Source organism: Chelonia mydas, chromosome 4 (genome assembly GCF_015237465.2).
Source record: "Chelonia mydas isolate rCheMyd1 chromosome 4, rCheMyd1.pri.v2, whole genome shotgun sequence".
Taxonomy (NCBI): domain Eukaryota; kingdom Metazoa; phylum Chordata; order Testudines; family Cheloniidae; genus Chelonia; species Chelonia mydas.
Window position 1 is genome coordinate 31,566,789 of NC_057852.1, and position 72,089 is coordinate 31,638,877.

The following is a 72,089-nucleotide window of genomic DNA, read 5'->3' on the forward strand; positions in this document are numbered from 1 at the left end:
CAAGTATTAGCATTAAACAACAGTGTGATAATTACACCATTGTATTCCCAGCATAACGCTTTTGAAAAACCATGAGTTACTCCAGTTTTCAGACAGGTGTAAAAGAGATCAGATTCTGGTGCGATCGTACAGGAACGCTGGGCCAGATCTTAGCTGGTGTCAATCTATTAATTGATGGAGCTGTCCTGACTTACACCAGCTAAAGATCTGGCTGATTATCTTCATTTCTCACAAAATTACCAGAAACTCCGAGCCAAGGCAAACAGGATGTTCACTGTCAGCAATCTCAGACTTCCTAGGAATCTAGATATGAATTGGCACCTGACTATTGACTCGTCTTTTTCTCTGTTATATAGAACTTTAACCGTGGCCAGGACAGCTATGCATCCATCCGCGTGGTCAGACAAGCAACCATCTTCAGAGATGGCACAATTGCCTCTCTATGAATTAGCTAATTATACAGGCACTGTATAAAACTGATTGGCTCTTTTGATGGATAAGTTCCAGCCAATGCGTCATTTCTGTGACATGCTCCACATCCACTGGCTGAAAGCCCTAGTCAGCTCTTCAGCTAGGTTTGTCAGCCAACTGACAGTGCAGTGACCTTACATTGACACAGATTCAGTTCCACTGGTGATGGAGGAGAATTGTATTTGCTTGTTGATCATTTTTGAATAAGAAAGTCACGTGTCCACTACACAACTAACCTGTTTTATAAATTCTCCTAAACTGTCTTCATTAGGTTTGGAAATTTTATTGCCTTCAGTTATTATAGGCATTTGTATCGTGCCCATCATGGTAAAGTATCTGGTCACTCGGCACTTGGCTTACAATGAGGCGAGAACTACCAGCAAGTACAGAGAGTGAATAATTCACAGCTCCCTTAGTGCCACAACTTTAAAAGGATAGAGACAAGGAGGTCTTTAATATCTTTATGGTCTCCTTTCTTACTGCAAACTTGGTTTCACCTTTTCCTTGCTCTGCTCGCATCCTACAGAGTGAAAAGGATCACTGCTTTATTTCAAAACCAGCCTTCATAGGCCTTTGCCTCTACTGTATCTGTAACCTCTTTTCTTTTAAATCTAACCTTCCTTGTTTCACATTCTCATTCATCCATTTCACTCCCTTTCAGGTCCCTTCTTTTGATCTTTCTTTTTTCTATGCCCAAAGAAGGCCTCACATCTGATTTCTCTAATCTAATTAAGACCTTCATTTATATCGGGAAATGTACAACTCCCTTCCCCTGCTTAATTCATTGTAGTCCGTTTGCTGTTATAGCACTAGGTTTGATTGTGGATTCCCCCACCCCCACCCCCAGTCTTCCACTCTATGGTTTGTGCTCCAGTATCTACCCTGTTCCCCATCACAGCCTTCATTTTTTCTCTTTAATTCCTATCATCAAACTTTGCAACCAACTTTTTTCCAAAGGTGGTCAAATTAGAATAATTTCCTTTGTAGATTGTTAACATACTCCCAACTTCCTTTCCCTTTTTGGCTTTGAGAACCTCATATCTTTCACTTTAAAGCTTTTTAAATGTTTCTCTGAGATAACACATGATCACAATAATAAAATTCATACAAAACCAGCTGTGTGAATGAAACTACATGAGCTCAGGAGATATTTCTAAAATGCACTACTCTGGGTCACTGCATTGCTCCTGTCAGCAGTGCTGCCATTTTACGACCAAACCATTCTGTTCTTTGGTTCCTACAAAACACTAGAGTTGCTAATGCTAATAAAAGGAGGACTTGTGGCACCTTAGAGACTAAGAAATTTATTTGAGTGTAAGCTTTCGTTAGCTACAGCTCACTTCATGGGATGCATCTGCAATGCATAATGCTAATGTGAGTGTAGACATACCCTAAAAAGTTTCTCTCTTTACAACAACAGGAAAACAGTTGACGCAAATTACCACCTCTGTCACAAAGCAACCTATTGGTTTTCATTCCTTAGATCTGTCAGTCACAAAGGATAAGTTGTCCCTGGCTCAGAAAGGTTTGTTTGTTTGTATGTGTTGTCTTCCCCACCCCCATCTCACTGTACCCAAAGATTAGGGCCCTCCATTGCATTGTTACCATTGTGACATTTGAAGCAGCAGCAGCTATGAAGTTACACTGCCTTTAACAAACCTACTTACAACCTTAATCCCCCTCCGTTTCACAAAGTCAAGAAGTCTCTGGAAGTACTAGCTAGCTTTGCAAGTAATTACAACTTTCTCTGCGTTTCTCTCCCCTCCCTCCAAACCCTCCCTCCAAATATTGTTCCCATATTTTGTCTTGTCTGGTCTTCTCTCCTTTTCTAGTGTTTGAAGAAAAAAATCACAATTGTGGCTTTGCCTCTTGGATAGTTTTCTACTCTTGGTATGTCTCTTAACCCTTTAATTCCAGTAAGACTAGTGTTCTCTGACTTTATCATTCATACCACTACCAAGGAATGTTACTGTCATTTTTCTGTGACTCACCGTGTTTTAACTAGAAAAACCATTTTTAAAGAACATCAATTGTTGGTTGCTTATTTAAGTTATCAGTTGCATTTTAAAAAAATTAAAACAATTAAATTATTTATTCATGAAATTATTATAGTTATTATAAGTAGCTCCTGTGCATCCACAGTATGGGTTTTTTTTTAACATTTTTAGCAGTCAGATTACTTGTGCATGTTCAGTACCCATATTAATTCAGTGCATTGCATTGGCTTTGAGAGAGTTGGTGATTGGGTTAGTGATGCAAGAGCGAATAAGTTCTCTAAGTGATCTTTGATGCGATAGACTTGTGGCAGCTCTGAAGGGAACTATCAAAGTCTACTGGTTTATTGATCCACTGACTCTCTAAATGGACAGTGATACAAATACGATACACAATAATGGCTCCATTCTTTTGAAGAGCTGATTTTTACAATAACCCACTAATTGCAGAATTACCTGATTCAGGGTATAGAGCTGCTACCTTAAAAAAAATGTAAAAATCTTGATTAGGTATTTATCCAGTAGAAACTGCAAAACAACTGGGCAATTGAGGAAGTCTCAAAACATGCAATTTTCATAGAGTATTGTATCACCATAACAAGCGGTAACATTTCATTCTAAATAACAATGACATGATTTAAAACTACTATAGCAAGAAACAAAACAAAATCCATTGTGACTGAAAAATCCAGGGCAATAGACTCACTAATAAAACTTCACACATTATTAGCCCCATTTATCCTGAAGAATTTCAGGGTGTTTTACACACTTTGTATAAATATAGAAAACTCACACACAATCTGGGGGTTACTTTCTCCCAGGACAGAAATTCAGTCACTTCTGAGTTGGAACATGACCATGGTTTTGTGCAGAGTGGAAGTGAACAGTAATTCATTATGCTGACCTTACTGTGTTGTGGGCCCAGTACTGGCACCAAGAGAAGATAACCACACCTTGAACAAAATATTAGACTCACTTCCTGCTGCACCTGGCTTTTTTTCTCCTGAATTAGACTGACCATGCTCAGCCTGCAAAAATTGATCTCACAGCTCAAAGTGGTATGGCTGCAGCCTTTTTCTTTTTAACAGTTTGACCTAAGTTTAGAGTTGGTTGACCTTTTTCATCCGAAATATTTTTTCACTGGAAAATGCAGATTTGGGCTTCCTGAAACATTTTGTGAATGTTTGTCTATTTAGGTTAATTGTTTCGGTTAAAGAAAAAAAATGAAACTGTTGAAATAATTTCATGGTGGCTGTCCTAAATGAGTGTTTGAAGGGAGAAAAAAAATCTACCTGCAGTCCAGGGTCTAGTCATGGGAGTTCAGCACAGGCCTATTACAGCTACTGTTCCAGATCATAGGCTGGCATAAAGGCTGCTGCCTCTCCATACCCCACATGCAGGGATTCCTGACTACAGGGTTGGCATAAGAATGCGTCCAATGGTCCCTTTCTCAGCATATTTCTCTCTGGTCACCTGTTCAGACCACCTCTCTGGCATGTGGAAGTGCACACGCCTTCCTCTGAAAAGTGCATCTACCTGCACTCCTCTCCAGCCCTGCCTAGCTGGAGGCTTCCACAAGGAGCAAATTCATCTTCTCTGCGCAGCATGCTGGTTAGTGTGTACTTGTTAAAAGATTTCAATTTAATGGGATACAGAGCAGGCACAAGGTCTGATCTTACATATAACAGTTCTACATCCCATGTGACTATGGAGTTACTCCTGATTCACACCAGAGTGAAATCATAATCGGTTCTGTAGCTCTTTATTGTACGGGACAAATATACCCACTATTGTACGTATGTATTTATCTGAAGAGCCTCTCTGTTGCCCCATGATCTCAGATTAATGAGGAAATTCTTGGTTTTCCTCATTAATCAGTGACCATCTCAGGGTTGCTTTCTTCTGCATGTGATGGTTTTCCCCATTACACAATCTAGTTATTTTTCATGAATTAAAATTCCCATTCCTTACATGTTTCTGTGATTGCAGTATGATTATCTACGATGCAATTAAGAAGTATGTCCATTTGGCACTATTCATGCTTCTCCGGGGAATTATAATATGCAGCATACTTTCCACGCCCCTTCTGCAATGCATTCTAATTTCTAAAAACAGTGATCTGAGGGCACAAACCCTTACTATGTTGAACAAGAGAGTTCTAGGTGGCGTTGGGGTAGATTCTCAGAATTCTCCTGTGACTTACAGAAAGAGTCACTTTCTTTTAACATTGAAAAAGAAAGTTTTTATTATTCTAATTAACAGTTATTATCCTGGATTTCCTTTGTCTTTCTCACCTTCTGGGTAAAACTTCTGTCTAGAACCCACCCACATTCCCTTGTTGCCTGGCTTCCTGTCCCAGTTTTAAAGAACCAGAACAAATCTTCACAGCAATGTTAGCTAAAACGACTACAGTTGGGAAGTAACGTTTTTTTTTAATTCAGCTGCAACTGTTCCTTAAGGGGTCCCTTCTTCACCCCTGTTCTTTCCTTTTGTTCACAAAGTAAACAAAGGAAAAATCTCTGTGTTCACAGCACTATGTTTCCTGAAGAGGGATTGAAAAATATTTGCTTTTTACCCTGCTATATACTGTTTGGTCATTTTGTGGGCATTTGTGTAAGGACAGTCTCTGCTGGCAAGCAGCATTCTCAATTAACATTTCCCCGTGGGCAGACCTAGGTCAGCCAGGATCTCTGGCTTGCAAAGGGATTTTTTTTTTCCTTGCTAGGGAGGGAGGGGAGGGATTATGTGCTGTGGGTGTATCTAAGCGAGGCCAGTGACCAGCTGTTCAGTAAACTCTGGTTTGGCTTCTTTAGGACTGGAGTGGGATTTCACTGTAGCTGTATGGAGCTGGAGCAGTGGCCGCCTGGGAACACTGATTAGAAGGAGCTTCCTGCTCAGAGCTCATGTTGAAACAGGATGAGTTATGGACAAATAGGAATAGGAGGGAGGAAGGAAGGATTCAAGCCAAAACAGTGTGAATGTATCCCAGCACAATGAGCTGAAATCGTTGGGTAGCTTTTGTCAGTGACTGAAACTTCTTTGCAAAAGCTAATGCATCCACCAGGCCTCGGAGAGTTTTTCTCTCTCTCTTTTTAAAGATTTGTTGAAAAAGATGATGTTACTGCTTCTTACAACAGAGTCGATGCTTCCAGGCTTCAAAACACAGGTTACTTTACCTGTTAACGGGTTCCAGCTTTGTGTCTCACAATGAAATGATGTTTTGCGTCACTGAAACTCCCAGAAGACACCAGTGGCATTTGTTTCAGCATGTTAATTGTAAGATAATGCAGAAGGTAGATTCTCTGTGTGACAGCTGTTGGTTTTAAAAAAAAAAGAAAAGAAAAAGAAGTGTGATCATGATTCAATCAGGGACACAGGGAAATCTGCCTGTCCCTGGTGACCAACTTTCCAAAGAATCGGACTTTCTGAGATGATTACGCTGGAAGAGCTTTAACTGATATTAACAGGGCAGAGGAGGCACCTCAATGTGAAGTTTTCCTTGTTTTTCAGTTCTTTGAACACACCCTCTTCCGCTCAGTTATGGCTCAGGTTTGCACCAGCATCATTCCCTGCCTCAACTCCATCACCAAAAAAAAAAAAAAAAAAAAAGTCATCTGTGTGATAGTGGGACATCATCATAGTCTACTTTTATAGAAATGCAAATGATCTCAAAGTAACTAACAAACATGTTTTTCCCAGCACCCCGATGAAATACTTTGTATCCCAGTTTTACAGATGGTAAAACTGAGGACCAGACAGATTAATTTGTGGACTACGCTATGAGGGCTATCCGTTGCTGTGTGTCAGTAACAGGTGCTGAATACAGTTAAACTACAAGTTTTGCAAATGTGAACAGACAAATCATGTTCAGCACCATTTCCAGCTGCCCCTATTGCTGACAGCTGTGGTCAACAATGGGTTATTTTCCTAGTATAGGCAAGTTTTATTATGTGACCTGCAGAAGACACTTAAGTTAGTGGAAGAAGCAGGAACAGAGAGAACCCAGGAGGATCTCATTGTAGCCTGACTTTGAGAGCCTTGTTCTAGCCAAAAGCCTATCGTAGTTTCACTTCAGGAGCCAACAGAGCTGCTACAGTTTCCATCTGCATAGGATAGCCCATGGTTGTGTGACTTTATTTGGTGCTACAGGTGGTCTGAAGTCAGGGGTCTGGGCCTCCGGCTGGTCTTAGGACATGTGAGCTTTTGGAGCTAATCCATTGCCAGTCCTGCAGGGGTGGAAGCAAGCTTTTGCCTTCTCCAGTGGAACAATCTGGAAAAATTCTGCCGTGGGGCTATCAAAGGGCCCCTCTCCCCTCACTTGGCACAAGGGGAAAATGTTTCTGTATATAGCTCTTCACGTAGCAATGAGGCCACCACTCTGAACACCTGCTCTCATTGCCTTCTTCTTCTTCCCTCAATTTAATAGACCCTGAGGTAGGAGATAGGCTTGGCACAAAGCCATATGCAAGAGGGAGTTTGAGATTGGTGCAGAACTGTGAAATAGATGGCAGGTTAAGGGTGTGCACCCTGAGGAAATACAGTGTGTTAGTGAAAAGAGAACATCAGCCTGAGGACTGCTCTGCGCCAAAGACTGAAACTGTCATTACTGTGCAGATCACAAAGCAAAATAAATAAAACTTTGACTGTCCTGTCCACTTTCCTATTTATGCAACTTTCTGATGTTAATGACTGATGTACTGTTACAAGTACATAATTAGGCTTGGCAGGATTAGATTTTTATTGGTAAATTTCAATTTCACTGTATATACACCAACTGACAAAAATATTAATAATCAATAGCCAAAATATCAATAATAACCATCAGTAATCAAAATTTCCAGGTAGGCAAAGGGGAAAATATGCTGCTAGAGAACTTAGGGTTTGATTTAAGGATATTTACTCTGTATGTTTTGACATCTGATGTTGACAAATAGTATTTTAACAGCTATAAAGCTTTAACTTTTTGAATCTCTCTGTCATTCAATAATTAGTGTCTGACCCCCATCCATAATTTCCCACAATTATGAACATTTTAATGGATAAAAATCCTAAAAAGCATATAAAAATAAAAATTAAATTCTGCAAACCCTACACATAATGTACATGTAATAGACCAAATTAATCCCTAGTGTAACTATTGATGTCAAAGGAGTTAGTCAAGAGTTCAATTTGTGCCCTTCTTTCTATGGTAAACTGAACAGCAGAGGATCTAAATCAGGGGTGGCTAACCTGTGGCTCTGGAACTACATGCGGCTCTTCAGAACTTAATATGCGGCTCCTTGTATAGGCAACAACTCTGGGGCTGGAGCTACAGGTGCCAACTTTCCAATGTGCCAGGGGGTTCTCACTGCTCAACCCCTGGCTCTGCCACAGGCCTTGCCGCCACTCCACCCCTGAGCATGCCATGCCCTCACTCCTCTCCCTCCCCCTCCCAGAGCCTCCTGAATGCCACAAAACAGCTGATCGGGAGGTGCAGGGAGGGAGGGGAAGGCGCTGATCGGTGGGGCTGCTGGTGGGTGGGAGTAGGCTGACCAGATAGCAAGTGTCAAAAATCGGGACAGGAGGTGAGGGGTAAAAGGTGCCTATGTGAGAAAAAGACCCAAAAATCAGGACTGTCCCTATAAAATTGGGACATCTGGTCACCCCAGGGGGAGGCTCTGGGAGCTGGGGTGGTGGTGATAGTGGGCTACTGACATGTTATTGTGGCTCTTCGGAAAGTGTACATTGGTAAATTCTGGCTCCTTCTCAGGCTCAGGTTGGCCACCCATGACCTAAACAGTCCACTTAAGTGGCAGTAACTTTAAAATAGTCATTTAATCTGAGAAATTAGGTATATTCTTGACTACCATGATTACTAAAAACAAAACTGGCCTGATGGAGGAGCAGGAGGAGGAGTATGATATTGATGGCGAAGGTGATGAAGTTTAAAAAAAACATGTTAGGCAGAACAATTAATTGTATCATGTAGTCATGCTGATACACCAATGGGGTTACACAGAGCATACGTCAAAGTAGATTTGAATGTTCATTACATTCCTTGATTTCAAACCATCCTGAAATCAGTGACTTGCTGTACACATACTTGGCAAGGTATTCCTTGCCATTTTGCTTCATTTCTTGTTAATGTTTGGAGCTAAAATGTAGATTCAAAGCAAATGAGATGTTTCTATAATAAACAGGAAATGCACAGCAACTGAGAAGGCTGCACCAAAAATGGAAATAACACAATACTCAAAATCTGTTCTCTTAAATAGACCACAAAAATTATCTATTGGGTGAAGACCTGAATGAATTTATTATCCTCAGAGCTCTTGGGAAATGCTGAAAAAGCCCTCTGGGTGACAGCAGGGTTGAGTGTGGTGCTACCATTACAAAAGAAGCAAGATGACCTCAATTCAGAAATCCCCTGGATTTTATTTTACATCTGAATAGGGGAGAAAACAAAAGCCAGTGAAACAGAAAACAACTTAAATGGTTGATAGTGCAACAGCAGTGCAGTCTAACCTGTCTTTTAGGGAGGCAGTGCAGTGACCTGGTCCTCTTAGATTAGAGGTTTGAGAGTGCAGACAGCTGCTCTTGCTCTGAACATCTCTCCTAAACTGACTTTGTGCAGAGAATCCCTCCCCTTTTATCCTCAGATAAACTCCCATCATCTGTCGTTTTGGAGAAACTGTACCATTTCACAGTCACATTGTAGGATCTGTCATGCATCAGTGTAAATCAGCTTTGTTTTTAGCAGGGAATTGCAAGTCATGCCTGCCTTTAACAGGTAGAGGCTTATAGGAATTACTTAGTTCCTGTAGCCAGCAAACAGGAAAATTTTCCTTTCCATTTTACCTTCCGCTCCCTCCTCCAAAGAAACATTACATCAGATGATAAAAGGAAGTTCTTCCTCTTTCTCTCTGAAAGCTCAATTAAATTTTCTAGCTGAATGCTAATCTTTGGTTCCCAGATAATTTTACATGGATAAAATTCCCTTCTTCCAAGCTTTGGGTTGTTTTTTTGTTTTGTTTTAATTTTCATCTACTTTTGCTAGAGTCCTACCAGTATCACTGATAATTTGCTCAGGGAAAGAGGAAAGCGTACAGTATCTCCCCGAACCAGTTTGTTCTTTCCCTTCCCCTTTAAATAGCAACCTATTTATTTGGGAGACACTCCCCCTAATACACAGTTTTTATCTTGCCCCTGCATAGCATGAGCCAGCAGATTCTCTACTACTTGGAAAAACACCCCAAAAAATGGAAGGAGAAACAATGTCAAAATGGTGACAAAGATTACTTATTCCTTTAACTCCTATTCCCTAATCCAAAGAGATTCTTATTCTGTGCCTAAACTCCAGCAAGAGAGTTCGTCCCTGAAACATTAATAAACCACACCCCTGAGCGAGAAAGTTGCAGCGCTGTAAAGTGCCAGTGTAGACAAGCCCTACGTTACTCCTGAGGGCATGCTGCACCGAAAATTTAAAATTCTGTGCACAGTATTTTAAAATTCTGCAAATTTTATTTGTCCAATAAATGTGGAGGCTCCAGCAGGGCCTTGGGAGGCACAGGCCACTGGCTGCACAGAGGTGGGAGATCACTGTGCAGCTTCCCCTGGGACACGGACTTAGCAGTGAGGCTGCACCCAACCCTGACACAGTGCAAGGATCGGGCCTGCCCCAGAAACACCCCAGGACCCTGCCCTTCTGTTCCAGGTGCACCAGGTGTGGTCAGGCAGGCTCAGCAAGGCAGAATCCAAGGGGCTTAGTGGGGGGATCCAGGTGTGGGTTGAGAGGTTTCTATGTGGGACAATCTGGGTGCGGGCAACTCAGTGGGGGATCTGGATGCACAGGGCTTGTTGGGGGATTCTGGGTTCAACAGTAATGGGACTCTGCAGCCGGGTCCAGGGGAAGGTATTTGGGGATCAGCGGGGAGGTCTGGGTGCGGAGAACTCAATGGGGGGTCCAGATGCTGGGGGAGTGCAGCTCAGTGGGATAGGGATCCAGGTGCAGCTGGTTGGGGCTCAGTGGGGTGGGGATCCAGGTGCAGCTGGTTGGGGCTCAGTGGGGTGGGGATCCAGGTGCAGGTGGCTTGTCGGAGTGGTCCAGGTGCAGGAAGAGTGGGTCTCATGGGGGGGGGGGGTTCTGAGTACGGAGGGGTGAGGCTTGCTGGGAGGGTCTGGGTATGAGGGGTTCTGGATGCATGGGGGTTGGGTGGGTGGGGGAGCAGCTTCCTCTACAGGGATCCCTTGCCCTGCAACTGAGGAGCAATGGGTGCAGGAAGCTGAGGGGTGGGGAGGGGGAAGAAAGAGTTTTCAGAGCTTTCTGCAGCTGGGGGAGAAATCTGGGAGTGGGTCTGACCCAGCCCCGGATGCCGTGCAGGGGAAGAGGAAGTCCCATCCTTGGCATCTGGGACTAGCAGCTGAGCCTAGCACAAGGTAGGAGCCACCAGCCGGGTCTTCCGCAGTCCCGCCTCCTGCCTCACAGTGAATTACCTCTCTGCCGGCTGCCCGGGGTACCTGAACCATACTCCTAGGGAGGGTCACACTTTTGTGGGTTCCCTTTGCTTCTCCATTAGAAAGTCATTTTTCTGCATAGAAGCAAAGAAATCTGTGAGGGACATAAATTCTGCACATGCGCAGTAGCGCAGAATTCCCCCAGGAGTATTAAGTGCTTTGTTGAAGTAGGACCAGCTTTTTCAGTACCTTTCAGGATAGAGTCCCAACTCATCGTTTCATTTAAACTTCCAACTGAAAATATATCTTTTCACCCTTCCCTTTTGCCTTTTGTTATGAACACTAATTGTGTTTAAACTGTAAAGTGTTTTGGGATTCTGTTGGAATAAAGATGTTATATGAAAATAAAGTTGTATGTATGCTAGAAATGTCTGGCCCCTGGATATTGTTCTTAAGTGGCATTATAGCTGGTCGCTTTTATCATCTTTCCTTTGTAAGGACATGGGGCCTTTCTTTGATTTCATTGAGGTTTGGATTAGGCACTCGATCTTAAATTGAGTATGCACATGTGATGCAATAAGACGGTAATGAAGACTGATGGAATTTTGAGATTTATGTTCCGAAGTACCAGGTCAGGGAGCACAAGACTGTGATTGGAACACTGCACATATACTAAGTCATCAAGGTTCTTCAAGTAGAAGAAAATTATGAAGTCTCATATCAAATACATCTTATGATTTAATTTTTATTCTAAATTGTATCAAACCTGAAAGTTAATTACAAATGATAGACAGAATGTTGTATTAAATTTTCTAATATGTGATCTATTTGATAGCTTACGTCTATCAAACTTATTTTCTAGATATCATACATAGGTGGTATGGGGGAAGGAGATCCATCTGTACTCTTAGTAAACTTCTGTCCTTTTTCAATTTGACGGTCATTTTTTCTTTATTCATGCCTGGTGGATTCAGTCTACATTTTACTTTCTACTCTTTCTAGATCAAAAAAGTACAGTATAACCCTAACTTTATTTTTATTTTTTTATTTAAAAAAAAAAACCAAAACCCTCACAAATTTATATCCTTCCTAGGAAGGGAAATTTTTGTGTAAAGAATGCAAATAAAAATGGCCAAAGAATGAAAATACTCAGTGTTGCTAAATTATAACTGCATGACAGACACACCACAAATATAAAACGACAATACTTTTGCCTGATTTTTGGGGGGAAGAGGAGTTAACCTACAATTGTTACAGCAGACACCTCCGGTAACTATAATGATAGTCTCTGGGTGAAATCCTGGCTCTGTCGAAGTCAATGGGAGTTTTGCTAATGATTTCAGCGGGGCCAGGATTTCACCCTCTATCTTTCCAGTTTGTTCCGTTAGCACATTTGATAGCACTTTGTTTATGGTCAGTTTCACTGCGCAGGGTTTTTATAATACACCCAGACATTAAAACAAGATAGAAAAATGTAGTTGTGAAACCACAAATGAGTAGGGAGTTTCAGGAAGGGGTATAGCACCTGAAACTGTTTTCAATCCACTTCTAGAAATTAAATAGATTTCAAGTGAATAGCTTTCATTTAAGATTTAGCTACACAGAAAAGTTGCCATTCCATTCACGAGGCCCATTATAACTGCTCTGTTTCATCTCTGAAATTCTGGACATAGATGGCTGTGGTTGGAACCATTGTCTTTAGTTTTGCCCCTACAAAAATATGCCTGTTTGGGTGGGTGGAACGTGCTGTTTCACACACATGACAAATAGAGTAGTTAGATGTACAGTTATCAGTGTTTCATGCTAGCACAATTCAATGTGCATGTTCAGTTGCAGATATTGTGCATATAAATGATTGTACATGCAAAATATGTGTGTGCTAGCCTACAAGCTGGCTGATTGCAAAATGCCACATCCGACTTTAAGTTTTCTAACTGGACTGTAAACAGCGATGGGGGTGGTGATACGGTTTCCTAGCCTTCTAGGTCTGGGAGCTGTCTAACCAGCATGAGTCCTTGAAATAGACTCTTACTATTTAGCATGCAGTAGTCACAATCCCAGTTTCCTGGTGTGAAATGCAAGCGTTTCTCAAAGGAATTGGCTAAATTTTACATTATGCTTTTCTGATTATCAACAATATCCAATTTATATATATAAATTCTAATCATAAAGGGACAACAGTTTGTAACGAACACTTCCAAAATTAGTATTACCTGAACTTTGTACTATATTTGCCTGTAAACTAATAATATCAATTTGTATTAACTTTTGTAACCTATAAGAAAAATAATTCTCCAAAGTTGACTATTTGATGTCCTGTTTTAGTTGGAACATGACTTGCTGACCATGTGCCGGGGCATGCTGTTAATCCACAGAGCCATTCAGTAACCCCAGCGTACTGCAGGATAGAGGAAGGTTTTCCAGATATAGTTAGAGCCAGTGTTATGGCCTTATACATCCTGCAGTTGGTGATTCAGGAAAGAAGTAATTCAAGTTAGGCCATCTTCAAAAGTAATGAAGTAGATTAGATGGGAGGAAGTACGAAAGATAAGGGTTATCAATACTGAGATGTGTAATGCTACTCTGATATAGGCCTCTTTTACTCAAAAGTAAGGAAATTGAACAAAAAACCAAAACCAACACTGTTTGAATCAGAAGCTTATTCAGTACAGTAAACGTTTGAGTTCTCCAACCCAAGTAGCCATGGAACATTTCAGTGTTTATGTTTTTTTCAAATAGTTAGCTATTCCTGTTAGTCTGCCTTTGCAGTGTGGTGATCTGCCATGACAAACAGCAGCTAGGGAACAAGGCACTACATTGCACCAATTAAAATAAAAAGTATCTTCCTCCTCAGAAAGAACAACAGTCAGCAAATGAGGTTCCCTGGGTCAGAGTAAGATAAGCAGTTTTGGGGAAGGGGCTGTGGCAAGGGCTAAAGATAGCAGAATTTAAAGACTAGGACCCTGATTAGTAAAAACATTTAAGCATGTTTAGGTTGAAGTAAATGAGATTTAAGACCCATGTTTAAGTGCTTTGCTGAAGGGGGGCCCAAATCTAGGTATCCTTAATGATCATTTCACCTATATGAAGTCAGTTGGCATCCTATGTGAGTACTACAGAATTTGGCCTTAACTGTGACTGCTGAATAGGACACAACACAGGAACCAGTCTAGTGAAGTCTGGTATTTTAATTAGTTACCTGTTTCTCTGCTGAATGTATTGTATTCAGCACACATGCGATATGCAGCCCACGTAGTATTTATCAGTAAAATTAAATGTATTTTGCATATCTGTATTCTTGATAAGGGTAAGGAGAAAAATGAGGCCATTATTGTAAAAAACCTGAATCATCTCAGTACTTTTTAAATTATTATTATTATTATTTATTATTTATGTTTTTTGAGATAGACTACACATGCTAACGGATACAGGCCTCATGCCTCTAACTGTTATATAGTCAGCACACGCCTTTGGACTCTAACAGATTGCCATGAAAGAAAGTCGGACGACCATATTGGTTTAAAATCCACAGTGCAAGATTTTCTCCCTGCTATCCTCAATCCTGCTATGCACAATCAGTATAGCTTATTTTTTAAAATACAAGTGGACTTCATTATGTAAAACAACTTTTATGATAAGTTTTTATAAACAAACACAATTAACCAAACCAATAAATGCAGGACAATCATGATTCATACACCACAAACCAAAGCAAGAACTTGATCTTTTTGCAGGATAGATTTAAGCTTGTTTGGGCAGGGAGTGGGGCTGTGTCGTTGATCTCTCTGTGAAGTGCCATGCACACCTGTAGGGATATGTTAAATGTACATTCCCTTATAAATATACTAATGTGCTCAACAGTAATGGTTCCAAGCAATGTAATTTACAGCTGCGCTGCTGCAGTGTTTCTGATCATTTCCTGTATTTTTGTATAAGTCAAGAAAACCTGATCCTGAATACCGCTTATACTTTAATGCAAATACATGATTCTTTTGTACAGCTGGTCTACAGAACTCTGCTGCACACACACTTTTTCACAGAAATAGATATTTCTCTTATTTTGAGCCTCCTAGACAACCATTGGACTACCACTATGTAAATATTCATTAAGAACCCAAATAATTTGAGCGTGTCGTTAAAAGTTAAAAAGAAGCTCTGGATAATGGACCAAGAAGTTCTGAAGAGAAATAATTGACAATGGCACATAGGTATTTGCTTTTCATTGAAACGTGTCCTTTCTTTTTCATTGTCTTTTTGAATGGCATTGTCCTTTAGATAAGTTCATGGAGGATATGTCCATCAATAGCTATTAGCCAAGATGGTCAGGAACACAGTGCAATACTCTGGGTGTCCATAAACCTTTGATTGCCAGAAGCTGGGACTGGACAACAGGATGGATCACTCTGAAGCATCCAGCTGTGGCCACTGTCAGAAGACAGGATACTTGGCTAGATAAACCAATACGGTTCATTCTTATGTTCTTAAGCACCCTCCATTTAAGGCCAGAAAATAGAGATCTCAGAGTCAGATCTAATCTTAAAGCTCTAAATGTAGAGGGTTTGGCCTGCAGGTTGCTAAGCCCTCCAGAAAGCAGCTCACCATTCTCACTCCCATTGACTTTCATGGGAGTTGAGGAGATTCCGCACTTTTTAGGGCCACTCTCTCACAGTAGTATAGAGCCTAGCTCAACAGGTCCGAGCTGTTCTAGGCCTCCAGGCACTACCACAATACAAATGAGTAATAACTTCTATGAAGCATTCAGCACTTTGCGGAATTGTGCCCTTTAAAGTGCACAGTGAACCAGATTATTTTTCCCATTAAAATTTTGATGTTGGTCTGATTTGCTTCGGGTCCCCATGTACTACTTTATTGCAAGTTAATTGCATGTAGCCCAGGGCAGATCTCTCATTTTCAGTCTTCAACATTTAGGCATAGCTAGCTTTCCAGAACATTTTCTTAGTCATCCATACCTATCATGAATTTTTAAGATATTGGTTGAAATACATTTTGGATTTATTACATATCAGTTACACACAAACATATGTGAGCTAGATGGGGTTTTTATGATGGGTGGTCTGCTAGATTGTATAATGAGCTGATAGCTCTGGCTGGCAATTTCCCCTTCCCCCACAGTGAAATTATTCGCTCATTTTGTCATAATCAACCTGGCTAGCCATCATATTTTTAGGAAACCCAAAATCTAATGTCCCTTTATGCGTTTGACAGCAGTGTGCATTTCAATTTAAATGGCTACACTGAACATTTAGTATCCTCATGACTCTCTCTCCCCTCCCCCGTCTTTCCATTTTTTTAAGAAAAAGCAGCTGTTCATTTTCCCAAAGGCTCTATAGAAGTTATATTACCAAATGCAGATTTTTTTTTCTTTTGAGCTAAATCAGTTGTATGTGTTGGAGCTTAAAACCTGACTACCCTCCTCCCTGCCCCTACCTGCCTTTTAAAAAAAAAAAAAAAAAAAGAAAGAAAGAAAAAACCTCTCACAAACCTGAAGATTGCTGCTGGCATAATAAGGAACAGCTGTGGTATGAAACTGCATACAATTACAGTTCTTTCAGGACTGCAGCCCAACAGCTTTCAGCACACACGCGCTTACACACACACTTCTCTCTGGAATTTGACTAATACACGCAAGACATTCCTTTAACTTCTTACTTTAGCTGAAGACCATATTTATCAGACTTCAAGCTGGAAGTCCAGCCCTGCAAACACTTACGATAGTGCGTACAACCATGAGGAGTTCCACTTGGCCTTGCTGGTGGGATTTGTGTATTTAAATAAGAAAAAACAAAGTTCATCTGCTGTCCTTTCTTGGAAGAGCAAAGAGGGAGGGATGGATGAAGTAGTTTAATTATTATTTAGTTGCTTTTTTCTTTTGACTTATAATTACTTGATAAACTCAAGATATTTCTCCCAACTCAGACTTTTCAGCTAGGAGAATCCTAAGTTTAATTCAAACCCAGCACAACACTCAAGTCTCTGCCAAAGAGGGGGGTGAGTGTTTGTGGGTGTGTGTGTGTGTGTGTACAAAGCTCATTATTTTTAAGCAGTAATGATACTTTTTTCAGGACACTAAGGTCAGTGTGTGTGTGTGTGTGTGTGTATACACATACATTGACCTCAGTGTCCTGAAAAAAGTATCACTACTGCTTAAAAATGGTGAGCTTTGTAATTCACACTGCTTCTTTGTGCGCCAGAAGTATGTCCACATCCCGGACAGAGAATAATCAATTAGTGAAATAGCACTTTGTGAAGAATATGGCAGAATATGAAGCTAACTTTGTAGAAAACTGACAAAAGTTTGTGTAGCTATGTTTTGTTTTAATTTAAAATTTGATATATGCTTTTTTTTTAATACCCCAAAATGTCTTAGTGCCTCAGCCATTTAAAATTCTCTTAAATCCACGTGGGCTATTGGAGGCCTTGGAAGATTATGAGCTGAATTGAGTTGGCAGTGAATGGCAGCCTGCCAGAATGAAGAAAGACTGACTGTTTTCAAAGCTTTGGAAGTATTTTAAAAGGAGTGCCAGAGAGGAGTACTGAAATTCCCTGTAGAACTGTATAAATATCACCGTTACGAGGATCTACTGTTGGAGCCTAAAAGCCTTACTTAGAGTTAAAACACAATCTGCCATTTTTCTCCTCTTTTAGTTAGTTCTCTAGCTCTTCCTGCTGCATCTTGTCATAGAGAGTACATTTTACCATGGGAAAGAATGTGCTTTGAAACATAGGAAATTGAAGGAAGGCTGAAATGTCAGCTCATTCTGGGATTTCAACCCATAACCTTTGTCAACACAGTAGTGCTGAATTTTTATGCTGTTCTAGACATCAGTGGCTCCAGTGAAGCTTAACTTTAAGACAGTACCTTTAAATAGACTTCCTGTCTATAAAGACTACTCTTTTTCCTGGTTCACCACTAAGGCAGTTTCCAAAAAAAGGCCAGCCACCTGTCTCCCTCCAACTTTTTTCCTAAAACCTTTCTAACCAAATGTTTCATGCCATGAAATACATCAATTTGGCTTCTCAGTGTCAGTTTCTTACTACACTGTTGCAGAGTTTTGAAAGGCAGTGAAAATAAAACAAGTTGTGTGTACTGGAGTAAGCTGAGTATAAGGGAGAATTCAAAAATTTGTCAGAATGCTGTTGGAGCATTCTAGTGTCTGTGGCTTTAACTCCAAACTTGCCTTAGTACAATGTCTTAGTTAATGGCCTTCCAGAAAAATAAAAATAAAATGGGGCTCCAGCTCCTGGAGGAAAAAAAAAGAATACTATGGCCAGAATCTTAACCTCAGAAAACAAGGTTTCCATATTCCTACAGTCCTGAGGGAGTCACACTGTGGCTTCTTGTTAAATATTGATGTAACTTGAAAATTGCTTCTTTTGACTTATAATTAGTGCACAATTTGGGATTTATGCTGTTTTCTTTGAGATTAGTTGATGCCTAAGATCTTCTTAAACTAATGTATTGGCTAGTCCAAAAATAAGATCAAGACTTGGGACCAAATTCTCTTTTCTAATCCAGTCTCCAGAAGCTGAAAATGTCATCATGTATTTGAAGGGATGACAATATCCATACCAAATATTTGCTCCTAAGGTGTTTTGCTGTCCTCCAAAAAAAAATGCCATTCCTCAATTCCACTTGTCCTCTGCGTTTCTGATGGCAGAGCTTCACCAGAGGGTGTATTTTCCTAAGCTGTTCGTATGTTACTGTTTGAAAAAGGTGGATCTAGAAACAATTTAGCAAGCATCAATTACAATTGACTTGGGAAGGGATAAATTATTCTTTAGTGCTTCCTCAGATGTATAGTTACTATAGAACTTTCTGCTAAATAAGTGGTGCAAATACAAAATCTAAAACAAGGCAATTGGATGAATTTTGATAGTCCATAAGGGATTTGGGGCCCAGAAATCCATGGATAGAATATACTGAACCACGTGTTTATGTATGTATATTCATTCTGTTACATCTATGAGAGAGATAAATATTGGTATTTTAATTATTTTGGGTTCCAAAGCCCATTGGAGTCAATGAAAACCTCAGGGATTCTGCAGGCTTCTTTTCTATCACACAGATTGTTTGTTGTGCACACAAGACTGCTGAGGATAGCAAGATGATTTTCACTGCTATGCCATCAATATATGGGTGACATGAGGCTTATAACTAATCCAGATGATTTATCTGTTTTTCCAAGTGTTTGATTGAGATGGGAACTTGGATGAAAATGTTGCTCAATCCAGAGAAGTCAAGGGTGATGCTAGTAGATTGGGGTATGTTGGTGGCATCTTGAAGGCGTGGAGGCACTGGAGCCTGCCCACATTTCTTTTGGGGAAGTTGTCAAAGAGCTTCATTGCTTGGTGAGTTTGGCTCTGAACTGCTTTTGGATTCTCAGTGGGTGCTGGTGGTCAAAAGCACCCCTTTTTCATCTGTTAAGGCAACTGTGGTCATTTCCTCAGATATAGAATTTATCCATGCCATTATTGCTTATAGATTACAATAATCCATTGTGATGTACATAGGACTACTCTTGAGGACCACACAGAAGTTCAAACTGTGGCTGCTTGACTGCTTGGCAGCACTACCTTCAGGGATAAACTTGCATCAAGACTCTGAAAATTTCATTAGCTTATCTACCAGGTGCAATTCAGGAAAAAACTCCCATTGGCTTCAAGAGCTTTTCACCCAAGTAAAGGCTTCAGGATTTAGCCCATGGTTTGTAATGGTTTATGATGTTACAGAGAAGGGCTGTTTTGAGCTTTTTCCCTTTCTTTGCTGAAATTCATAAATTGTTTCTTCTGTAGCTTCTTTCAACCAGAAGACTCTCAAAGTGCTTTACAAACTAGATAGAGGCATGAGGTTGCCCGTCACTGAAATTCAGCCACTTCTGGGGTAGGATAGGCTACTGTTTAATTGTGCACAGTAACACTAAACAAGTTAAGTCCCAAAGTGAGCCTACTGTTGTATTCAGTTGATATTAGAAGGGGAATTAAAGTAGGCAGAATTTAACGACCCAAACTGGAATTTGGCCAGGGCACCTAAATAAACACTCTTCTCTTGCAGAAACTGCCATGGGAATTTAATGACTGCAAATGATTTAGACCTCTGTTTCATCCAAAAGCGTCTAGCAGTATAGTGACCCAAGCATCATGCTGGGGCAGGGCAGTAGTTTACTATTGACATAGAAGGGACTGTCACACCATTGCTATCATCTGTACTTCCTTGACTTTTACGTTGTGTTCTCCCATCCAGCTACTGACCAAGTCCAACCCCATTTATGTTTGAGATCACAGTCCAAGGAGGTCTGGTTGCATAAATACACTGTGAATGGCTGGCCTATCAGCAAGTCACCTTGGAGAAGATGCAGTGTGTTCTCTGCTCTGTTTCTAGTTGATACGGAGGGGCTATAGTACCACCCATCTTGATTCTGTCAGCCAGCAAGTGTTCATGGACATCCTAACAGAGAACAGTCACTGCTCTTCCTAATGGGATTCTGGCCTGCTCTTGTGGAAGAGCCGGAGGAGGGGGGAACTCACCCCAATTTTCTTCCTACGCCTCCTGCACTAGATGTATGTACAGGGGCTGGTTAGAATCTGATCATGGATGTTTACTCAGCCAAACTTCTTTGCATTCACAAAGTCCCGAGCTAGCAAATCAGCACAATACAAATAGTTAATAAAATATGAACCTCAGGAATTGACTCAAAATAGATAAGTTATCAAAAGAAAGCAAATCAACATAACCAAGGTTACTTTTGACCAAAAAAAAATGTTTTTCCTGTCATCTAATTGTACATGAGTCACTCTCTTGCATATTCTGTGCTCATGAAGATTGCAGGAGCACTCCAAAGAGGCACTTACACATCTTTTTAAAAAAACAAAACCAACAATAATCTACTTCTAACTCCTTATCTCTCATTTGTGCCCAGTATATGGCAAGAATTACATGTATGTTCCTGGATACTTCAAGAAGTCAAATAGTGGTGGGCAGAATTACAACTTGGTGGGATGTGAGATGCTGATCCATTTCCACAGTAACGTGCTATTTTTAAGTCATGCATCATGGCATCTTCAAAGAGACCAGTCATAATTCTGATGGATTAGACTGCAGAGTCAGTCCTAGATGCAGTAATTGTTTCACAGATGCTGCTGATGTGACTTGAATCCCTAATAAATTATGGCTGGGGAAAAATATGTTAGAGCTCCTAAGTGTATTGGCTCAAACACCTGTTACTGGAGGAGAAAAAATAAACTACTATCCTTTAGTAAATGTAAGTTTTCTTTAAAAGAAATGTAGTTCACCCCACCACAAATCTAAAAAGACCATAGAGTGCAGATTTTGCAGTCCTAAACAATTCAACAGTAGCATCTAAAGCACATGCATGGTGTACTAGCTGAAATAAATACCAGAGGTATACCATTGCTTGGTTTTTCCTAACTTTAAATTGCATTACTGTGGTTTGTCTGAGCACCTTTTATGGTTTGTAATAAGACGAGACTCAGGAGGATTGTGAATAGAATCATAACTGAGTTTATACATGGGGAATCAAGAGTAATGCAAAGTAACCCCAATCCAACAGTTATTCTGAAGAAAGAAAGTGTGAGGCTTTTTAAACCAATGAGTTCATACGAGGCTTTGAAGAGTCAAATGGTTTAATCCTGCTTTGGAATGCCTTGCACCACCTCCTTTTATGCTGGAGCCAATCAGAATCCAAGGGATTGGTTGATTTGTAGTCTGAGGCTTTTGAGAAGCCTGTGAAGAGTGCATATATTTTTTGTCACATAATAAGGAAGGAAATACGTGGCTTTCAAGGATCATGAGTTTCCCTCCTGAGGAGCAGGCACACTTTGCACAGAGGTTTGCATGCTGAGCTTAGATACAGGCCACACATTCCTCAAGTAGTAAGGCTCTTTTATCCATCAACAAAACACAGAGCAAAAGGAGCTTTTGAAAACTTTTAACGAGAGTTAAACTTTACCCTCTGTGATAAAGTAGAGTTCAACCACCAGTGTTAAAATACTGATATGCTTTGAGGACCATGGAGAGGATTCCCATGGCTCAGTCACACAGACTAATACCTTGTTTTGATAGAAATAAAAAATAATCTGATAGGGTAGTGTTAATTACTGTTCCTTTGTATTTTGCTCAGAATACTGTGTCATTTAGCAGCTTACACACTCATCTTTCACCTCTGGGAGTTGTTTGGCTGCAAGCTCAGGTATCAAAAGACAGCAGGTAGGGAATGAAAGGGAAGCAATTTCAGGTTAGGGTGAATGTCTGTTTCTTGAACCCCATTGGGAGGGAATGTAATTCTGCAGCATCCTTTACTTTTCATTTTTACTTCAAAGAACTATATGGAATGAGGGGAACTTCTAAAGTTTTCCTGATGTGCCAGTCGAACAGCGATGTCTATTATGCTATGGAATAGTCTCCCCAGGGAAGTTACAAATGCCTTATCACCTGGGACTCTTAAAGCTAGCCAAGCCAAGATGCTGGAATATATATTGTACACAGAAGAATCCTGCTTTATTAGGGGAGCAGACTAGATGACATAACTGATCTTCTCCATCTCTAGTTTCTGTTTTCCAAATTACTTTATAAACTCACTTTGTTAGTGGTGGGGTTTGGGAAGCAATGTGACCATAGCATATTTTCATTTTATAAAGAATAATTCGAGCACATGGAGAAAAGAGTTTTAAGGGTTAAAAGCACATTTAAGAACAAATGAGGGGGTGTGGTTAGCATATGTCCAGTTGTCCAGTTTTGCTTAGCATGCACCTGTGATGCTTTGATTGTCCCTGTTTTGAAGTTAGCGCCCTGAACAGAAAGGGAATCCCAGTAATCTTATATAATGCTATCAATTCTGCTTATAATAATTTTACATGGCCCAAGAGCAATTCTTATGTAAAGAGTGTTTCTGAATTCTATTATTCACTTGAGTTTAGTAAGGCAATAATACCCTGGAATTCAGTGCACATTGTATAAATTAGGTGTAATTTGATATTGTAAAAAAATTAGAGAAGGATAAATAATCCTGTTCTGTGCTCTTGGAGGCAAATCTAGTGTGATAGGAGAAATTTTCAAATGTAATAGTCCTCTCTGTGGAGTGGTAATATCAGCCACTTGTGAGGCTCTTAGCTGTCCAAGCAAATATGAATTAATAATAGAGAGCCCTTCATATTCCCTTTCTATGCAAACTAGAAGTAATGTCTTCATTGCAAAAATTTGCATGAGTCAAAATTTTTACGTTAGACTCATTTGTACCTTTAGTACATTATGTATTTATTATTTGACACATTTTCCTAACTTTCCCAATCTGAAATCCTTCTAACATCTGCAAGGTGCTCTGTCGGTCTCTCTTCTGTCATTTGGGCTGTTGGTGGGGAACGATAAAACCCACAAAGAACAAATTATGGAGAGAGTGCAACAACAGCTTTCTCTACTTTTTCTGTCATTCTGAACCTTCGGTTGATCTGCCTAACCAGAACTGGACAGTTGTTGGGTGGAATTTGTTCACTACACCCTGGCAGCATGTTTATCCAATGTGAAACCTTTTTTATATAAATAAAAGGAAAATATTTTATTGAATATTAAGATATTTATTGAAGAGAAGAATTTCCAAACGACCCAACTCATATCCAAGACACACAGATTTTAGGCTTTGCTGCAGAACAACAACAAAAATACAATTCTAAAGGCATGCTCACAGGCTTCATTCATAATATCAAGCAAATACAGTCTGTTGTATGTGAATATGTACCATGATTTTAATTTTTTTCCTTAAATAAATGCATAATGGTAATGTTAGTATTGTAACAATAATGAATGAGTATAGGGATTCCAGTGGAGAGTAGTCAGTTTTTGTTTTGTTTTCTCATGCGTGTATTTTGTTAAGGGTGAGATCTTTGGAAAACCAACTTTAAATGACCTTGTCAAACAGCTGATGAATAGAGGGGCAGGGGTGCCTCTCTAACCAGCAAGCTTGGTGGCAATAATCCTTCAAATCAGACAAAAGAGGCTTGGCATACTATAATCAAGTAACAGGATTAGCTCTAAGTCTGGGAACTACAGTTTCTGCATGATTTTCCACCTTATTTGGAATAAAAATCATTACAGAAAAGTTCAGGCGAAGCCGTGAATACTTATATTTTCATTAGAAAATGATCATTAATCATGCAAGAGATTTAGCCTTAAGATAAGTATATTTCTGTTAGAACAGCATTTTCGCATACCCTTTTCTATACTAATCTGAGTTTCTCACCTATGCATCCGTTGTTAGGAACTTAGTGCTGAAAATGTTCTTATCAAGTTTGAAAACACACTTGAACTAATCACGTGCTGAACTTCAGAAAGCGTGTCAAATTAAAATATGAACTAAGACAGTATGTTGCTATAAGGCATAATGGTTTCAAGTTAACAAACCAAGCATTTTTTCTGCACCATTTTAAAAGCGGGTCTGTCTGGTGCAGTTTCACTCTGCTTGCATACCACCATCAGCTTCACATGTTCATGCCCAATCTGATATTGTTTCAGTTCAGGCTTCACCTTTAATTTATTAAAAATACATCAGACGGCAGCATGAAAAAATGACACTTTATAATACCAAATGACACTTTATAAGTCCAATGCTATTGAAAACACCCTGAGAAAACATTAGTTTGATTAAGAGACCAATCAAACGGGAGAGACCACTGTAACTTGGGATGCTGTGCATAGATAGGAGGGCAGATGCTCAAATATTGTGTCTGGTCAGTGATTTGATGTGTATCGAATAAAACTAAACTTAGACCCTTTTCCCTCCCTTTTTCTCTTTCAGATACGTTAAAAGGGCAGCCTTGTGGATGGCCCTGGAGCAGGCCAGATGGAACAGGATAGAACCAACCATGTTGATGGCAATAGATTGAGCCCATTTTTAATACCACATCCTTCTCATGTTTCCCAGGTGGAGCCTTTGTCAGTGAAGCTGCAGAATGGAAGTCCATTAACAGAGAGAACCCATGCTGAAGTAAATGGTGACCATAAGTGGCTACTTTTTAAGAACAGCTATGGAATACCTCATGTGAAGGGAAACCCAAATAACCGTACCAGCCCTGACCTCCTACAGGAAAAGAGAGTGTATTCCAAGTATATGCAAAATGGTGGGATAAAACGCACTTTTAGTGAGCCTTCTCTATATGGCCTTCATCAGAACAAGAAAATTAAACGAGATGAAGAGGGAAATGGTGAAAAAGATGAGCCAGGGGAAAACAATGAAAAACCAACTGTCTCCAATTCATGCAATGAGAAGGAATCTGAGAGTTTTACTGGACAAGAAAATGCAGCTTCTGATTTTATACAGTCTTCAAGATACAACTGTGATGGTTCAGAAAATCCTGAAGATCTCCAGATTCAGAATGAGCAAGAGAGGGAAAACATTAATTGCCACAACAAGAACATTGTCTTACTACTTAAGAACAAGGCAGTGCCAATGCCTAATGGTGCTACAGTTTCTGCCTCTTCCATGGAAAACATGCATGGTGAACTCCTAGAAAAAACACTGTCTCAATATTATCCAGACCATGTTTCCATTGCAATGCAGAAAAACACATCTCACATAAATGCCATTAACAGTCAGGCTACTAATGTGTTGTCCTATGAGACAACACATTCATCCCATACCTCAGGGCAGATCATTTCCCCACAGACCTCAAACTCTGAGCTGCCTCAAGTGCCAGCTGTAGTGGCTACTGAGGTCTACAATACGGAAGACTCCAGTAAACCACCTGTATTACCAGGTAGCTATTCACTTCAGAAATCGGAACTACAGCTACAGCAACAAAACCCAGGCTATGATACACATCAGTTACCCACAGGAAACAGTAGTGTTCATGGAAATATGGGGCGGGCACCCAACCAAGATCTCTCTCTAAGTTCCAGCAGTAATCTGCAATCTCACAACAATAGCCTGGAGGGGATTTCAGAGCAAGCAGAAAAAAATGGTGCTTTGTTTAAACACAACTCAATGTCCAATAAGGATTCCTTCACTCCTCCTCCTGCTTCTGTTCCTCCCCCAGCTCCAGAAATGAACAGCACTCTGTCCCTTGGGGTTACAGAAGGACATCACCCCTATGACAACAGAAATGTTGAAACTCTTCCTAGAGAAGTGAAGAATGAAGGGCAGCAGGAAGAACTGATGTCCAGGAGTCCTGGCCTTGCCCAGCAACAACCTAACTCTCAACAAAAGCTTCCACAGAAGCCGGAGGTGTCACAACAGGATGGCAGTGAAAGTGATCTGCCAGCTACCATGATGACCTCCATTCAGCAACACACAGAAGAAATAAAGCCATCATCAGAACCACACATCCAAGATCTGCAGGTAGTTGGGAACAACGGAGAGTTGCAGCAACACTATCAGCAGCACTTGGGACAAAAAGAACACGAGATGCCTCCTGAGAAAGGAAAAGACCAAGTGAAACAGCAGCCACATCATTATCCAAAACCTGGTTGGATAGAATTGATTTCCACTCATTTTCACCATAGAGATTCCCCACAGAAGCCCAATGAGGCTTTATTGAGGTCAATTCTCCAGTTCCAGCCAAATCCAATGGAACAGATGCATTTAAACCAGTATACTGGGAATCCCGATGCATTAAAAGAGCCTTCAGGACAGCCCCATAGCCAGAAAATAATACAACAGGAACAAATGCCTCAACTGTACAAAAGCGAGGCAGCACAACTGCAAGTCCATCCTATAGCTGACCAGCAGCGGCAGTTCCAAAAGCACTCTCCCCAGCCACAGCTCACAAAGAGGAATTCTCTGGTGAAGTCCTATGTGCAGCAACACCATACACAGCAGCTTCATTTCCAAGCAAGACAAGAACAACAAACTGAGCAGCCTTTGGGGGCCCTGTTAAAACAGCAGCACTTGACTCCCCAGACAACAGAGAATGAACCATTCTTACATTCAAACATTTTACAACAGATGTTGCAAAAACAGGCGCAGCAAACACAACTGTCACGCAGTCCACAGTTAACCCCAAACCACCACCACCAGCAAACCCTGCAAAGGAAAAGCGAAGAACTGTCTCAGACCTTTTCCCATTCCCAAAGTAACAATGAACAGCAAATAGATGGGGCATCCTACAGTCAGCTTAAACTAGAAGAATGTTTTCAAAGCGAAAATAAGTATATAAAACCAACTGAGTTCCCGCATAACCCTCAGCTTGGACCAGAGCAGGAGCAAAGTAGCAACAGTAAAACTTCCCTTTACAATCAGATTCTGAAAACAAATACTAATCTGCAGCATCCTGGCCGTATGCACTTGGTTTCTGAGAAGAAGGAAAACATCATAAATGCTGAACTCTTCGGAATAAACAAAATGCAGGACTTGCAACATATGCAATATTATCCAAATAGTATGACCCCAAAGCAAGAGGTGCATCATTGCTTTCAAGAACAAGAGCAACAATCTCAACAAGCTTCAGTTATACAGCGACCACTCCAACAACCAGAGGGATGTGGTGGGAATTTGAAACAAGGTATGTCCAGCCAGCAAGCTCCACCGATTCAGCAAAGGTACTTACCACACAGCCAACAAACTCTCCCACAAGATCAGAGAGGGTGTTACCTTCAGGCTCAACCCCACAAGGATTTTCAAAATCATGCTGCTCTCAGGTGGCATCTCTTACAAAAGCAAGAGCAGCAAATACACCAACAACCCAAACCTGAAATTTGTCCCAGTGTGACGCGCAAGCCTATAAAAGTTGAGGCTGGCTCAAAGTCTAATATCTGCATGCATCTATCAACTGGACATCTGGAAAACAAAACATGGAAAAAAACAATTAAACAAGAGAATCAGCACTTCAGTTGTGAGAACATGCAGCAAAAGAGTATCATTGAGACAATGGAACAGCAGCTGAAACAGATTCAGGTCAAATCACTGTTTGATCACAAAGCTCTTACTATCAAATCACCTAAGCATGTGAAGGTCGAAACCGCAGGTCCTATCACTATCCTATCAAGAAATTCTATTGCTGCAGAATTTGACAGCCACACTTCCACCTTAGATCAACAAGCAATTCCTTCTGCTGAAAAAACCCCAACTAAAAGACCAGCTGGATCTGTCCTAAATAATTTTTTAGAGTCCCCTTCAAAGTTATTGGATACTCCTGTAAAAAATTTATTGGACACACCTGTCAAAACCCAATATGATTTCCCATCATGCAGTTGTGTTGGTAAGTGGCAAGAAATGTACTAAAAATACATTGTTAATTCACAATTAGGAAGGTAGCTTTCAGAGTGGTTGGGGGTTTTGTTTGGTTTGTTTTTTTGTTTGGTTTTATTTTGGGTTGATTTTTGAGAATGCCAGCCATTAGCAAGGGAGAGTTTCAGTTTCTTTCCAGCAACACTAGTTTTTACATTAAAAATAGAACTCCACCGTATGTTTGTAACAAAGCTGTCTGGTTTGTGTGCTAGCACATTAATGTATGGCATACAAATCTAATATAAAGTAGATTCTTCAGTCTGTTTATCTCTTTGTATCCAGTCTCCTTCAGAAGCAGGCATATATTATGCAAACACATCTGATAAAAAGATCAGATTCACAATTTAATTTGATGCAGTATTATTTAAGTCAAGGTTGGAGATACTGTTTGTATGAAAGATGTCTTGGGGCCAAAACCTGAGATCCTTACTCCATTTTTACTCAGATACACAGTCAAATTACTGAGAGTTTGACTGAGTAAGGGCTGATTGAAAACAGAGGGTTGGATTTTTGCATGACCCTTTACATAGGTGCCTTCTTCCTTTCTTCCCTTCCACTCCCCTGGTAATGACCAGTGTCAGGGCCAACCAGAACTTCAGTCACTGTGCTTTAGGAAGCACAGTGACTGCTCCTTCTCTGCTCTCCTCCAAGAGGCAGCAAAGGGGCAAGACCATGGCTCACCTCCCACTCTGCACAGAGCAAGACTGGAACTGTAGGGAGAGCATAAGTGTAATAGCTGGTATGCTCCTCCTTTTCATTCTGCCACACTCTGTTTTGTTTGGCGAAATGAGTCTCCACTCTGCCTCTTACTATGGGCACATTTTGAAGTCATTTTTCTGGAGAGATGATTCTCTGCTGTGTTGGATTGAGACAAAATGTACAGTTCTTCATTGTGAAGACAAATAGCTTTGTTGTGACCTCCCTGATTTATATACACACACACTCAGAGCCTGCCCCAGGGTATAAAGTTAAAAATATAGTTCTCTACAAAAGCAAAGTTGATCTTTTCCCCCTTCTAAAATGTTTTGAGTTGAATCTCAGGAAAATTGACATGGGGGCGAAGGGAAAAAGTAGTGCATTACCATACTGCAAGGAGAAATACAAAACTGGAAGTTGGTTTCTTGTTTCTCCTTGCCACACTTTGAGAAACCTTGTAGAAATGAAATGGGGAAATCAAAACTCTCTGCATTTGTAGTTTTAACTTGTCACTGATACTTACTGAGATGGTCACCCTGCATTTTCACATAATGGATATATTAAGACAATTTCTTCAATGTATTTGGCACAAAGAGGCTTTTCTTCAACATCTAGCATTCATCTCAGCTTTGCCCCAGTCTTCCCCACCCCTTTTTCACCTAATACAGCAATTGTGAACTCAACAAGGAGAGTCCACTCTCCACTCAAGCTGTGTTTAACTTTAGGGGCCACATTTTCAAGCCTTAGGTATATAAGTTACACATACATGCAAAAAACAGATACGTGATAGCCCCCGAAGTGATGTTTGCCAATGTGACCACAAAAATCCTCCCTTCTAAATACGGGGGTGAGAAATCACTGTTCAGTAACTACTGGGAAATGCTAATTTTTAATTTCACTGTAACTGCAAATATAAAACAAGCATTTGTGCTTGCAAAAGGGACAATGGGGTGCAATATCTACTTGCACACACTGTCACCCATTATACATGTGTAAATTCATGGTTTGCAAATACACTTGGGCATAATTTGTGGGCCTACTTTAGACAAGTATGTGTGAAAGTTTGGCCCCCAAAAATTCATAACAGGGTCCTACCTGGCCAGCTGTGGGCAAGCTTTGCAACGCAATTTCTTATATTAAATAATTACGCTTTAAGGCAATAACCTTTATTTTATTTTAAACAGAGCAAATTATTGAAAAAGATGAAGGTCCTTTCTATACCCATCTAGGAGCCGGTCCTAATGTGGCAGCTATTAGAGAAATCATGGAAGAAAGGTAATTAGCACAAAGGAACAGGACAGATTAACATTTATCCTTTTGTGTATGTCAGAATTTTTCCAGGCTTTGCACATAAAGAAGTAAACAATTGCAAATGGAGTAATTATTTGTAGGCTTAGCTACTCCAGTGTTGCCGGCTTTACGTACTGTGCTATTCACCAGAGAGTCACAATATTTGACAGGGCTAATAGTCTGCTGGCTGGCACAGGCTGCCCACTTTGAGACAGATGCCAGCAAACCGAAGCGGGGACAAGTATTCATAAGCCTGCCAAGCAAGAGTGTTGGCTATGGTATTCACAGTGGGGGATGCACATGCCAAGATAGGAAGAAGATGGAGGGATGAGAGCACCGAAAAGCAAACTTCAAGCAAAATGTTATCTACAAAAAGACTTCAAATGGCTTAATCCTACTCACTTTCCTCCTGCAATGTGTTCAATTACAATAATGGGAGCAAAGTAAGATTTGGTCCTGAAACTCAATAAGCAATTCTTTAGCAAAACATCCCCCCTTCCATTATATGAAGACAGTATTGTTCAGATTGCTAGAATAAATTGTGTATCACAAGATACTACATTACTAGCATTCTCCAGATTACCAGCAAAACAAATGCTTAGGATATGCATATAATAGTCATATAGATATGTGGATCATTTACATATTATATAAATATAAAACACTGCTAACATTAATAAGGTGTTAAATCGGAGACCTCCAGCAAACAGTAAGGTTCTCCTGCCACTTGAAAACTGCCATATTGCACAGCCCATATATTACATGGCATGCATAGACACTATGTGCCAAATCCTGAGGTCCTCACTCTGCTGGGTCTGTGTTTTTACTTACTCCATACCCAGGCTATTTGGAGTTTGCTTGAGTAAGAACTGCAGGATTTGGACCTGATCTATTGGGGCCAGATTGAAGCTAGCAGGTGCACAGGGGAGTGGTACAGTATAAGGAGCTTCTTTCCCCTGCGACTCCCGTGCAGGGCTGGCCCCAGCTGCAGACCTTGCACTAGCCCAAGTGCTTCTGGCTAGCATGGTAAGCAGCGTTAGCAACTCTAACAAGGGAGTGTGATGCTGGCTGGCCAAGTGCCAGCTCATGGCACAGTCCCAGGCCTCACTTGAAAACTGGCAAATACATAGCTGACATCAGTTTGGCTCACCGGTGTGTTAGTATTGTTAAAATAGGTATTAGAATTATAAAAATGTGATTACTGTTTAGACTGTATTGAATGCTTATAAGTTTCTCCATGCATTAATCATCATTAATTATAACATCAGGGTCCCATATTGTAAGGTAATATTTGAGCATTGCATTATAAGCCTCTGTGATTGTGTATATCACCGGACAGGAGAGAGACGTTAACTAATGTAAAGTGCTGATCTCCAACAGAAGGTGTTATGTCCTGGCACAAAGGAAGGCCTCTCAACACCAGACAAACTACTGTGGAACATTTAAAGAGGACAAAAACTTTGTAGTCTGTTCCTCCCAATGAAGATGAGACATCCAGGTGAATGCCTCCCATCAGCTGAGTTTGCAGCTGAAAGGGCAAGGGGGGAAGAGAATAAAAACCCCTTACAAGAAGGAACTGTATCTTTATTATGCTTGGATTCTGGAGGACAAGGATTACTGGGCATAAGAAACAGATCCCCAGTGCTTAGTCTGGGTTAGCCTTAAAAGACATCTAAAGTTTGTTTATTATAGAAGCTTCTATTGTTTTTTGAAAGTTAAGATTGGAACTTACTTGTGTCTATATATGTTTATGTGCTTTAACCTTGTAAATTACTTTCTTGTTTCCTTTCCTATTTAATAAATTTTTAGACAGTTTACAGTAGGATTGGCTACAAGCGTTGTCTTTGGTGTAAGATCTAAATTGAGATTGATCTGGGGTAAGTGACTGGTCATTTGGGACTAGGAATAACCTGGACTTTACAAAAACTAGACAAGCCATTTACAACACACACTTTGCTTCTCTACAAAAGAAAAAGGACACTAAACTATCTAAACTACTACATGCCACAAGGGGCCACAACAGTGGTTCCCTTAACCCACCCAGCAATATTGTTAATCTATCCAACTATACTCTTAGCCCAGCAGAAGAATCTGTCCTATCTCGGGGCCTCTCCTTCTGCCCCTCCACCCCCTCGAACACGATACAGTTCTGTGGTGACCTAGAATCCTATTTTCGACGTCTCCAACTCAAGGAATATTTCCAACACACTTCTGAACAACATACTAATCCACAGAGACCTTCCTACCAAGACTACAAAAAGAAGGATTCTGGGTGGACTCCTCCTGAAGGTCGAAACAACAGACTGGACTTCTACATAGAGTGCTTCCGCCGACGTGCACGGGCTGAAATTGTGGAAAAGCAGCATCACTTGCCCCATAACCTCAGCCGTGCAGAACACAATGCCATCCACAGCCTCAGAAACAACTCTGACATCATAATCAAAAAGGCTGACAAAGGAGGTGCTGTCGTCGTCATGAATAGGTCGGAATATGAACAAGAGGCTGCTAGGCAGCTCTCCAACACCACTTTCTACATGCCATTACCCTCTGATCCCACTGAGAGTTACCAAAAGAAACTACAGCATTTGCTCAAGAAACTCCCTGAAAAAGCACAGGAACAAATCCACACAGACACACCCCTGGAACCCCAACCCGGGGTATTCTATCTGCTACCCAAGATCCATAAACCTGGAAATCCTGGATGCCCCATCATCTCAGGCATTGGCACCCTGTCAGCAGGATTGTCTGGCTATGTAGACTCCATCCTCAGGCCCTACGCTACCAGCACTCCCAGCTATCTTCGAGACACCACTGACTTCCTGAGGAAACTACAGTCCATCGGTGATCTTCCTGAAAACACCATCCTAGCCACTATGGATGTAGAAGCCCTCTACACCAACATTCCACACAAAGATGGACTACAAGCCATCAGGAACAGTATCCCCAATAATGTCACAGAAAGCCTGATGGCTGAACTTTGTGACTTTGTCCTCACCCATAACTATTTCACATTTGGGGACAATGTATACCTTCAAATCAGCGGCACTGCTATAGGTACCCGCATGGCCCCACAGTATGCCGACATTTTTATGGCTGACTTAGAACAACGCTTCGTAGCTCTCGTCCCCTTATGCCCCTACTCTACTTGCGCGACATTGATGAAATCTTCATCATCTGGACCCATGAAAAAAAGCCCTTGAGGAATTCCACCATGATTTCAACAATTTCCATCCCACCATCAACCTCAGCCTGGACCAGTCCACACAAGAGATCCACTTCCTGGACACTACGGTGCTAATAAGCGATGGTCACATAAACACCACCCTACACCGGAAACCTACTGACCACTATGCCTACCTCCATGCCTCCAGCTTTCATCCAGACCACACCACACGATCCATTGTCTGCAGCCAAGCTCTACGGTACAACCGCATTTGCTCCAACCCCTCAGACAGAGACAAACACCTACAAGATCTCTATCAGCGTTCTTACAACTACAATACCCACCTGCTGAAGTGAAGAAACAGATTGACAGAGCCAAAAGAGTACCCAGAAGTCACCTACTATAGGACAGGCCCAACAAAGAAAATAACAGAACGCCACTAGCCATCACCTTCAGCCCCCAACTAAAACCTCTCCAACTCATCATCAAGGATCTACAACCTATCCTGAAGGATGACCCATCACTCAAGGATCTTGGGAGACAGGCCAGTCCTTGCTTACAGACAGCCCCCCAACCTGAAGCAAATACTCACCAGCAACCACACAACAGAACCACTAACCCAGAAACCTATCCTTACAACAAAGCCCGTTGCCAACTGTGTCGACATATCTATTCAGGAGACACCATCATAGGGCCTAATCACATCAGCCACACTATCGGAGGCTCGTTCACCTGCACATCTACCAATGTGATATATGCCATCATGTGCCAGCAATGCCCTTCTGCCATGTACATTGGCCAAACTGGACAGTCTCTACGTAAAAGAATAAATGGACACAAATCAGATGTCAAGAATTATAACATTCAAAAACCAGTCGGAGAACACTTCAATCTCTTTGGTCACTCGATTACAGACCTAAAAGTGGCAATTCTTCAATAAAAAAACTTCAGAAACAGACTCCAACGAGAGACTGCTGAATTGGAATTAATTTGCAAACTGGATACAATTAACTTAGGCTTGAATAAAGACTGGGAGTGGATGTGTCATTACACAAAGTAAAACTATTTCCCCACGTTTATTTCCCTCCCCCCGCCACGTTTTTCCTCAGATGTTCTTGTCAACTGCTGGAAATGGGCCACCTTGATTATCACTACAAAAGGTTTTTTCCTCTCCGCTCTCCTGCTGGTAATAGCTCACCTTACCTGATCACTCTCGTTACTCTATATGTATATAAATCTTCCCACTGTAATTTCCTCTGAATGCATCCGATGAAGTGAGCTGTAGCTCACAAAAGCTTATGCTCAAATAAATTTGTTAGTCTCTAAGGTGCCACAAGTCCTCCTTTTCTTTTTCCTGAATATTGCTGTGATCTCTGGTGTAAGGGACCATCTGTCAGAAAGGCAGCTCACCTGGGTGGCAAGACAGATCGGAGTACCCAATGGGACTGTCTGTAACTCCATATTAAGACTCTCACGGTGCCTGAGGAATTCACACTTGATAATTGGTTGGTGCAATCTGAGTAAGGAGCTCACAACCAATTTGGGGTTTGAGCCCTGTTCCCTAACAGTCTGCCCTGTGGTTAGTACTCACACTCTTGAGCCACTGCAGGGCAGCTTGATAGGGTGGGTGGACCATATCCCACACTCCTCACTGTGCAGCGGAGCATGCACCTGAGTAAGGAACTCACAACCAATTTGGGGTTCGTGCCCTGCTTCCTAACAGTCTCCCCTGAGATTGGTACTCATGCTCTTGAGCCACTGCAGGGCAGCTTGACACTGGAATAGTCGTGACAGGAGTTATATACCACAGGTCAATTAAGGTTATCGATCTTAACCCCAGCAATACTAAAAGTTTTAAATTGATACTGAGTTCTAAAAGATGAAGAATAGACACAATGAGTGAACCAGTCATATGATGGTCTTGTGAGAAAAGAACTTGAACAGTTACATTTGGAGAGTGGACTATCCTATAAACAGAAGGCCCCGCTTCAGGAGCTGAGAACTTTGCTCATAAGTTTTGACCAGGCACCAGGGGAAGAAGAGGTGGTGGAGCCCTAGGACCCTCCTACCCGAGATGCCACAGAGGAACTGGTCCAACTGACCTGAGAGCCCAGGAAGAACGCAAGCACCAGAGACTGATAGCAGAACTGCCGATGAGGGAGGCCAAGGCAGCAGAAGAGAGAGCCCACTAGAATCTGATGGAAGTTCAAGCAATGCTGCTCAAAATACTGGAGCAGTAAAAAGAGCTTCTCCATGTAGTGAGTACACCCCACCATGGGAGGGAATGGGAGAAAGTCCACCCAACTTATAAAGAAACTGACTGTACAGAAGAGTTCCTGTCCACCTTTGAGGGACTATGTGGGATGCACTATATCCCAGCAGAGAAACAGATGTCTTTCCTCTTAACTAGATTAACTGGGAAAGCCAGACAAGTTTTTAATGATATGAAGGAGGGTGATGCCATGGGGTATCCAAAATAGAAAGAAAATGTATTGAAAAGATTTAAGATTACCCCTGAGACCTATCAGTTGAAGTATAGAAACCTCAGAATGTTTGACAGTGTCAGTCATGAACTATATTAGGACTGAACCTTAGGAAGGTTGTGAAGAATTTATTTAAAATGCTAAAGGGCAATGGCTTAGATTGTAAGGGCTGGAGGGACACACAGCCCTCACTTTGGTCAAGGAAAGTTTGGTAAGGGAGGAAGACAGACTTCCCGATAAGAGTTTAAATATATTAGCTTTGGCTGAATATTCTGTACCTTTGGCCAAGGTTACCTCAAATTTGAGGATTTTAAAGGAGATATTATTGTGGGCATTCGGAATCTACTTCCCACTGATGTTGTAATAGGTAGTGATACCTTAGCCATGTCTAAGCAGGTTAATGTCAGAACTTGCAGCGAGAAAGAGTATAGCTGTACTTCACCTGGCTTGTCTATGGTGGGCTGCCAGTGGGAGGGAAATACTCACAGCTTATAAAGGACTGAGGGTAACAGTCTGTCCCCAGAAAAAGGGTTTGGAGATTCCATGGCTTTGCCAGAGTCTGCTCTTAACTTAAGTGAAACGCAAAAGGAATTTATTGAGGCTCAACATGTTGATCTTTCCCTGCACCAGGAGAGGAGTGCAGCTCAGAATAATACCCTGACTGGGGAAGGAAAGGGTAGATTTTTTCCAGAAGAAGGTTTGTTGTATAGGGAGGCTTCCATAAGGAAAAAGAGGCACCGTGGTGAAGTTTGCAAGCAGGCGTTTGTGTTTGATAAGTACAGGACAGTGTGGCTGCAGGTAGTTCCTGATTGCCCCTTTGCTGGACACTTAGGGGTGAAGAGAACCTGTGATAGGCTCCAACAGAATTTTTATTGGCCTCACATGTGTGAGACAGTAAAAAAAAAAAAAAAAAAAAAAAAGTACTGTAAGAGTTGTGTCATATATCAGAAGCATAAGAGATTAAATGGACTCTCCAGGAATGGAAAGAAATATATACTGGCTATGGTGGATTCTGCCACCAGGTACCCTGAAGTGAGAGCTCTATCTAATGTGCAAGCGGAAACTGTGGCTACTGCCCTAATGACCAATTATAGCAGGGTAGGTTTTCCCAGGGAAATCTTGTCAAATTGTGTTGCAAATTCCATGCTTGTAGTTTTCAGAAAGTTACAGGAGTTGTGTGGAGTGAGGCATATAAAGGCCACCACAATCATCCAGAAACAAATGTGCTGGTAGAAAGATTCAGAAGGATATTGAAGTCTATGATGAGGATGTGTGGTACCCAGCAAGAGAATGGCTGAGGTGTTTGCTCCTTTGTTTGTTGTTTGTGTACCCCAAGAGTCTACATGGTTCTCCCTCTTTGATCTCCTTTACAAGAGACACTCATGCTCTAGATTTAATTCAAGGCTCTGGCAGGGTAGTACAGAGGAGTTAGGAAAGCCTGTAGGGGAGTATGACACTCGTTCTAAAGACAGTTTAATGGCTATGATGGACTTAGTGCATCAGAACCGTGAAAAGAGTCAGGTGTCTCAGAAAGCTTGGTATGACAGGCATGCTGGAGAAAGTCTTTTGATATAGGTGACTTGGTATTGATTCCAGTGAGGAAAAACAAGATGCAAGATTGCTGGGAGGGACCTTTCGAGGTAAAAGAGAGAGGGAATGAGGTCACTTCTGATGTAATGAAACCCCGTGGCAGGGGAGCTGTGCAAACGGTACATGTCAATAGTTTGAAGGGTTACCATGACAGAGAGATGGCGATGAATACAATTTGTTATACTTCTGAGGGAACATTTTCTTTGCCTTTAATGGATTTGGTCAAGGAGAGAAGGAAGAGACTACTCTGGAGAGCACTGAGATTTGAGGGGGTTTGAACCCAGCCAAAAGCAGGAGATATTGGCTCTCTTGAAATACCACAGGCAGGGGCATTCATTTTCCAACCTCCCAGGTTTAATTTAAAAAATAATGCATTCTATTGTAATTACAGCACCCTGCCCTGCTCCTAGCAGAGCCTATGCTAACAGTGAAATGCAAAGACAAATTCAGGAGGAATTGTAGAGCATTGTAGACGTGGGAGTGATCACTAAATCAAAAAGCCCCGGGGTCTCCTATTGTGGTGGTATCTAAAAGGTATAAATCATGAGATTTTGTTTGGATTTTAGAAATGTACACACCATCACCCAACCTGATTCCTACCCCAAACCCTGGAGAGAGGACCAGTAAGGACATCCAAGTTTATTCTTCCCATCAGCTGAGTTTGCAACTCAAAGCACAAGTGGGGAAAGAAACAAAAACCCCTAACAAGAAGGAACCGTATCTTTATGCAAAAAGAAAAGGAGTACTTGTGGCACCTTAGAGACTAACCAATTTATTTGAGCATGAGCTTTCGTGAAGTGAGCTGTAGCTCACGAAAGCTCATGCTCAAATAAATTGGTTAGTCTCTAAGGTGCCACAAGTACTCCTTTTCTTTTTGCGAATACAGACTAACACAGCTGTTACTCTGAAACGTATCTTTATGCTGCTTGGACTGTGCATAAGCAAAAAGATCTCCAGTGCTTAGCCTGGGTTAGCTCTAAAGGACATCTAGAGATCGTTTATTACAGAAGCTTCTATTACTTTTTGAAACTTAAGATTCGAACTCATTTGTGTGTATATATGTTTACCTGCTTTAACCTTGTAAACAACTCTGTTTCCTTTTCCTTGTTAATAAATCTGTAGATAGTTTATTATAAGATTGGCTACAAGCATTTTCTTTGGTGTGAGATATAAAGTGCAACTGATCTGGGGTAAGTGACCAGTCTTTTAGGACTGGGGGTAACCTGAATATTGCTGTGATCTTTGGTGTACGGGTTCATCTGTCACAAGGGCAGGCTTACCTGGGTGGCAAGACAGATCGGAGTACCCAACTGGACTGTCTGTGACTCCATGTTAAGGCTGTTATAGTGCTTGAGGAGTTCACACTTGATAATTAGTTGGTGAAATCTGAGTGAGGAGCTCACAACCAATTTGGGGTTTGAGCCCTGTTCCCTGACAGTCTGCCCTGTGGTTAGTACTCACGCTCTTGAGCCACTGCAGGGCAGCTTGAGAGGGTGGGTGGACCATATCCCACACTCCTCACTGTGCAGGGGAGCACGCACTTTAGAAGGTGGTACAGGCCACACCTGGGATGCAGTATGTTTGTAACTGCACAGCATTCCCAGCTCAGGGCTTTACTTCTTCCATTTAGGCCTTAATATTTATATTTAATCAGTAAAACAGAAAATCCTCCGTATGAGACTTTGGCAGTGTTATAGAAGAAACCTTAATTTTTCAAACTTTTTGACTTTTGAGGGCTTGATTTCACAGCTTATTGTATTCACTTGTTTGCATTTAATTTCTGCTGTTTTGGCATAAGGAGAAGATCTAGAGGTATTTTGGGTGACAGCCTTCATACTCTCAGCTGGCTTCACCAGAAAAGCTCAAAAATTACTTGAACAGGCTGGGAGTCTTTTATATTGTAAGAGCTGTGTGGTTCAAGATGGCTGAGGAACTACAAAGCTATTTGGCTCTCTAAGCTAATACTACATCCCTAAGTCAACCTTCCTTTAAAACACACCCTGAAATACCTATACAAATATTCTAAAACACATGTATGCAATTACTGAGTTTAAATAAATATAGCGTTGACATTACTGAACTGGCTTTCAACACACTTGGCTTTATTTTTAAGTGTTTAGATCTACAAAACAAGCTAGGTCTGGAATTTCTAGTTATGCGACAACAAATGTGTTGCATGAATCCATGGGAATGTGTGTTTATCTTTTCTCTCATCCACCCTCTACAGTGCTCACATAACTCAAAACTATCAGCTCCTATTTTGCAACTTAAGGAAAGATGTCAGAAGAGTGAGAATAATATTATAGAAACAAATTTCAGTGCAACCTGATTAGCTAATTGATAGGAAAAATGATTTTATAAAGAATTACAACTTTTGCACATGGTTAATTTTTTAAAAAAAAACAGCTGTACATTCACATCTCAGCCTTTAACTAGGAAAAAGGTGATCTAATAATTGCCTTTAGCAGACGTGTAGTCCAACATGATTGGGAATTCTTCCTTTTCCCCCTTCCTTTACTGATGAAGAAAATTAAATACAAACATTTGTATTTAATTTAAACACACAAATAAGAAAAGCCAAACTGAACGTTCCAGAAGCAGTTACCTTGGCCACACGATATGTGTAATGCTTTCTATTACTGGTTAGACTATTATATATATAGTAGACTGTGATCTGAGCCAAATGCTACCTTCATTTATGTCCCTACAACACAACGGAGTTGCACAAATGCACCTGAAAACAGAATTTGGCCCAGTTGTGAAATGTGGCTAAGTTAATGTTACTGTTGGAACCATGATGTTGCATTTACTGAGAGCTGTTCAAATTTGCAACTAAGTGGGCTGTTTCAACTTTGGTACGCTATTGTGTTGTGCAGAAGGGCACCACAACAGCAGCAATGGCCTTCGGTAAATGCCTCTGGGGGACACAGAAGGGGGAGTGTGTTTAGAAATGACAACAGATCTCATAGTTCTTTTATAGATGCAGTAATTGTTCTGCCTAGCACAGGCCTCAAACTGCCAGCTGGTGCATGGGAGTGGGAGGGGGGGGCATGGAGGGCTGACTAAGTCCCCTTTGGGGTGTATGCTACTGCCTTTGGTTCATACACACTCACAACTTTGGACCAGATTCCACTCCAAAATGTAATTACTCCTGATTTACACCAAGATAAGTGAGAATCAAACCAGATCTCCAAATCTGCAAAGGTTTACAGACACATTATCAAAGGTATTATTTTAGTACTTCCTATAACCCTGCTTAGGTATAGAAGGCAGGCATAATTCTTATCCATACTTATTAACTAAATGCAACAGGTAACTCAGAATGGATGATAATCTATAATGAGTATGTCTTAAAATAAATGATTCATGTCTTTTTGCTGACTTACGCTGTGTCTAAAGCAGAAATCAGTATAGAAAGTGAGTTGAATGTAACTATTACATCCCAACTATTCCATGACAACTTAAAAAATGACCAACTACCTACAGTTAAAATATCTGTCAAATGTGTGTTTCCAAATGATCAAATACAGCAAATTCACTATAGAAAGGAGCTATCTGGTTTTAAAAATTTAGCACAGATTAGGGTGACCAGATAGCAAGTGTGAAAAATCGGGACAGGGTGGGGGGGTAATAGGCGCCTGTATAAGACAAAGTTCCAAATATCGGGACTGTCCCTATAAAATCAGGATACCTGGGCACCCTAGCACAGATGGACAATTTTTACACTTTTATGACCGACTAAATACATTTTACAAAATGGCCTCTTTCACCATCGCAACATATTATTGTACTGATATGAATAAGACTGAAACATTATGATTCATCCCTTCTTGCTTAGAGCTAAGAGTTTATTTCTTAAGATAAGACTCAGAAATGTGCTCAAACTTTAAGTATTTGTGCAGACCACATTCAAATTCAGCTGCTTATTGTATTTTTTTGTTTGTTCGTTTAAGATTTGGACAGAAGGGTAAAGCTATAAGGATTGAGAGGGTCATCTATACTGGAAAAGAAGGCAAAAGTTCTCAGGGATGTCCTATTGCTAAATGGGTAAGAGTGATGTCTACATGTCCTTAATAATCTACTTCAGTTTGATCATTCATGTAAGTAAAGGGGAATGACACATGTATTTATTTTGGTTGAAGTAGAATTAAAACAGCTAAGTACCAACAATATCTCAGGCTGCCCAGTTGCCCACTCTGAGCCAGTTTTTGCCCTCACACCTGTGCAGTTCCTTCAGCTGAGTTGCATGCATGTGAGTGAAAGCAAAACTTGGCCTAGAGTTATGAAAAGGAAGATGCATTCTTTTAGATATAAGATCCAGAATGTTAGACACTCTTCTTACTGTTACATTTAGCGTAGAAATAATTAAGAGGTGCAACAGCACTAGTACAATGTTTTGAATACGCACACTGATCAGCAGAGGCCAGCACGCTCTTTGGTCTGCTCTGGCAGCCTGAGTACTTTGGGTTGCTTGGTAGGAGACAAGATGAGGACAAATTGATGCCTTTTTAATTATAGTCTTTTGGTATGCCAGACTGTACCCTCTTGTAGAAATACCCACAGTCATATGGGCACTGAGAGGCAGACCTGTCTTCCTACTTTGTTTGAACTTCACCTGCCACTGTGTGCATGCTGCCATAATGTTTATACATGAAAATTAATAATAGGGGCACATGAGGTCGCAAAACACGGAGGCTGACCTCAAGTTTGCAGTTTATCATCTGGGCACAGCAGGAATCAGGGGAGAGAAATGAGGGCAAGCTCCTCTGTGAAGCTTTTCTAGTCTCTTCCCCGAATCTGTGTGGCTCTTGCAGAAGAGAGACCTAAATTAATCACCATTGCTTTAAGGAGGATTTATTTGGGTACAAATATCTGCTGCCATCTCTGCAGAGGGAAACACCATGGGGAGTATCTAGCTTTTCCTGCCCCCTCTACTACAGCAATAGTCCTTTCTGCCATAATTCCATCCTGGACACATTTCTGTTTTCTCAGAGAATAAAGGAGATATTCTGCAAAGGTGTCATTGCACCTACCCCAGTTCTTCTGTGCTCTTCAGACAGTATCTATCTCATCTAGACCCGCCCTGTGTTTCAGGAAACAGAAGGGAATTATCCTGGCCCTTATCAGTGTATTACTCAATAGAGGCAAGAATCTGTGTGTCAGAAGCATCAAGGGGGAAAACGTATATTGGCAAATGTAACTTTTTACCATGACTGTTGAGGTTTCATGTTCTCTTGCTTCTCACTAAGAAATGCTTTTTGGGGGGGCGGGGGGGATGGTGTTGCCGTACATGCAGGTAGTTCGTAGAAGTAGTGACGAAGAAAAGCTGCTTTGCTTGGTGCGGGAACGAGCTGGCCATACCTGTGAAACTGCAGTGATAGTGATCCTTATCCTGGTATGGGAGGGGATTTCCCTGAGTCTGGCAGACAAGCTGTATTCTGAACTCACCGACACTCTAAGGAAGTATGGCACACTCACAAACCGACGGTGTGCTCTGAATGAAGAGTAAGTGAAACAAATCATATTCTCCTTTCCCTTGAGTATGCAATCAAGCTACAGCCAAAAACAAACACAAGCTCTACTTACATCTTGGATCTAATTTTCCTCTCACTGGTTTTACACTGGTGTCACTATTAACCTCACTGGAGTTACTCTTCATTTAGGCTGGTGTAAATGAGAACACGACAGGGCTTATTACTTCAGTGGGAACTGTACTTGCCCTTGTCTGATTGAGAGCAGAATTTGACTCACAAAAGTTTATCTAGATCCAGTAGGACAAATTCTGTGTTGGATTTCATCCCCATGTAATACCAGTGAAGTCATGGCGGGGGGGAGGATTTTAGTTCAGAAGCTGCAAGATGTGTACATATACCGCTTTTAAAATTAGACAGTTCAAGTTACGTATTTAGGGCTCGAAGAAACTTCTCTCAAAAGCAAGCTACTTTTGAGATTTTGAAACCCTACTGTCCTTGTGGGGGAGACAAATTGAGCTTCATTAAAGTCAATGAAGACCTCTTTCGGCACTCACAATTACAAAAATCTCAATATAAAACAGACATTCAATATATGAGCTTTTCCATCTAGGCTCATGGGAGTGCACAAAGAGAACTAGCTGTATGATTTCTATATAGAATTAAGTTGTGTAGCTACAGTTTTTAATGACAGTTCATTTTAAATCTCCCATCACCCCCAAAAAATTTGACAACTGAGCACAAATTCTCTCAAGGCTTCATCTAAACAGAGAAGCACTGGCTAACAAAACCTTGATAGTCTGTAAAAATATTTAATGATTGGTAACATCTTTGTTTGAGTCAACTATTTTACAGCTAGGAAATGATATATGCAGGTTTTGTGAAAGAGCAAGAAAGGGCACACTCCTTTTCCTCTTTCTCCCTTTTCTCCCTTTGATGGCTATACACAGAAAGAAACTGCTTTCAGAACAAGGCTTACTTAATTACAAATATTCTGTTCTCTCTTTTTGGTAACATGGGCATGGCTTTGTTTCAGGAACTTAGTCCTATCCCAGTTGGCAAACAGCAGTGAGTTAACTCATTTTCCCTAGAAAGTCAAAAGACCATTTATTCAACAAAGCTTTATCTTACGGGGCTGAAACCTGGGCCAGGCTATTCAAGCACAGAAAGCCAAAAAGAAGCGGAAATCCTGCACTGATGGTGGGCAAATAAGGAGAAATGCCACACAAAAGAACTCTATCCCCATATACATGAACATGTACATGGTTTACATGTATTGCATGAATTTTAAGCATGCAGACTTTTACCCATGTACGGCTCTACATGCTGTTGATAGCCACATAAATGTTTCTCTTATTTCTTAGACGGACTTGTGCATGTCAAGGGCTGGACCCTGAGACTTGTGGTGCTTCTTTTTCCTTTGGTTGCTCCTGGAGCATGTACTACAATGGGTGCAAGTTTGCCAGAAGCAAGGTCCCAAGGAAGTTTAAGCTGCTGGGGGATGATCCAAAAGAGGTTGGTGTTAATTTTAAAGTGAAGTTTGCCTCATTATATAAAATGTTTCTGTTGTTCTTGTGGAGCTGAGGTAAAGTAGACACAGGGCCATTTGAAATCCACCCACATAGGGAAATTAAGTCAGTGTCAGTCAAAATGGATTTACCCCAGCCACTGAGCCAGCTTAATTGACTGCCAAAATGCTGGCAGCAGGTCAAAACCATGAGACATAAAATGATATATGCAGGTTTTGTGAAAGAGCAAGAAAGGGCACACCCAGAACAGTTGTGGCTATATTAGGCCCACAGACAAGCTTTGCACTTGCAGTTTCCACAATGGCAGAATACAGGATGTACTCGGTTGAGGCATATAACTTTTTGCAGCTCCGAGCTGGACTAAATTGCATGGAGACAGTATGAGGGAGCTGAGAGATACAGTAGGAGTGACAGAATGAAAGGACTGGGAGGACTCATTCAGTGGATGCTGCTGCCTCGCCGACAGTGTAGGAAAGGTTTCCAGAGTGGCCTCTAAGATGCTGTAAGTACTGGACCCAGAACTGCATGCTGATCATATCAAAGCATGTCACGGAGCTCAGCAGCCGTGCCTGTAGCTGGGGAACAAGTTGACTTCGAAGTTCCAACTCCAGTGGGTTCTAGATACCCTCAGCTAACAGGCCTGCTAATTGTTAATGGGCTGCCTTTCTGTGGAGGGTTTTACTCTCTGATTGGCTGGCTCACTTTTTTGGCACATACAAGTGCAAATGTGTCCCTTACGATGGAGCTTGTCCACTGTGATGGATGGGGCCACATAACATACTAAAAGCTTGGGGCATTTTATGCAAAACCCATAACATTTAGCATTTCAGACATGTCATCAGTGACTTATGTAATTAGAGAGCTGGTCAGATTTTTTGGATTCTCAAAATTTTTATGAAAAAGGCAAGAATTTTGATAACATTTTTTATGGAATTTTTTAAAACTTTTTTTTAAACCATCTGTTCATGTGACATTTTTATGCCTACATCTAGCAGGCATCCCATGGCCTGTGGATTATGTTAGCACATTTGATATTCTATTAAAAATGTTAGCATCTCTGAGACAGTTGTAACCTTTGACCCTCTTTTTCCCTCTATTATAAAATACCTATGCTTGATGAGAGGGCAACAAAGAGAGCGTGATACGCATCACACGTGGGATCTACACAAAGACTCAAAGAAGAAGTGACATTTTATGAGTTGTAACTTGTAGGCTGGAAAGGAAAGCAACATAATGATTCCAGGTTTCAGTAGCAACTAAAAAAAGGGACAGTGAAAGGTTTTTGATAATGTCATACTGTGATTTTGGGTTCCTGTGAACCCAGAACTCAAATTGAAACTGGCAGGTCAAACTTTTTTAACCAAATTAGTGCATGCCAAAACTGATGGATTTTTCATAGTTTTTCACATGCTTTCATGAACAAATTCCAGAAATGATTACATTTCTCTGTGTAAATCTGCTGCTCTTTTTAAACATTTGCAATGAGGCCTGTATTTTTAATTTAAGAAACAGATCTGAAATTAGGATTCTGGGCATGAGAAATTAGTGGAGCAACTTAAATTTATTAGAGCACTTCATGTTTTTAAGAGCCTTTCATTTTGAAAGATTGTATCTCTGTTAAAAACAAAAAGTAAGTGGTCATTTGTATCCCAAATTGCTCTACACTAGCCACACCCACAACTCTTGATTGCTCAAAAACTGTCATTTTTTCAATCTGAAGTATTCCAATAATTTTAAGTTGCTACATGGAGAGAGAATTTCATTGTGTTGAAGTGTTATGATTTCAGTATGTAAAACTCTCAAATTAGATGGATTAAATTGATGCTGATTGGGCAGTCTGTTATTTTTTCTTTTCTTTTCTTTTTTCCCTCTCAAGGTTTTTAAAGGGGAAATTTTTTTTCCAGAAAAAACTGTAATAACTAGTTATTTCGTGCTTGGGTTGAACCTTTACATAGTAGGTACATCTTTTCTTATAAATCAGATGAGCATTATATGATGCTTCCTCATAAGGATCATAGAAGCTCATTTCTGGACATACGTTGTGCTTTTAATAACAGTAAAAAGGATCACTATAACTGAAATTTATAGGGGCTGTTTTCTCAGCAAGAATTACAAGGCATTTACAATGCATATTAGGCATTTATATCAGTCATCTCTGTGGTATCACAGTGTCCGGTAGCTTCTAAAGATGGTAGATTGCATGTATAGTAATGTAGGTGGTTAGATGATATGTTAAAATGATTTCATCTGATAACAGGAAGAAAAGCTAGAGTCCAATTTGCAAAATCTATCAACTCTAATGGCACCTACCTACAAGAAACTTGCACCAGACGCATATAACAACCAGGTAGGTCAAAAGGAGTTGGCAAAGTCACTAAAATAATCTGATCTTTGCTTTACTTTGCCAGTGCATGTTCTTTGCTGTAAGTAATTGTTTACAGTTTGTGCCATTATTGCTCTTACTTAGACTAAATCCTGCTCACTCAATACATTATATAGCGTTTAACACTCTAGCAAAAGCTTTGCTCCTGTGATTGATAAGGTCCTTAAGGTTTCCAGATTCAGCATTATTCACTGGCTAAGTTGACAGATGTTCGATTTCCCTGATTTACTCCAATCTAAACCTGTCTCAACATGTTTGGTTCCAGGGCAAATCCATTATTGGATTTTCCAATTTAGATCCCGCAGAAATTCTACAAGAACATCTCATGCACCTTCAGCCCCATGGAATCTGAACATGATCCCTGTCTTTGTATTGGCCTTGAACCAGAACCCTAACCTCACTCTAATCCAGATTTGAATCCAACCACGGTCTCTTGTTTCAGATTGCACGGGTTCACATCTCTCAAGCTTTGCTTTGATTTTCAGATTTGAATGAAATAAATATCTCAAATTAAAAATAAAAATAATCACCAAACTAGCCAGGTTCTTCCTGGTGTGGAAGCCAAACCTCAAATTTCACATTTTAATGCCAATCCATACATTTACTCAAAATAGGGCCCATGTTCGCCTGAAAGGTTCATGAATCTTCGCCAAGTTTTTGAGAACTTCTAACTTTCTAATAAAATGTGAAACCAAGAATTGTGTGTGACTTTTGGTTTCAGTGTGAACATTTCACAAAATTAGTAATGAAAACACAATAGAAAATATTGTGCTGATTATCCGTTATCTATTTTTGAGCACCATCATGCTTGTGTTATATCAAATATAGTGAAAGGCTGTCAATGTACCAAGAAATTACAATCTAATGGTCAAATTCTGCACTGACTTCTTCTCCATTCAGCCCACTGAAAGTCAGTTTTCCAAGGAAATGCACTCTTCCTAGGTAGTTCAATATTTCTGAGCCTGTGTTTATAACTTAACAACATGCCAGACATTCAAACTATATACTGTATTTTATCATCTGAAGAAACTGGACAATGGCAGGAAAATGAAAAGTAATCTTGAAGGAGAAGTACTGTCAGCTAAATACACAAATATGATAATGGCAGAAGCATGGCGCTTGAACAATGGAAGGCAACGTGGAACTGAGTAGCAAGAAAAGAAAGAGGAGCTTGTATTCCCATTTTTATTACCGTAATTTCTTGGAATTGTTCACCTCTAAGAACTATATTCTGCCATTGCCAACATATTAGGAGGCTAAGGTATTCAGTAGTAATTCCGTGTAATGGGCTGTCCAGATAAGTTTCAGTGATTACTTGACTTCTGTTTCCAGATTGAGTATGAACACAGAGCGCCAGAGTGCCGTCTTGGTTTAAAAGAAGGTCGTCCATTCTCAGGGGTCACTGCCTGCCTGGATTTTTGTGCTCATGCTCACAGAGACTTGCACAATATGCAGAATGGGAGTACATTGGTAAGTCAGTGCTGCATAAAGCTGCCTTGTTTCAGCACTGATTTCTCATATTTAATTCATTATCTATATTTCTATTAAGTTTGCACATAAAGCTAACTGCTAAAAGAAGAGTCGTTCATCAGTAGCTGGAGCTAAAATGTGCAATCCCGACAGGATTTTTTATTTAAATCAGACTTTAGAGAAAGATCTAAAATAGATTTGGCTGAAAAACTTCAGTGGAACAGTTTTCCACTGGAAAATGTAGTCTGAAATTGAAACAGTTCGTGAAATCATGTTGATTTTGCCAAAATTCCATTTCGGAGAAAAAAGGGGGATGGGATTTACGATGATGCTAAAACTTCCCATTTTGACATTTTTGGAGTAAAATATTGTGATTTTTCCTTTCAAAATGACTTTTCGCTTTGAATTTTTAAAATTCTGTATTACATTATAAATTTCAACTTTATTTCATATTATATTATAACCAAAGCATTTTGAGCTGGAAAGATTTTTTTTTCCCCTCAAATTTATTTTGCAGAAAATTCAAAATGTTCATGTTTAATTTCAAATCAGAATAAAAACAAATGTCAAAATCCTCTCAAACATAATTTCTGTTCTTTGGCCAGTACTAAATAAAACCCTTGCTCTTGTCCCACAAAACTCTGCTACTCTCCAAAACTCGACACTGAAAAAAATAACTGAGCAAGACTAGCTGGCTTCATCGAATAGGAGAGTTTATGACTTACTTCTATCTACTGCATGCTGTCAGTGAAAATATGCAAAAAAATCGAGACTAGCTTGCTGTAATTTGAAGTAAGTGCATCAGTGCCTGTAAGCAGGTGCTATTCCCACCATGGTCTGAGCAGAACCTCCAAATATTTTACAAAGTCTAAACTTACACCCTTCCTGGGGCTTGACTTTCTTCAAAACAACATTAACAAAATATACACTTCTGCCTGAGTTTTCTCCCCAAGACTGGCTGGTTTTCCTGCAGATCTTTCTGTCTTGCAGTTTCTCATTCCTTTTGAGAGATACCCCTATCATCTCTTATATCCTGGATGGAGTTCACAAGATGTGCCTACTGCTATGTCTCTGCAGCAGTTCCTTGAATCTGTATCTGGCATTCAAACATCTAACGTGCGGTTGACGCAGTGAAGGAACCTGCATCCAGTACAAGGCCCTAGAGTCTGCCATACTGTTACGCTGCCCTTGGAATTTTAGGGTGGTCTTTGAAAGTATATGTCATGTCATGGGATTTTTTTTATACTAAACAGCATTGCCAATATGTAGCTATCGTGTCACACCTAAGAAAAAATCTTGCTGGCTGTAGAGTTCCAGGGAGCCTAGCATTTCAGTTCCCTGACCATGGAATCATTGGCCAAAGAATTCACTTAATTTTTGGGAACACGTGGCTATCCTGCTTACTTCCAGGCGGAATATGGAATGTGAGGAAAATAGGCATTTTATATAAAGTGTCCCTTAATATTGCCAAGGTGGGGGGCGGGAGAGAGAGAGTTGGATGCTGAATCTAGAAGCAAAAAAAAAAAAGTTAAAGCTTACCAAAATTTTCTACACACACAAAAAAAGGGGGGCAGGGGGTTTGCATTCAGTTGATCCCCACATTGGATGCTCTATTTGGCATTACATCTGTTATGTCATGAGCCTTGCAACCTGATGTTACTGGCCAGCTACTTGCCATTATAGAGTTATCTGAGTTGACAGCGTAATGCAAATTTTTGATAGTTTTTCTACCATACCTTTCGGACAGGTGTGCACACTAACCAGAGAAGACAATCGTGAAACTGGCCAAATGCCAGAAGATGAGCAGCTGCATGTACTCCCATTATACAAAGTCTCTGATGTGGATGAGTTTGGAAGTACTGAAGGCCAGGAACAGAAAAAGAAGAATGGCAGCATCCAAGTCCTCAGCTCGTTTAGGCGCAAAGTAAGGATGCTGGCAGAGCCTGTTAAGACATGCAGGCAAAAGAAGTTAGAAGCCAAGAAGGCAGCAGCAGAAAAGCTTTCCTCATTGGAGAATAGCTCTAGCAAAACTGAAAAAGATAAGTCTGCCGCAGCACGCCATAAACAAGCCAGCTCGGAGGCTGCAGGTCATGCAAAACAGTTAGCAGGTAATGCAAGAATCTTCTATTAGTCAGTATACTTGTTAATAACAGTAATTAACCATAGAAGTGAAGGCAGTTTATAAAAAGTCTTGAGAAAACCATGAGGTCCGGAAAGAGGGTTGAAAGGCAGACCATTTGAAAGCCTCTAGTAAACATAAAAGGGGGATAAAAACCAGGGGTGATATCATTGTAGGGGTCTATTATAGATAGGCTTGGCAGAATTTGATTTTTATTTTTTTCTAATTTTGACTATTAATTTTTGTTTAAGATTTTTTTGTTTTAACAGTTTTTGGAAATTAATGGGGGTTAGGGTTAGGGTGTCCAGACGTCCTGATAAAATTGGGACTGTCCCGATTTTTAGTTCTTTGTCCCACGTCCTGACCAATGCACGGTTGGGATGCCATTTGTCCCGATATTGCGGCTTTGGCCGCTCCGGCCGTTTTTTTGTTTTTGTTTTTGCTTCCCCCATGTGTCCCGATATTTTGTCCATTTCATCTGATCACCCTAGTTAGGGTTGGGGCTGGGGTTTGGGCAGAACTGACAGCAGGCCTGGAGGGGGCTCTCAGCACAGACATCGGGGCTGCAGGGGGTTCTCTATATGACCAAGGGGCCCAAGACACTGGGGAGCAACGCGTGGCAGAGGCTGCAGTCCTGACCTGGCAGAACAGAGACCCCCTGCCAGGACTGCAATGAGGTGGACAAGCCCCCAGCCACGGCGTACTGACGAACATTTCCTGCCCGAGGATGGCTCGAACACTCCTGGATGGTGGGTGAGTGAGCGAGTGAGCAAGGCCATGACTTCGGAGCTGCAGATGGCTCGCTGCGCTGCCACAGGGCTGGTGACATCCCATCCCTGCAGGCACAAGCAGGGGAGATGCAGTCCCACTGTTACAGATCAATATTTTTTTCCATCCATTTCAATGTTTCAAGTGAAATCAATGTTTACCAACATAAATTGATTTATATTGAATCCTGCCAAGCCTAACAATAGGCCACCAAGTCAAGAGGAGGAGGTGGATGAGGCATTCCTAGAACAAATAAAGGAACTCTCCAAAACATAAGGCCTGGTAGTAATGGGGGACTTTTAACAACAGAAATCTGAGTAGTTAAAGTAACACAGCAAAACAGAAAAGGAAATGTATTGGGATAACTTTTGGTTTCAGAAGTTGGAGGAACTAACCAAGGGCACAGCCATTTTAGACTTCGTTCTGACTAACAGTGAGGAAGGAATTGGTTGTGAATCTGAAGGTTGAAGACAATCTGAGTGAAAATTAAATGATAGATTTTATGATTCTACGGAAACTTAAGAGCAGCAGAATAAGGACAATGGACACCAAAAAAGCTGAATTTAACAAACTCAGAGAACTGGGAAATAAGGGCCTATAGAAAGAAAATCTAAGGAAAAAAGCTGTTCAGGAGACCAGGCAGTTTCTCTGAGAGACAATATTAAAAGTGCAACAGCAAACTACCCTGATGCAAAGGAGAGATAGGAAGAATAGTAAAAGGCCAACATGTCTATTAGGAGCTTTATAATGATCTGAAAATAAAAAAGGAATCCTTCAAAAAATGGAAACATAGATGAATTACTAACAAGGAGTACAAAAGAATAGCACGAGCATGTACAGCCAAATCAGAAAGGCTAAGGCACAATGTGAGTTACATCTAGCAAGGGACATGAAAGGCAATAAGAAGAGCATCTATAAATATATTAGCAATATGAGAGAGACAAAGGAAAGTGTAGGTCTTCTAATTAAAGGAAGGCTAATAACGGAAGACATCAAGAAGGCTGAGATGTTTAATGCCTATTTTGCTTCCATCTTCACTAAAAAAGTAAATTGTGACCAGAAATTTAACTCAATTAATATTAATACGGGGAAAGAAATGCAAGACGGAATAGGGAAAGAACAGGTTAAAGAATATTTAGGTAAGTTAGATGTATTCAAGTCAGCCTGGCCTGATGAAATTCATCCTACGGTACTTAAGGAACTTGCTGAAGCAATCTCTGAACCATTAACAGTTATCTTTGAGAACCTATGGAGGATGGATGAGGTCCAAGAGGACTGGAGAAGGGCAAACATAGTACCTATCTTTAAAAGGGATAACAAAGAGGACCTGAGGAATTATAGACCAGTCAGTGTAACTGATACCAGGAAAGATACTAGAACAAATTATTAAACAATCAGTTTGTAAGTACCTAGAGGATAATAGGGTGATAAGTAATAGGCAACATGGATTTGTCAAGAACAAATCATATCATACCAACCTAATTTCCTTCTTTGACAAGGCAACTGGCTAAGTGGATGGAGGGAAGCAGTAGACATGATACCTTGATTTTAGTAAGGCTTTTGACACAGTCCCATGTGATATTCTCATAAGCAAACTAAGGAAATGTGATTTAGGTTAGATTACTATACAGCGGATGCAGAATTGGTTGAAATACCATATTCAGAGTAATTATCAGTAGTTTGCTGTCAAACTGGAGGGGGACATACCTAGTGGGGTCCCACAGGGGTCTGTCCTGGGTCCAGTACTTGTCAATATTTTAATTAATGACTTGGATAATGGAGTGGAGAATATGCTTATAAAATGTACGGATGACACCAAGCAGGGAGAGGTTGGTAGCACTTGGAGGACAGGATTAGAATTCAGAACAGCCTTGACAAACAGGAGAAATAGTCTGAAATCAACAGGATAAAATTCAGTTAAGACAAAGGCAAAGTACTTCACTTAGGAAAGAAAAATCAAACGTACAACTACAAAATGGGGAAAAACTGGCTAGGCAGTAGTATTGCTGAAAAGGATCTGGAGGTTATACTGGATCACAAATTGAGTCTGAGTCAACAGTGTGATGCAGTTGCGAAACAGGCTAGTATTCTGGGCTGTATTAACAGGAGTGTCCTGTGTAAGACATACAAAGTAATTATCCTGCTCTACTCAGCACTGGTGAGGCCTCAGCTGGAGTACTGCATCCAGTTCTGGGTGCCACACTTCCGGAAAGATGTAGACAAATTGGAGAGAGTCCAGAGAAGAGCAAAAAAAAAACCTGTGAGGAAAGGGTAAAAAGACTGAGCATATTCAGCATTGAGAGAAGATGACTGAGGATGGATCTGATAACAATCTTCAAATACGTTAAGGGTTGTAAAAAAGAAGACTGTGATCAATTGTTCTCCATGTCTACTGACTGTAGGACAAGAAGTTCTCTGTTTAATCTGCAGCAAGTGAGTTTTATGTGAGGTGGTGGGAAAATCTTTCTAACTATAAGGGTAGTTAAGTTCTGGAATAAGTTACCAAAAAAGGTTATGGAATCCTCATCATCGGAGGTTTTCAAGAACAGGTTGGACAAACACATGTCAGGGATGGTCTAGATATACTTAGTCCTGTCTCTTGAGGTCCCTTCCAGCCCTATATTTCGCTGATTCTCTGGCCCATAGAATTGATAGGTATTTAGGTGTCTAGAGATGCAGATAGGTACCTAACGCCCTCTGTGTTAACTCTACATCAGTGGGAGTTAGACACTTATCTGCAACACTACGCACCTTAAATACCTTTTAAAATCTGGCAGGTTCCTTTTAGAGGCTGCTTTTGAAAATTTAGCCCTTAGATTTTATGCATTTGACTCTTCTTTAGGACAGGTCACACTATGAATTTTGTTCCAAGTTTTCACATATCACCTTGCCAGAAACTTGGAAAAGTAGAAGTGTTTAGTCAACTGTAAGAGCAACTGTTGCATCCGATGAAGTGAGCTGTAGCTCACGAAAGCTTATGCTCAAATAAATTGGTTAGTCTCTAAGGTGCCACTAGTACTCCTTTTCTTTTTGTAAGAGGAACTGTATTTGTGATTTGTGTGAAAGGGATCTTTCTGTTAATCTGTGGGAAATTTAATGGAAATTGCTTTGGTATTTTCATCTAGAGTCAATGTAAAATGTTTTTTTTTTCTTTTCACGTCTGCAGATCTTTTACGTCTTTCAGGACCAGCCATGCTACAACAACAGCAACAGCATACTCTCGCTAACAGCCCTCAGTCAAACCCTGTCAACTCTTACTCTGGTTCAGGTCCTGCCAATCTTTACATGAGGCTGCCTAATCCAGCCAATGCTCATCCAAGCTCTTCATACACTTCAGATCTCTATGGAGGGTCCAACCCCATGAACCTTTATAGAACCTCGTCACAGCCTTCAGGGTCTTATTTGAATTCTTCCAATCCTATGAACCCTTATTCAGGATCATTAAGTCAAAATAACCAATATCCACCTTACCAATGCAACGGAAACATGCCTATGGACAACCTCCCCTCTTACTTGGGTTCCTACCCTTCACAGCCTCAACACTTGGACTTATATAGGTATCAGAGTCAAGACCCTTTATCTAAACTAAGTCTGCCACCCATTCATACACTATACCAGCATAGACTTGGGAATAACCAGAGTTTTGGTCCCAAGTACTTGAATTATGGAAACCAAAATATGCAGGTAGACTCCTTCAGTAATTGCACCAATAGACCAAATGTACACCACGCAGGGTCTTTTTCCCCTTACTCCACCCTTGAGGCTGACAGCCACTTTATGGATGTTGCCTCAAGATTAAAATCTAATTTTAGTAATCCAAGTATGGACTATACTTCCATGAATAAAAATGGTGAACATCCCCTACATCCACCTTCACATCTAGCACATGATTACCACTCAGCTTCAAGTATATTCAGTGGTCCTCCTCATTCACTACATCTCCAAAATAAGGATAGTGAAATGACTTCACACACAGCTAATGGGTTGTCTAATATGCTTCCAGGTCTTAACCACGATAGGACTACTCCCCAACATGGTTTAAATAAAACTGATAGTCTGAATCCAGAAAAAGCAGAGGATCCCGATGATGTCTGGTCAGATAGCGAGCACAGCTTTCTGGATGCAGATATTGGAGGAGTGGCAGTTGCCCCATCTCATGGGTCAATTCTCATTGAATGTGCAAAACGTGAGCTCCATGCAACGACCCCCTTGAAAAATCCCAACAGGAACCATCCCACCAGGATATCACTTGTCTTCTATCAACATAAGAGTATGAATGAGCCAAAACACGGTCTGGCTCTGTGGGAGGCAAAGATGGCTGAGAAGGCAAGAGAAAAAGAAGAGGAGTGTGAAAAATATGGTCCTGATTACGTGCCTCAAAAATCTTATGGCAAAAAATCAAAGCGGGAGCCTACTGAATCACACGAACCCTCAGAACCAACATACGTGCGCTTTGTCAAGTCTCTTGCACAAAGGACTATGTCAGTCACCACAAACTCCACAGTAACTACATCTCCATATGCCTTTACACGGGTTACAGGGCCTTACAACAGATATATATAACTTCACACCTTTGTTGGTTACCTCATTTTAAAAAACAAGTTGTCAATAGAATAGTTCTCATTTAGGTTGCAGGGAGCGGTGGGCAGGGAAAGAAACAGTATTTTCATTAGACTTGTCAGTGGAAAAACCTCAGCACACCAGCAAAAAGAGGTAATCTTACCACCGCACTTATTTTCCACTGACTTGTAAGTGGTCACAGATGGCATGTGGAAACAAGACCAAAGCATCCTATGCAAAAAAAAAAAAAAAAAAAGTGTTTCACAATTTACATTAAAAAACACTGGCTCCATTATTGGAAGAGAGAATCTGCAAATGTAACTTTTTTCCTTAGTTTTGCACATCTGTGACCACTTTTAATAATATCGACTTTGCATAGTCATGGAACAGGAGCAAAAAATTAAAATACTGTAGTATTACAACAGAAGGAATCTTAAAATACCATCTGGTGCTGTATCTATGATGTACTGAAATACTGGAATTATGGCTTTTTAACATGCAGTTTTTACTGTAATCTTAATAGTCTCTTGATTTTATTTAACAAAATAGATACATATAGAACATAATGAATAGACAGCAAAACACTGAATTTGTTTGGATATTCTAAAACATGGTGCTATCTAAGAAAATGGTGTCTTTATTATAACCGTTGAACAGTTAATGCCTTTATAATAGTTTAAAATGTTAATGGTGTATTCAAATATCCTTGAACAACAGGGGGGACCTTTTCATTCATGTTTGTATCAAATTTGCCTGTTACTAAAACACGCTTACTTTTTAACATATGGGAATTAAAGACCTCTGGATTTTGCTCATCCAGTCAAGTCCTGGTTAAGGGACAATAATATATATAGAGAGAGATATTTTTTTTAAATAGTGTTTCAGAAGCACTTTGTCTACCTAAGCTTGGCAACTTGAACAGTGCTAAGGTACTAAGACGTTAAAAGAAAGAAAGAACGTTTACTTTGATTTTAAAATGCAAAGAATTTTTTTTTAAAAAGCTTTTAAATACTTTTGGCTTTAGCCATACATCTGCTGGTGGGCTACATATCCATTTTTAATAAGTCAGTTACAGTAGAAATGGGGTTTACTGGATACAAGGGAATACTTTAGTACACAACACATATTTTACTGGTGCTCATCTCTCACAGCTATATTGTAACAGTTTTTTACAATTATTATGACAAGTTTATTACTCAAATGAGTACAGTTTTAAGGAGAGAATTTTATAGTAACCACAGGTAATAATTGGCAGCATGTGACAGATTCTACAACTAGTTAGCTAAGGTTTCTGCTATTTCTAAAAGATCTGTATGCTTCTTGAGATAATTGAATGGCAGATTGTTTTTGTGTTGATAATTATGTAAATTGTGGTGTATGTCATTTCTCAGTGTAAGTGTCCTCTTTTCCAGGAAGATTGAGCAGACTGATGCCTACATAAAATTAATGAAGAAGGGTTAGTTCTGTGTGATTCCATTGATTAAATGGAGGGGAAAAGGCAGCTGGCTTGCTGTGGTGGTTTTAAATCATTAATTTCTATAAAAAAAAAAAGCAAAAGTTGTATAGTAAATTAAATTGTAAACAAAACCTTTTTTAATGCAATGCTTTAGTATTTTAGTACTGTAAAAATTTGTGTATATATATATGTATATATATACACACACACACATATATATATATATATTTGGGTTTGAAGCTGAATTCACATCATGGTGCTACTCAGCCTGCTACAAATATATCATAATGTGAGCTAAAAATACATTAAAAGATTTGAGTGATGTTCCTACTTGTCATATACCTCAACACTAGTTTGGCAATAGGATATTGAACTGAGAGTGAAAGTTTATAATATTGTATACCACCTCCCCCACCTCCCATAGCCTTTGAAAAAAATACCTTTTTTCTCAGTACTTGATATTTTAGCAAGTATAACTTGAACTTCAAGCTTTTTTTTTTTTTTCCTAAAAATTCAGGGATATTTCAGCTCCTGTTCTCCTTATGCCAACATGTCACCTGTGTGTATGTAAGCTGTTGTAGGTTAATAAATATATTATTCTTGTGGGGTTTTTTTATTTTTTTCAGGGATTTAACTCTTCTCTTTTGAATCCCTCTTCTACTTTTACTTGTATATGTATTGATGTAACAAACTAATTTTGTAAATTTGTTAGCTCTTTTTATTGTAATGAAAGTGTTTAAAAGTTTTAGACTTGTTTTGCCTATTTCAAACAAAGAAAGTAGAATGCACTGAGCTAATTAAAGGGAAAATTGTAAGGCAGAGGTTTGGCAAGTGACCGTTTGCTAGAGTGTTTCAAATCGCTCTCTAAACAAGGCTTCTGGGATACTGTAATGAATAAAATAATTTTTTTTAAAAAGGTACAGTCTATATGAGGGCTTCCCTAAACAAGCAAACCTCCATCACTTAGATATTTGTTGTGCAATATACTGTAAGATTGATCTAAACACATATTGTCTAGCAGAATTACAAACTAATTCTATTCAATAAAAGGAGGCCTTTTGGTTTTATTGGTCAAATATTTATATTCTGGCAATTTTTGAAATTCTTAATATGTGGCTTTAACCACTATAAATACAAAATTTTTTAAAAAATGTTTGTTTTCATTGAAACAGGAGTTTCAAGTTTTTAAAACCTTAACTATAATTTCCTTATGTATTAGGTTAATTAAATCATTAAATTTAATCTCTTGATTTTTTTTTTATTTGAATCATATCCATCATGCCATCCATAGTTGATGTTTGGTTAATATACCATTCACTGTCATTTGCCAAACTGCTGGCAAACAATAGCAGGAAGCTTAGTTGGGGATTCAATTATGTATTGTAAATACCTGAACTGTAATTTAGGTGTACAGAACCCTGCCTCAAAATGAATGAAAAAGCAGACATAAAATTGCGTGTATAGGATTATCAGGTTGACTATAGCCATACTTGAAGATGCTTCTGAGTGGTGTCAACTTTACTTGAATGAATTTTTCATCTTGATTGATGCACAGTGGTGTAAAGTTCACTTCTAAAGCTAGTGGTTAACTTGTGTAGGAAACTTTAGCAGTTTGACACTAAGGTAATGAACTTCTGTGTGTGTTTTCCATGCTTATGTTCTACTTTTTTTTTTTTAAACTTTAGTTTCACTCATTTTTATGAAATGTTTGGTAAGTCTATAAAAATCTGAGGATGGTTATAAATACTGTAAGTATTGTAATGTAATGAATGCAGGTTATTTTAAAGCTGTTTATTATTATATCATTCCTGATAACGCTGAGATGTGGGTGTTTTTAATAAAATTTATATTTATTTAATGCACTCTAAAGTCTGTGTTACAGAAACTTGTCTTTCATGATGAATAATTTTTACCAAGCACATACAGCCAACAAGAAAACATATACAATTCTGGTTTGCTCGGGTCAAGGAAGAGGTCAGTAAACTGAAAAGGATTTGAAGAAGCCAAAGAAAAATGATTTAAAAGTGTGACGGGTTGGGTCACAGAAACCCCCTTGGGACTGCCATCTGATGTGCTGAGACTACCTCTGAGCCCGTTTTCCCTGGCAGCTTTGGACTTCAGTACCCTGCGTGGTTGTGTCAGACACGCTAGCCTGCTACAAACCCACACCCAGGTCTGAACCACATCCCCCAAAAGCTGCAGGCTTAACTGAAAACAGCTTAAGAAGTGTTCCTGTCTCCAACCCGGTTACCCAGTTCCCAATGGGATCCAAACCCCAAATACATGCGTTTTACTCTGTATAAAGCTTATATAGGATAAACTCATAAATTGTTTGTCCTCTATAACACTGATAGAGAGATATGCACAGTTGTTTGCTCCCCCAGATATTAATACTTGCTCTGGGTTAATTAAATAAGTAAAAAGTGATTTTCTTAAATATAAAAAGTAGGATTTAAGTGGTTCCAAGTAATAACAGTCAGAACAAAGTAATTTACCAAGAAAAATAAAAACATGCAAGTCTAAGCCTAATACAGTAGGAAACTAAATGCAGGTAAATCTCACCCTCAGAGATGTTCCAGTAAGTTTCTTTTGCAGACTAGACTTCCTCCTAATCTGGGTCCAGCAATCACTGACACCCCAGTAGTTACTCTCCTTTGTTCCAGTTTCTTTCAGGTATCTCTTTGGGGCTGCTGAGGTTATCTTTTGAGCTAGCTGAAGACAAAATGGAGGGGCTTTCAGGGCCTTTTATATCCTCTCTCTTGTGCAACATCACAGCGACAAGATGTGGTCTCTAGCCACCTGGGCAAGTCACATGTCTATGAATGATTCAGCTTTTTGCAGGCCAACGCTATTGTTTACATTGTTTGTTTGAACGTTCCCAGGAAAGCTCAGATGTGGATTGGCATCTTCCAAAGTCCATTGTCAGTTAAGTGTTTCTTGACGGGGCACTTACTGAGAATAGTCCTTTCTTAAGAAGCTGACCAAATGCTTCACTGAGGCTACTTAGAATCAAAGAAATATATAGCCAATATTCATAACTTCAAATACAAAAATGATACATGCATACAAATAGGATGAATATATTCAGTAGATCATAACCTCTGCAGAGATATTTTACATGGCATATCTAGCATAAAACATATTCCAGTTATGTCATATTTACATTCATAAGCATATTGCTATAAAGCATTATGGGGTGCAATGTCACAAAAGGACTGCAGAAATTTGGAGAAACTAGAGTTAAATAGGTATTGCTTTGCTAAATGCAGCTAAGGGAAAAACATAACTATTAAATACTTAAAGTTTGAAGCCACAAAAGAAATATTATTTAGGGTGGGTTAAGAAGGATAGTCTAACTAATTACTCCTGATACAGTTGAGTACAAGAAAGTTTAGGCTGAACATGGGGAAAAATCTAATGGTCTAACTGTTTAAAATCTAAAATATTGCACTCTGAAACTGTCTGAATGTTCTGCAAGCTGCATGACTTCAGTCATTGAGAGGCTTGACAAACACAGTGGGCCAGAACTAGTGCACATCAGCATAGTTCCATTGACCTCACTAATACCGGCTTCACTAACACCTGTTTTGGAGCTGGCTAAGAAAATTTAAATGAGGGAATAATCCCACTGACTTTATTGGCACAAGAATATAATTATGGCCATACTGAGTCCGACCAATGGTCCATCTAGTCGAGTATCCTGTCTTCTGACAGTGGCCGGCACCAGATACTTCAGAAGGAATGAACAGGACAGTTTATCGAGTGATCCATCCATTATCCAGTCCCACCTCCTGGCAGTCAGAGGTTTAAGATACACCCAGAACATGGGGTTGCATCCCTGACAATATTGGCTAATAACCATTGATGGACCTATTCTCAATGAACTTATCTAATTCTTTTTAGAAACCAGTTATACCTCTGGCATCCCCTGGCAATGAGTTCCAAAAATTGCACATTGTGTGCAGAAGTACTTCCTTATGTTTGTTTTAAACCTGCTGCCTATTTAATTTCATTGGGAGGCCCCCTGGTCCTTGTATTACGTGAAGGGGAAAATAATATTTCCTTATGCACTTTCTCCACACCATTCATGATTTTACAGAGTTCTATAATATACCCCTGTGACGGGATTCCTGGGGTGCAGCCTTGAACTGTGGGACTGCTGTGCCCTCTTAACTCTCCAGCCTGGGCTGTCTCTCACAATGCTTTTGCTAGTGACAAGCAGCAATCCCCCGCCCCCCCCCCCCCCCCAGGCCCTGTTATCAGCACAACTGCATGTGGAGCCCCACACCCATCTAGATTGCATGAATGCTCTCAAAACCACTTATGAATCACACCGAGAAAGACACCAGCCAAATCCACCCAGTTCCCAGCCTTGTACCTCAGGAATATACCATCTTGCACTGCTCAAGACCCTTTCTTGAGCAATGCAAGTTTATTAATTGGTTCACCACTTCATCAATGGAAAGTGGATATACTTTGTAAACCTGCGCAGATTAACCACACACTTCGGGCAAACTCACTGGTAAAAATAAACAGTAAAACAAGTTTCTTGATTACAAAAGAGTGATAGGCAAAAAGGCAGAGTGGTTACCAAATTTTTTTTTATATTATATATATATATCCCTTATCACACTAGACCAGCGGTTCTCAACTGTGTGTCATGACCCCATTTTAATGGGGTCACCAGGGCTGGCTTAGACTTGCTGGGCCCCTGAGCTGAAGCCAAAGCCCAAGCCCCACCGCCTGAGGCTGAAGCCAAAGCCTGAGGGTTTCAGCCCTGTGCATTGGGACTCAGGTTACAGGCCCCCTGCCTGGGGCTGAAGCCCTTCCTTGGGCTTCAGCTTTGCCCCCTTCCACCTCCGCCCAGGGCAGTGCGGCTCAGGCGGGCTCAGGCTTCGGTCCCCCCTCCTGGGGTTATGTAGTAATTTTTGTCAGAAGGGGGGCATGGTGCAGTGAAGTTTGAGAACTCCTGCACTAGACAGTATTTAGATCAAGCAATGTTCTCACCCCCACTGGATCTTACAGTCCTTAATATACAGGTTTCTCCCTTAAACCTGGGCAGTCTCCTCTGTTGAAACCATCAGTCTTCTGAGCGCCCTTGTTGCTTGCAGCATAGGTGGGGGGGAGGAGAAAAGGCCAAGCATGAGGCCCCTGTGTTCTGTTTTATACCCTTAGTTCATGTGCTTGGAGAACACAAGTCCAGGCATGTCTGGTGGGCATTGTTGAGTCACCACCTGGCAAGGCTGAGCAACTCCACTGGTGTGGCCTTGTGCAGGTGAGTCCTTGCGTTGTAGCTCCCTTGCTGGACAATGGCTGTTGGTAGTTTTTCAACACACACCCAGGTGTTGGTTATCCCCCCTGGTTATCGTCTTTGGGGGAGCTAATGTCTGGGCACTTCCCACACCCACAGCATTTTTACTGCTATTGTTACCCATGCATACTGGATTCAAGCTAGCTTGGGTAGGCTAACCCATACACACTTTTTTGCTGTGTAGACATGCCATTAAGTTTGAAAAGCCACCTATCTCCTTACACGAGGCCCTGAATCAGCAAAACACTTAAACACAAACTTTGTCCCATTAAATTCTACTTGAAGAGGCTTTTTGTGTGTGTAAAATAAGGAAGGTGGTGTGATATTTCAGGCCTTAACGCCAAGTAGAATTGCTTTTTCCTCATATTCACGTAGATCAACATTGTTGAAATCATTTAGGGTGCCACACTTTATACTAATCCAAAGCTAAAGCACTTCTTTGCACTGAAAATGTTCTAAATTGCTCTAGATTTAGATTAAGCAGAAAACAAATATTAGCGTGCCTGGATGAACTTCAAATGCTCATGAAAGCGACTAAGCCAATTTCCTATAAACCTGGCTAATGCCTTAGATCTTTGTAATGTCTACAAAATAAGACAACTTAGAACAAGATTTCTTCAGACATATTTGAGTTACACATATCCAAAACTGAGGAGTGGATCATGGGGTGTTTTTTTTTTAATGTATACAAGTAGAATTCAAAAGCAATTATAGTGATTTTGCTCAAACGTCTGAGATAATGCCCAGCTTCGAAATATCAGTCACAAAGAAAGTTATGACCTATTAAAAATGGAAGCCTTCGTCCCAGTATGGATTACCGACCATTAATCTAAGACACACATTAGGAAATATTTTAAAAACAAAACCTTTTACCTACATGGGCCACAAAGTGGGGAAATTAAATTCTGGATTCAAATGTGTAGTTTGTTTCCTGGGCCTATCTATGTATAATAAAGATACACGCGCCACCTTTTATTCACGTCTTGAACTCAGTGGGATCATTCAGATGAGTAGTAGTATTTAAATGTTTGCGGAACTGGGGGGCCTTAGTTTCTTCTGTGCTTATGCTATGCATATCGTGCTTGTCTTGTTGACGTTTACTTCAGTTCAAACAGTGCAGATGTTAAAAATGATAAATTTCAGTTTGCGAGTGAATTAATACTCTATTATTTTACTGACATGGCTAAGAACTTTGCATAAAAAATATGCATCTGAAATTTCTTTTACACCCAACTACTTTTACCTTATTCAGCAACTAATCATTTTGTTCTTTGAGACATACAGTAGTTGACAACTTTGTCTCAGAAAGAGTGGCCTGACAATTTTATTTTTCCAAGAGCCAATTGATAATTTTCTCCATCACTCACCACCAGATATTTTGTTTTTCAACTGACCTCATGTACTTAAGCAAGTCCCTTCACTTTTGGTCTGTGACTTTTTTCTCTCACTTTGTTTGGTTAAGATAAATATTGTGAAAGGAATTAACTGCTTGTGATGGTTCAACAGAATTAAACTTTACATTCTGCCTAATAGTGACCTGCATAGGGAAAATAAAGTTGTATAAAAGAGGCCTGAGAAGGTTTGCTGTTGGTGAGTTTTTCAATTTTTTCCCCTGCTTTCAAAAAAAAAAAAAAACCCAAACAAAGAAAACTCCCCAGTTGTTATGAAATGTCTTTATTAAAGCTCCACCATCATCACTTTATGCTATCCTTCAGTTAAGGAGAGAGAATTCAGTCCACATAAATTGAGCTCTCCAAACAGTATTACAGAAAAACCAGATGTGATATTTCTGATATTAAAGGTAATAAGCAATAATATCACTATAAATAAAATAAATAAACATTTCAGCCCTTGTTTACACATCATGATAAGAACACAATGATTCAAAAGAAGTCATAAAACCCTTCAGGAAGCTCTCTTCTAAAAACATGACACTTTTCAATTTAATTAGCATTGGATTCAAACAGATTATAGACTTTAAGACCAGAAGGGACCATCATGATCATCTAGTCTGACCTCCTGCACATCGCAGGCCACAGAACCTCTCTTTGAGTTCAACTTTTTGAAACTTCTACTGTGTTTTAATTTAAAATATCCTCTCTCTCTCTTTTAAAGAACTAATTTCTAATAGACTCATAGTCAAAGTCAATCCTACAGCCCCACTTGGGCCTGACTAGCTATAATGAGCTAAAAACTACTTGTGTCTTGTCTCCACTAGGATTTTGCAGTGAATTAGCTATTTCAATGTGAAACACACATTTCTTTTTTGTAGTCAAGACATAGCCTCAGGCTCCTAAATCACTTAAAAGCTGACATGGTGGCAGAGATGGTAGGGTTCCCTCCCCACTCTGAACTCTAGAGTACAGATGTGGGGACCCTCATGAAAGACCCCCTAAGCTTATTTCTACCAGCTTAGGTTAAAAACTTCCCCAAGGCACAAATTCTTCCTTGTCCTTGGACGGTATTGCTGCCACCACCAAGTGAATTAGACAAAGATTCAGGAAAAGGACCACTTGGAGTTCCTCTTTCCCCAAAATATCCTCCCAAGCCCCTTCACCCCCTTTCCTGGGGAGGCTTGAGAATAATACACCAACCAAATAGGTAAACAAGGTGAGCACAGACCGGACACTAAAAACCAATTAGGTTCTTAAAAATAGAACTTTATTATAAAGAAAAAGTAAAAGAAGCACCTCTGTAAAATCAGGAAGGAAGGTAATTTTACAGGGTAATAAGATTTAAAACAGAGAGGATTCCCCTCTAGGCAAAACTTTAAAGTTACAAAAAACAGGAACAAACCTCCCTCTTAGCATCGGTAAAATTCACAAGCTAAAACAAAAGATAATCTAATGCATTTCCTTGCTATTACGTACAATTTGCAATCTTAGATGCTTATTTCAGGTAGGGTTTTAGGAGAATTTTTTTCCTGCCCTGGTCTCTCTCTTTCCTGGACAGAACAACAAAGAGAGCACAAACAAAACCTCCCCCCACCCCCAACCGGAAGGATCTTCTTCCCTTATTGGTCCTTTTGGTCAGGTGCCAACCAGGTTATTTGAGCTCCTAACCCCTTACAGGTAAAGGAGGGATTTTATGTTACTCTTAGCTGTATGTTTATGACAGACCACATAAAGGAAGTAGATCTGTCGGGTAAGAAGATCTCATTTTTTCCATATTCATTTTGTGAGGTAGAACCTCAGCATCAAGTTTCAAATACCCAGATTCCCTGCAAACAAAAGTTCAAATCCCAGTAGGGCTGATTCCGTCCTTCATCCAAGTTAAAAGAATTTCATGTGGGTCTTGCAGGAAAGACCTTTAAAACCTAGGTCCTCTCTGCTCTGCATGTAATTTAAAGAAGCCATGGTTCTTTTAATCCCACTGGCCTTGACCAAATATCTCTCCCTGATCCTCCCTGCTATGCTGTGTATTGATTGGTTACCACTGTTCACACAGGAGAGTGCATTTTAGTGGACCTTTAGGATTATAATTTGTGGCAATTAGAAGGTGCTAAGCATTCACTTACCAATGTACTTACTTCAGGTAAAGAAAAAATTACACTGAGGTATAGGGAGCAGCCAGATGATTTAGGAATCAGAACATTCTGAATTCTAGTTCTTACTTTCACACTGACTCCACCAGTGGCTTTGGGCAAGTCACTTAACTTCTCTGTCTCAGATTCCCTGGCTCTTGTGAAGATTAATTGGATAACAACCATAAAGTGCCCTGGCCATGAAAAGAGTGCTACATATTAGATCCTTCTGAAGCCTTAGGCATCAAAACCAACTGATGGAACCAAGGATCTAATACTAGGACAGTAGATAGTTGCAATGATCAACCTCCACTGCTGTGGTGCCTGTCTAATGGTGACAATAGAGGGGACAAAAAAATTAAAATGGGATTTGAAAAGGCTTTCCATGGCATACTGCAGTACAGACATTCTCAACAGTATGAACTCTAGACATCAAAGAAAATGAGACAAAGTTGTTTTTTTGCCAGATGACTGCTTAAAGGACACTGTGAACTGCTTGCAGATTTGTAATCTTTATTTTCAGCTGATGGAGATTTTGTTGAGTTGGTAGCATCACATACTTTTCAGTGTTCACAGATAGTGTCACAGTTGCTGTGATATCTGTTAAATTCAGAACAAAGCCTGAAGATTTAAAACGCATTTTTGATAACAAAGAATGTGCTTTAAAAATAGCCAGCTTATTTAACTCTCTCCTTCTCTATTGTCTGCAACGTCTTACAGTGCATGAAAAAAGCATTGCCTCCACCACTGTACTTATTATTGCTATTTCGCAGATATTGCTTTGTCACCACCACCATCTGTTCCTAATTGAACTTGAAATTAAGTAGGTACATTAATCAATAAAATTAAAAGTTTAGCCAATTTCTTCATCTATGCATCAGTCACATTGATTTCTCCCACATACAACTCTGGGAAAATAACTTGCTAATAAACTTGTCCTCCCTCTGATGGTTGGCTTTACAGTAGCAATGCAAAAATGTGTTGGGTCCTGTGTAAACAGAGTCTTTACAAATCTCAGCAACAGTGTGGACCATTTTAAAATCAAATGTTTAAGAATCAGAACATTTGTTATTTATGGAAACTTTAACTTAATTTTAACTATTAACTTTTTCTTTGTTAATATTAATGAATGTTTGGGGGAGGTCCTCAGAGTCCATCTTATGATCATTTTCTATGCAAAGATGATACAGTCCATTAGTTCTGATAGGACAATACGTCTGGTAACAAATTAGGATATTATAACTTGATTGCATGAAGAAGTCTGATGAAACAGAGTAGATGGAAGGAAACATTTTGTACTTAAACAAAGAGCTCCTAAGCACTAACTGTGGAGGGGGACGGGGGCTTTAAATTACCTTCCAGAAAGAACTGAAATAGGAAAATTATGTGATCTCCTCAGAGGAGGGGCTTTTCTAAGTATGGCCCTGATGCAGGAAGCATTTACACATGTGCTTAAGGGGCTGCCCATAAATTACATAACACATTAAGGCGGTGGTGCTTCATTTTGTATGTTTTTTTTCAGTGTTGCAAAGTGTTCCAAACGGTGGGTGGACACCCCCTAACTTCATACAGGAGTAGTTCAATTGACTTTACTGAGACTACTCATGTGCATAAAGTTAAGCACATGTGTAAGTGCTTGCAGAAGAGGACTAATATATGCCTTTTTAGATAAGAGTATCAGCTGCTAGTTTTTTCCCTGAGAAAGACCCCAGTTAATTCTTCTAGTTACAGCTGGGATATATGATAAATGTGTTTTCTGAGTGGGACTAATTGCTTCTTTATATAAATCACACAACGCAGTTTGTTGGTTTTGTCTCTAGAGAGAACATTGCACTCATCGAAATTTTTTTAAATAAATACACATGACTGGAAATATCACAAAACCCAGATTCCCTACAGATATGATTGTTGTCTATTTGGTCATATTTGATTGCACAATTCCAGTACATATGACTCAACAAAGTCAGAGACTTGATGTCTGCTGCAAGAACTGTACTGATATTAGCTTCTAGTGAATAGTAAATTAACTGAGTTCTTATTCTATCAGCTAAAGTAGATACATTAATATACCATCAAAGAAACCGATCATAAAGTTAACATATGTTCGCCCTTCTTCCTGTAATGGGAAGAAGTGAAACCTAGCCCAAATAGAAGTTCTAGAGATCCTGGGTGTGAAACCTGACCTTCTCAAAGGCCCCTCCTCTCCCTTCTGTTTTTGGTACAAACCATTTCTATAGTTCTTACCCTGAGCACATTTTCAAGGGATGGGGGAAACTGACTTGAGGTTAATCCCTTGTTCACTGGGGCAGTGCCCCTATATCGTATGGCAAGGTTGGGCACCCAGTCTCATAGGATTGGGTTGAACACCAACTGAGAGAAAGATTGACCCGCATGCTAGCCTGAGACTGGAGATGTAGGCTCAATTCTCTGTTCTTAAAGATTTCCTGTGTGACCTTGGGCAAGTCACTGCGGCCTGGATCCACCAAGGAACTTTGATGCCTAATTTTCAGGTGCCTAGAAAATCCCAGGAACAACACTGCAATCCACAAAACCTGAGTTAGGTATCTAGGGTTCCTATACAATGCCTGGGGAGAGCTAGGCACCTAAGAATGTGATTCACATTCTTAGGTGGGGAGCTGCCTATGCTAGCCAAATGGAGATGTTGACAAGAGAGGTATGTTCTCAGCTCTAACCCTCTCACAGAGATAGGTGCCTAAGTGTGGGCCAAAGAGGGGTGCCTACCTTTGCTAGTGGCCCACAACTGGGAACCCCTCTCCTGGAGTCAGACAGCTTATACACCAAAGTCATGTCTTGTAAAAATGTGTTAGGAGCATGGGTGGCGGATATAATAGGCCAGGAGAGGCTCAGCCTCCCCTGGTGCTGTCACGGCTGCCGGACCCTCAATTATGGGATTCGGGGGGGAAGTTTCTGATTTATTATGCCCCATGCAGGTTCTGGGCTGGCTGAGGAGGCGGTATGTGCTATTTAGCTTCCTGGGTTCATCAGTAATCTCCCTGGACTCCTCAGCCGCCCCGTCACATGCATGGGGCATAATAAAAAGCTTCTTCTGGACCTGAGAGATACTTTTCCATGGGCGGGTTGGGATCTGGGGAGGGAAGGAGCGGCACAGCTGCAGCTGGCCCAGGACTCCTCTGAACAGGTGTGGGGGCGGTGCTTGGGACTTCGGCCAGCCTGGGGCTCCTCCAGCTGGCTCAGGGCTCCTCCGGCCAACTGGGGGCGGGGGGCACTCAGGGCTCCACCCGCAGAGAAGGGGCAGGGGATCTCAGGGCTCCAGCCCTGGTGGCGGGGAGGAAGCGGTGGCGCCAGGGCTAACCTCCCCAAAGGGGGGCTCCACCCACCGCCCATGGTTAGGAGCCTGTCTCACTCCCCACAAAATGGAAAGAGCTGGAGGGAGGGGATGATGGTGCCACCTTATAACTTTTAGTGCAATGGTTAGTGCATATTCACATATTCATAAATGGTCTGGAAAATGGGTGAACAGTGAAGTGGCAAAAATTGCAGATCATACAAAATTACTCAAGATAGCAGTCTGCTTTGGACTTAACTAAGAGTTATAAAGGGATTTCACAGAACTGGGTGACTGGGCAACAAAATGGCAGATTAATTTCAATGTTGATAAATGCAAAACAGTGCACATTGGAAAACACAATCCAAACTATATATGCAAAATGATGGGGTCTAGATTAGCATTTACGACTCAAGAAAGATCTTTGAGTCACTGTGAATAGTTGTCTGAAAACATCTGCTGAGTGTGAGGTGGCAGTCAAAAAAGCTAACCAAATGTTAGAAACCATTAGGAAAGGGATAAATAATAAGACAGAAAATATCATAATGCCACTATAGAAATCCATGATATGCCCACACTCTGAATACTGTGTGCCGTTCTGTTCACCCCATCTGAAAGAAAATATTAGAATTTGAAAAGGTACAGAAAAGGGCAACAAAAATGATTAGGAGTAGGGAACAGCTTCCATGTGAGGAGAGATTAAAAATACTGGGACCATTCAGTTTAGAAATGAGATGACTAATGTGGGATATGACAGAGCTCTATAAAATCATGAATGGTGTGGAGAAAGTGAATAGAGAAACGTTATTTACCCCTTCACATAACACAAGAACCAGGGGTCAACCAATGAAATTAATAGGCAGCAGATTTAAAACAAACATAAGGAAGTATTTCTTCACAAATAGCACAGTCAATCTGTGGAACTCATTGCCAGGGGATGTTGTGAAGGCCAAAGATATAACTGGGTTCAAAAAAGCATTAGGTAAGTTAATGAAGGATAGGTCCATCAATGATTATTAGCCAAGATGGTCAGGGATGCAACCCCATGCTATGGATTTCCCTAAATCTCTAACTGCAAATAGCTGGGTATGGACAACACTCAATAATTGCCCTATTCCGTTTATTCTCTGTGAAACATGTGGCATTGGCTATTGCTAGAAGACAGGATCCTGGGCTAGATGGACCATTGGTCTGACCCAGTATGGCCATTCTTACGGTCTTATATTCACTTCCCTATGTCACTGAGGTGTTGTGAAGATATACATGTTACAGACTGTGAGTGCTCAGATACTTTGGTAATGGGGACTAATGCATGTACCTTAGATAGAAATGGAGGAGTTTGTTTTCCTTTCCTGCTTATCTTAAGTCTGGAGTAGCCCTAACCATTTTGCCAGCCAGGGTGGAAAAGCATTTTTAGCCCACCCCTCCACAGTGGCCAACCAAAACAAATAAAAAACAAACAAAAACCCACAACACACCTGGTCCATCAGCAGAATAAACAAAAATAATGTTTGTGCCTAGGGTGTCCACCCCTAGAACCAGCCCTGTGTTAACTCATTTCACTTTCATATTTGAAAATTTATCCCTAAGGAAAAGATCTTGCTAATTGGACCTGCATTTTTTCCTACTTCTTCAGCCCTGTTTAAGGGGTTTGCTTTTGGAATTGTCCCCCTACTTGCATGATCTCCCAACCCCCTCAAAGAATTGTGGCCTGCTATCGATCCATACCCTGTTGGGGGGGCGGGGGAGAACGTTCTCCATAAAATGTTCCAGTTTATCTAGCCCACCTGAAAACATGTACAGACAAGAATAGCTGCTCAGCATGTGTGGAAAATTGTTTTACTAAATGTGGAGAGGAAAGCATTGATTCAAACTCATGGACATGAGAAGTTGAAATTGCAGAGAGTTGCCATTAGTGCTCTTGCTGCTGTGAAATCTGAAAGGAGTGGAATGGTTGCTCATTTGGAGGCCAACATAAAGGCAATGAAAGAAGCCAAAATTACTTTTCTGAATTTCCCCTCACTTCAGTTATAATTGGGCACCCCGAGGTATTCTGTTCTCAGCCACAGTGACGAGCAATCAGACCTGATGTTGCATACATAGAAGATATCACAGAATTGACGACCTGGGCAACTTTTGAATTGATTTCTCATAATGTGATCAATAAAATATTTCAGTATGGCCAGTGAAATCCTGTGCGCATCACCAGGAGATAGGAAAGATGCTGTCATCTGTCTGCAAAAGAACAAATATAGATCTGCTGACCTGTTGCTAATAAAGATCTATAGCAAATTATTTCTTTCCTGATGCCTTATGATACCACAACTAGTATTTTATTTGCCGGCTTTAAAGAAGTGCCACACAGTTCTACAAAAGCATAGCTTGTTGTCTGCAACAGTAACATTTAATGCAAAAAGAATAGCCTCCAGCTTTATGCACACACTGTCTGTCTCATCATTTGAAGCTAGCTGTAAAAAAGTGCTAAACAAAATATTCCATTGTGCAAAACTCCTCTGAGCCTCCTTCATGACATAATTGCCCTGATTAAAAGTCTCTACAATGTCTCACAGAGACTGAAATGCTGCAGAGAAGTGCATCTAAAATTTCTTTGCCAGCTCGATGGGCATTAAGGGCAACATCATTACAAACTGGGGATAGCAAATGACAAAAAACTACTTGAACATTTTTCTTAGATGATGAGGCTGTAGTCAAGGCAAAAGGATTATCCACTGTTACAGCAGACTTAAATGTGCATTTGTTTTATCTCAGAGTCAAAACAAGTTAATAAAAAATTAAGCTTTCTTTACTAAAGTCTAACAC

The 72,089-nt window shown here is 40.4% G+C and overlaps 1 protein-coding gene across 2 annotated transcripts; it reads left to right on the plus strand.

Annotated features, from left to right (window-relative positions):
• The first annotated feature begins 24,725 nt into the window (after window positions 1-24,725).
• TET2 (tet methylcytosine dioxygenase 2) lies at window positions 24,726-58,997 on the plus strand. Of its 2 annotated transcripts, XM_007054389.4 has the most exons (9): window positions 24,726-28,121; window positions 30,031-30,121; window positions 41,326-41,419; window positions 42,669-42,877; window positions 44,208-44,358; window positions 46,630-46,719; window positions 48,088-48,225; window positions 49,973-50,333; window positions 54,279-58,997. In XM_007054389.4, the coding sequence occupies exons 1-9, from the start codon at window positions 24,770-24,772 to the stop codon at window positions 55,673-55,675; spliced, it is 5,883 nt and encodes a 1,960-aa protein (XP_007054451.2). In that variant the 5' UTR covers window positions 24,726-24,769; the 3' UTR covers window positions 55,676-58,997. The 2 variants fall into 2 exon arrangements, with proteins under 2 accessions (XP_007054451.2, XP_037752914.1); XM_037896986.2 differs by lacking the exon at window positions 48,088-48,225.
• Window positions 58,998-72,089: the final 13,092 nt, after the last annotated feature.

Coding starts and splice junctions, on each gene's coding strand:
- TET2 (XM_007054389.4), top strand. CDS start 24,770: ATGGAACAGGATAGAACCAACCATGTTGATGGCAATAGATTGAGCCCA. Junction 44,359..46,629: donor TGGGGGATGATCCAAAAGAG/GTTGGTGTTAAT, acceptor ATCTGATAACAG/GAAGAAAAGCTAGAGTCCAA. Junction 48,226..49,972: donor TGCAGAATGGGAGTACATTG/GTAAGTCAGTGC, acceptor CCTTTCGGACAG/GTGTGCACACTAACCAGAGA.